This window comes from Hordeum vulgare, chromosome 5H (genome assembly GCF_904849725.1).
Source record: "Hordeum vulgare subsp. vulgare chromosome 5H, MorexV3_pseudomolecules_assembly, whole genome shotgun sequence".
Lineage (NCBI taxonomy): Eukaryota > Viridiplantae > Streptophyta > Magnoliopsida > Poales > Poaceae > Hordeum > Hordeum vulgare.
In genome coordinates, this window is record NC_058522.1 from 170,802,446 (window position 1) to 170,874,534 (window position 72,089).

Consider the following 72,089-nt stretch of genomic DNA (forward strand, 5'->3'; position numbering starts at 1 on the left):
AGAATTTGCACCCACATGCCTTCGGTTTCTACCGAAATTCTGAACAGCCATTTACTTAGCAGGCATCTGTTTTTAACCTCTAAATTCTCCACCCCTAAACCCCCTTGACCTCTGGGTCTGCAAATGATGTCCCATTTAGTAAGCCTATATTTTGTTTTCACTTCATCACTTTGCCAAAAGAAATGTGACCGATAGAAATCTAACCTCTTCCTTACCACCTTAGGTAGCTCGAAGAAGGATAAGAGGAACATCGGCATACTGGTTAATACTGAATTAACAAGTACTAAACGTCCTCCATAAGATAAAAGCTTGCCTTTCCAGCAACTTAGCTTCTTTTCAAATCGGTCTTCGATACATTTCCACTCCTTGTTTGTAAGTTTCTGGTGATGGATAGGCACACCCAAATAAGTAAACGGAAATGTCCTGCACTCACACCCAAACAATTGGTTGTAAGTATGTTGTTCCGCCTTTGCCCTTCCAAACTAAAATATTTCACTTTTGTTGAAGTTAATCTTTAACCCAGACAACTGTTCAAACAAGCATAAGATGAATTTCATATTCCGGGCCTTCTCTAAATCATGCTCCATAAAGATAATGGTATCATCGACATATTGTAAGATTGAGACACCCCCATCCACGAGATGCGGTACAAGTCCTCCTACTATATCGTTGTCACTAGCCCTCCTAATCGTGAAGGCCCACATGTCCGCAACAATGTTGAAAAGAATCGGCGACATAGGATCCCCTTGTCGTAGACCCTTAAGTGTGTGGAAAAAATGACCAATGTCATCATTCACTTTGATACCGACACTGCCTTTTTTAATAAAACAGTTGACATGCTTCCGCCATAGCTGGTCAAACCACTTCATACGTAGAGTTTGTTACAAGAAAGACCATTTTACTTTATCATATGCCTTTTCAAAATCTACATTGAAGATAACCCCATCTAGTTTCTTCGAGTGAATTTCATGTAATGTTTCATGCAGAACAACTACCCCTTCCAGGATGTTCCGTCCAGGCATGAACGCCGTCTGCGTCGCCTGAACCACCGAGTGAGCGACCTGAGCTAGCTGATTAGTACCCTACATAATCAACTCATCTATCTACGCAGTCATCTTGTTCCAATGAAGTCATCAATGCCCATAAGTCTGAAACTATCATTTACATCGGATAAATAGTCAACATTTTGATGAATGTACTTCTAGTCCATGTATCGCATGTCACGCACAGCGAGACTCTTGTCAAGGATTAGTGTCTCAAAGAAGTCTTGTTCTCCTTGGTGTGGAAATGCTAATCCAAGGCAGTCTTCCTCCTAATGGAATAAAGGTCCTCAACTCTCCACTTCCTTTGTCCTTTCTCTCCTTCATGTTCTTAGCAGCATGCTTTGTATCATCCTGCTTAGGTAATCTTGGCCTTAGGTTCTCTAGCATTGTGGCATCATCAACATCATCATCATGATCTCTCTCACGCACTGGGCCTTATTCTTCTGAACTACTAGCACATCTCTAGTTCTCCTCCCCTTAGGATTTAGGGCATCAATAGACTTTGGACTATGTGGGTGCCTTCTTAGGCATTTCATCAGTCATGACTTTCTGTTTCTTGGCTGGAGGAGGGTTTGCAGGAGGCTCTTCCTCCTCACCATCTGGTGGATCCTCATACATGGATTTTGGCCTTCCAATAATGTTAATAATCCTCTTTCTTGACCTCTTGACTCTCGCTTTATTAGACAATGACTAGGAAGGCCTTGAGCTTCTAAGGTTCTCTAACGAGAGTGGAATGCCCCTTTTGGCTGCATTTGAAGCTTAGACTTTTCTTGTGCCAATCCTTTCTTTGTGAGTGTGTGCATATTATGTTCTGACTGCTTCTTTCTTGGAGGTTACCTCGTGAAGGTCAAAGTCATCATCATCATGTGACTTCTCTTCTTCCCGACCGTAGTAGTAGCCTTAAGAAGACTATAAGAGCTCCTTTCGCCCTCATGATAGCTTTCCTCGGGACTAGTTCCTTCATCCAAGTCGACACTAGGCTCATGTGATCTGTCATGACTGTCTTATGATCCTGACATGATGAAATTTGACCCTGTGGATTAGATATAGAAGAGTGTAGACGACGAGCATCACAAAATAGAGAGGTTTTGTAGAAGAATTGAGATCAAAATCCAGTTTTAGGTTTTAAGAGTACGCATTTAAGAGTTTCCGAGTGGAAGTTTTTTGGGGACATCGAGGCAACAACAAATACTTAGCCACATTGTTTGGGTTTCACTCACGTGTGTCTTGGTTTTTCCAAGGTGCAGATGGTGCTTCTAAAACCTTGCATCGATGACACCAATCGGTTTCATCGAGATGTACTTTGTGTTGTGGCGGAAACCACATCGGTGACTCGATCCATTTCATTCGTAAGTTCTAAAGTGTGTACTGTGGAACCCTAACCCTATTTTTGTTCAAAGCTAATGTAATGAAGAATTTTCAAGGATAATAAATAGTGCAATGTCGCAAGATAGTAGGAATGATATTTTGCTCATTGAACGAGAAAGAGAAGCACAAAAGATATCGTGATTTTCCCTAACTTGATAAAATTCATCTACAGCGGCAACACGCGTGTTGATTCCCATTGACGGTAGTAGAATCTTGCGAAATTTGACGAAAACAAAGTGGTGCGAGAAATGGGGGTTTGAAGAAATTTTCAAAGTATGGTCCGCAAGTATTTATATACCCGTCTCCTGTCGGTGACATTGAGTGGAATGAATCGTCGGCACCAAGTTGTGCAATTGCGAGAGATACTGGAAGTCGATGACATTGAGATGTTCAAATCGGTGGTACCGAGATTCGAAAACCAGATTTGTCCGAGAGTGTAGGCTTTGTCCGATTGAAACACACTTAGAAGGTTTTGGAAGTCAGTCATAGACGGATCGGTGGCTCCAAGTGATCTTTACCCAGAGAGTCCAAAAACAAGATGTTCGAATTTTGTGATGTAGCAAGAAATAGTTTGAGACAAGTTGAGATACATAGATGGGGAAGGTTCATAGGCATTCTTGTACATCCAATTTGCTAAAAGATCCAGATCAACCAAACAACAATTGGATGTCCTTCAATGATAAAATATGCATTGCAACATGCTCACACAATAACATTACAAATGAAATATGCCAAACATTCACAACCATAACATTTATCAAGCAATGGTCAATGAAAGTCATCTATATATGAGTATATTGACTTAGGAGCTAAGTGAGAACACTTTCACAGGTCATACTCATTGTTTAAGGATAAGCGGGATAACCACAGTTACATAAAGCATTAATGTGTTCACACCATTAGAGTTGCTTTCGCTCATGTCTTAGAGCAAAGCCCCCATAGATGTGATATCTCCCTAAGAGGGATGAAGTAACCTTGGGTTTTGTCATTGAAGACTTCGTGTAGATGTTGTATTGGTGGAAGCTCATGGTTGATGAAGATAATCTATACTTGGGATCAATCCTTGTTGTTTTGATACCCTCAACACCTAAAGGGGTTAGTCCCTCACAAGGAACTATAACAAAGATATATATGTACATAAAGTGAAATGCTCAAATGAAGATGGCCATGGATGCATTGGATAACTTGTCTCTTGCTTACCAACTAGAGGGTTAGGGACTCCTTGAACTAGTGCATGATGTTGAAGTTGTTTGCATAAGTCCTTGCCATAAAATTAATGTTAGTGCATTTTGTTGGCGGGGACACCCTTGAGGACATCCTAGCTCCTATTTTTTGGGACGCACATAAATTCGATTGGAATCTTGGGAGTTGAAGTAGCGTCTGAAGATGTAGAGCTGATATTAGACTTGGGAATCCAATTGACCTTTTCTTGAGATAGGTGTTCAAATGAGTCAATCTCCCATTGAAACTTGTACTTGTATTTGAGCTTGTGGTCTTGTGGTGCTAGATCATCTTCTATTTGTGTCCCTTCTAAGAGAGTATAATCATATTTATCTTTCTTAGAGATGAACTTTGTCTTAGTTAGGGTATTGATATTCCTCCCATTCAACTCCATTAGCATTGAACTTTTATTCAAAACCAATACGATGGTTCTTCCGGTGCCACCCTTGCTTTCAAACAATTTCCTCTAATTTCTTACTCACCAACAGAAGATATCTTCTCTTGGATATAGTCAGAGTGATATCTTCTCTTGGATTTGTTGTCGGAGTCGGAGTCGGATACCCATTCACCAACATGAGCTTGATTTATTCTTGTATAGCTCTTGGTGTACTTGTATTCACTCTCTGAATTACTCCTACGAGAACGTCATCATTCATATCGATCTTCTCTACTAATCCTCTCTCTTCGAGTGACTCATCTCTTTTAATCCTTTTTATTCATGACTCATATCTGTTCTTGGAAGGCGTTGTGCACTCATTGGAGAAGTGTCTGGGTTTTCCACAATTGTAAAAATTTTGGTCATGACTAGAAGAATAGTTCTCATTGTAATTTGAGTTGGAGCTTCTTTACTTTTCTCTATTCTTTTGGAACTTGTTGAATTTCTTTACGATGAGGCTTATGTCTTCATTGTAAACATGATTGTCACTTGAAGTTGTGGGAGCATCACTTGTGGCTTTGTAAGCACCGATTGACATGTTGTCGACCTCCTCTTTGTCCTTGAGTGACATTTCATGGGAAACAATAGTTCCAATGACTTTCGTGGGCTTGAGATCTTTTTAATTTGACATCATTTGGATAAATGTGCACACAATGTCGTACTATCCATCTAAGGCTCTATGAATCAGTCGGTCATCTCTTCACTTACTATGGTGACAATCTCATTGGTGGTGAGAGCAAGCCTAGACTACATTTCAACGAATCCTTCATCATCATACATCTTGAATTTTTCAAGTTAACTTTCAAGCACATCCAACTTAGATTCCATGACAGACTTCGTTCCTTCGTGCATATCAACAAAAGTATCCTAAATTTCATTGGCTTTTTTAAGATGACTTTTCCTGTTGAAATTTTCTGGGCATAATAAGTCGAATCAGATGTCACATGCTAGAGCGTTGTATTGCAACATCTTCAGTACTTTCGCGGACACTTTACAATCCATTTCTTTTCCATCTGCAAAGAATTCAGCTTGCAAGCCAACACGACTAAAAGCCCAAACAGCGGGGTTATGACCAAGAATATGCATTTCATTTTAGGCTTCAAACTAGCAAAGTTTGTACCATCGATATATGACCTCTACGGTGAAAGTGTCTGTCACTAGATGCCATACTCTTATAGGTTGTGAAACCAATGCAATGGAGACAAAAGCTATGATACCACATGTAGGATCGAACGTATGTCTAGATGGGGGTGAAATGGCTACTTGACTAAATCAGAACTTAAACTTTTCCCAGTTCTAGTAGTACGTAGTTTTTAGCAATTATATCATGTCTAGTACCCTATGATGACCCATAAGTATAGGGGATCGCAACACTCTTCGAGAGTAGTATTTCACTCAAATTTATTGATTCATGACAAGGGGATCCAAAGAATTTTTATGAGTCTTAGCATTTGAGTTGTGAACTCAACCACGCGCGGAATATCATTCTGCAACAAAGTGTTTAGTACCACTAGAGTTCACTAGGGCCCGAGTGCTATGATTTCAGATCTGAACATATTTTGATTCTATGAATTTGAAATTGTTTTGGATCCTAGCTTGCAAGTTAAATGCACATATTATGTCTCGTGATCCATAGACCCCGAAGTGACAAAAAATAGGATCGTGTTCTATAATGATCACAGTATGAGGGGTTCATGTATTCATCATGTGTTAATCCTATGTTCCGGTTCTCTATTAAAAGGATGCCTTAATATCCCTTTGATTTACTTATGGACCCCTCTGCCATGAGACGGTTGGACAAAAGACGTCATGCAAGCTTTTACTATGAGCATGTATGACTATATACGGAATATGTGGCAGCATTACATTGATGAATTGGAGCAAGTATCGTGTCTCCGTAAGTTGTGACAATTACATGATGAATGTCATCAAACTTACTTATCCATCACTAATCCAATGCCTATGGTTTTCACATATTGATCTTGTTAAGTTACAACAACTACTGTTACAAATTGCTACTATTATTGTTCTTGTTACTATTGCTACTATTACCGTGTGTGGTAGAATTAAACATAGCAAAGTCATAACAACATCAATCTCAGAACATACTAGATACTTGGGATCAAGAAATAACCAATTGACTCGACTACATGGCAAATCTCGTCCAATCCCATCATCGTCTTGCAAGAATACGATGGAATTACTCACTCCCGACAGTGAGCATCATGGGCTTGTTGATCGAGAAGGGTTAGTGATGACGATGATGATGAATCCCCTCTCCAGAGCACCAAACGGGTGGCGACGGCTTCGTCTCGTAAAATAGAATGAAAGTTTCTCTCCCATTTTTTGTCCATGAGGTGATACTTATGGCATCGGAGTTACGTCAACCGGCGGTCCATGGGACCCACAAGCTTGATGAGCGTGCCCTAAGGGGCGCCCATAGGCTCGTGGCTCCTAGGTGGACCCCTCCGAGATATATTTACGCCAATATTTTTTTGTTAATTCCAAAATTATTCCCTGTGAATTTTGAGCTCAATCTGAGAAATTTATTTGTGCCAAAAATAACACCATGGTAGTTGTGCTAAAAATTGAGTAAGTCCGGGTTAGTTTCATTCAAATCATGAAAGGTAAAGTCCAAAACAAGAGCAAAAGTGTTTGGAAAAGTAGATACATTTGAGACATATCAACCCCACAAGTATAACTAATTTCTTGTCCTCAAGGAATTGAATTGATAAACTGAAAGTGATAAACAAAAATTTCACAAACTCTTGTGTTCTCATTATTGTATACATGCTTAGCTAATTTTCAGGTTTTCGGCAAATATTTTAAACTAACCATGTCAATAATAACACTTAGGCCACATATTTATTCACGATAGTAACACAACCAACTAGCGAGAAATAATAAGATATCTCAGATGCCAACAATTTATGAGAACAATCATGATATAATATGATAACATGGTGTCCCGCTAGCCCTTTCTAAGACCTCAAAAAATAAATACACATCATCTCTGAGATTTAAGTAGTGACTAGACATTGGAATTTTGGGTAGAAGATATACAATCATGCCCACATCCAACATTAAGTAGACTCAATGCATAAAAATGACAATAGTTCTCTCAAGTATAGTGCTTTCTGGAGAAGGTGATGAATTAAAAAAATGAAAGTAAATAGAAGGGCCCCTCATAGAGGGAAGCATTGATTTGAAGTGGTGCTAGAGCTCATGGTTTAAAACTAAGATGAAAGTATTATTTTGGGTGGTGTTCTTTTCCTATCAATGTTGCGACAAAGGATTTCGGTTGCCTCCATACTAAACACATTATTAGTGGTTCCCAAGTGGAATTGTAAAGTTTACTCCCCTCCACTATACATACACAAGCCATGGCTAGCCGTATTCGCGGGTGCCCTCAAATAATCAACTTTCCAAGGGAGTTTGTTTAATATATTTTTGATTATGCAGGACTCGACATCCCTTTTACCAACCTCTCTCATGGAATGATAGGAAAATAAACACTAATCTTGAGAATAACCTGCTTAACATGGAAGATATTTACCGCCCTGTTGCTTCATTAGCCGTACAAGCATAGAAAACATATATTTATTTGAATGACTAGAGGTGGCACGTGCAAGTTTACTTGGAACGGCCGAGTAATACCACATATAGGTAGAGATGATGGACTCATTCGTAAAAACTTGGGTTTTCACGAATTTTGATGCACGAGCACTATTCTCGCTTAGTACAGGTGAATGCTAGCAAAGAGATTGAAAAGCGATCAACTAGAGAGCAACAACAATCATAGTCATGCATTGCAAATAATTAACATGGAATGTGAGCATGAGTAGGATATAAACACTCTAAATATAAATATAATCAAGGCTACATTGGTTTTGAATCAACTACATGTTTGCACATGTGCTAAATCAAACTACTCGAATTACTCAGAGGAGAATACCACACTAATATAATACATCACGACCATTTTAATGCATGTTGACACACAAGATAAATCATTATCCACTCCTAGGTATTTAAGCATGGCATGGGAAACTATAACCTCTAATTTTCATGACAAACATGTTTACTCATAATATGTTGAATCAAGATCGACCGAGCTAAAAACATTTACAAAATGGGAAACAAGATGAGCTCATACAAGGTTCGTTTACATAATCACTCTATCAAATCATCATCATTATTGCCTTTCACTTGCATGACCGAATGATATAAAAATAATAATAGTGCAAGTGTGCCTTATACTAAGCTTGAATTTGTGAAAATAATTCATTCAAAGAAGACAAGGTAACATTGGATCTTTGTAACAATATTGCATATGATATCCATTCATCAATTTTAACATGGTATTCTCCCTTACGACGACTCAATGAAAAGAAAATAATTTCAGAGAAACACAATAAAATGTTTTTAGAGTTAATTGTTTTTTTAAGGAAGTGAAAAGAGCAAAAGGAAAAACAAGAACGGGAAAAACTATTTACATGGGAAAGCTACCAACAAGCAAAAGAAGAATACGAAATATTTTTGGGTTTTCTTTTTTATACTACAAACTAGGAAAGCAAGAAAAGAACAATAAAAAAGAAGCGAGAAATGTTTTTTGGTTTTTGAGTTTTTTTCAAACACACCAAAGAAAAGAAAAAATTAAATTAAATATGGATATATAATGAAAAAGGATGAGCACTGACAATTTGAATGAATATGTGATACATGAATGTAACGTAGGCGAGAAATACATACTCGCCCAAGCTTAGGCTTTTGGCCTAACTTGCTCTATGGCCATGGATGGCGTGGATAGAGCTCGTAGAAATAGTTCGGGTCGTACTCCATCACTGCTGCAAGATCCTGGTTGGCCGTGTCATTTCGATGAGAAGTCTCCTTTCCCGTCATGTATGCCTTAATCTCCTCCTCACGTATAAAATGCCTATGTTTTTCTTGAAAGTTGAAGAAGGCAGGAGCATGCAAAGTAATATGATAAAATTGCTCATGTTAAACGTTAGTCTCTATCGAGATACTGTGTCTTACCTTTTGAGAAACTGATGGCTATGTGGTAACATTGATTCATTTTCCTTAACCAGTACACATAAATAAGTAGCTAAGCATGTAGCATAAATCCCAAAATAAAAGTCACCAACTATAGAGTTATGATGTAAGCAGCGTGCATGATGGATCCAAAATTAAATTTGCTATCTCTCAGCACAAGAGTTGTGCACAGGGTGATCGGGTCATATTTACCATTTATGCATCTTCCTATGAACAAAGAAAAGTAGTGGATTACAGGAAAATGAATGCTCCCAATTTTAGATTTTGTTATGTTTCTAGTTTCACCTTGAGTAAGGCACATGAGAAATTAACAACAATCATCTGTAATTGGTTCAAGACAAGTTCCCCAACAAGGTATTTTACAGGAAATGCAAAAAATCGATAGGCATGTGAAAGAATTTATCATATAAATCAAAAATAACATCATAAGAGGTGCGATGGGATACAAACCCAAACCTTTGTACGAATGAATCAATAAGATACAGGAATTGTGGGCATTATCTGAAAACAAGTCTATAAACTCTACATTTTGTACATACATGTCGAATTCTTGCTTTATGCCCACGTTGTTCATGAATTCCTCAGAAGACCACTCATACGGTTGCACAAGAGCTTCTCTTCGTGATTCTAGGTCCGGCTCACCGATTGCTGACCTCTAGGAGCTCTTGCTTGAAGAGCCAAAATGGAACATTTTCCTAAACATCCCCTTTTTTCTGAAAAATCTGAAATATTTAGTCCCTCAAAATCAAAGAGAATGAAACTCAACAAAATTAATAGAAACTACTCCCACAAGTGTCTAGAGGCTATATAATGCATCAAAACTACATTGAACCATACAAATTCAACATGCAAGGTCATATACATGGTCACCAACAGTTGCAAGATTTACAAAATTGGCCCTGTACTAATGAACGGGTCGTTTAGTACCCTGACTTGTGCAAAGAGGACAATGACCTCCTGCCCGCCAAGCCCTATCAAAAGACAATGCAGCCAACACAATACAGAAGCATCAAGGCCAAGCCACCGACAAGACTCCCTGCCGATGATAAATATACGGCAACAACCATGCCCGGCAAGGCTCCCCAAACACGTCACTTCTCCACCTCATCGGGATGATTTTAAACATTAGTGAGGTGTCAAGTGGGCAGGCGGTTAGGTGAGCCTTGTTAGAGGCCTCTCGCAGCCCAATAGGTGTACAACAGATTTAACGAAACCCATCCCACAACATGGCAAGAAAATAAGAGGTATCTGGGTGAATGACACGTAAGGCAAGGATATCCTTGCCAGAAGACATCGCTAGCGTGAAACCTCACACTGCATTTAGTGTGCCTTTACTAATCCGTGAGGGTTAGGTATATACCACTCTAGCTCCTGTCAGTAGTTTTGGCAGTTGTAGGATCCACTATTCGCCCCATGTAAAGACCATTTTAGCCCATGTGGTAACCCCTTTACCTCAAAAGGAGGTCCATGGCTACGTTTACAAAGGTCAACACCTTGTCCATTTCCACGCGTAGCTGAACTCTTCATGCATCCTTGCAAGGTTGCCGCGCTCCTGTACTTGGACGCATATAATACATGAACACATGACATAGGGTTTTATGCTCCCGAGTGGCCCGAACCTATCTAAACCCCAAGCACATAAGAGGTTGGCGGTGCTGTTTGTGCATCCGTCATCCCACTAATGAACATCCAAAAGGGGCCTCCCAGGTCCCATAGATGATCGCTCTCACACTCCGACATCTTTGGAACGCTAGGTAGGGGAAATCACCTACACGAATCTTCAACTTCTGCATTACATCGCGGACCTCTTCGTCGGTGCTCATGTCTCCAAAGAAGGCCAAGGGCACGTCTGGGCCGTCCCATCTTTGTCCAAGCTGCCATCGCAGGTGGCTATAGGAGACGTAGACGGGGGTGAGCATCATGCTCACCGTGGTGGTGAGCGCAGCCAGAACACTTCACGGAGTTCCACGAGCTACGAACTGGACCGTGTCCTCATGGTGGCACGAGATGCACCGGCGGCGACCGGGGACAATGGTACAGTAGCCATGGATGCAGAGGGAATACCGTCGGGAATGGTACCTCCACTACTCCCCTCTCAAAACAACCGTGACCAGTGCCCATGGGGCGACGACCCCGTGTGACGCATGAACATGACTCTGGCATGCCATTCTCAGGGCGTGTAGGACCAAGACCAATACCAACCTCCCGGTGAGGGCATGTGGCGTAGGGCAGGATGGGAGAGTGCTCCTCCTAATATTGCCGGGAGTAGAAGCACCACTCGTGCCTCGAGTCGCTCCATGCACATGAGTGATACGTCTCCATCGTATCTACTTTTCCAAACTCTTTTGCCCTTGTCTTGGACTCCAATTTGCATGATTTGAATGGAACTAACCTGGACTTATGTTGTTTTCCGCAGAATTGCCTTGGTGTTATTTTTGTGCAGAAATCAAAGTTCTCCAAACGTCCTAAAAATTTACGGGGAGCAGTTTTGGAAAATAAGAAAAATATCTGCGCCAAGTTCAACCTAAGGGGGTGGGCCAGTGGGCCACAAGCCCTGGCTCCGCCACCACCCCCCTGGTGGCGGTGGACAGGCTTGTGGGGCCCACACGGCTCTGCCGCCCCCAATTCCAGCTCTATAAGATCCCAAAAAAATAAAAGGAGAAGTTTTCGTCGCGTTTTCGATAAACAGGCGCCGCCACCACCTGTTCTTCATCTAGAGGGCAGATCTGGAGTTCTTCTTGGGCTCTGGAGAGGGGAAATCGTCGCCATCGTCATCATCAACCTTCTTCCCTCTCCAATTCCATGAAGCTCTTCGTCGTTCGTGAGTAATCTATTCGTAGGTTCGCTGGGCGGTGATGAGTAGGATGAGATCTATCATGTAATCGAGTTAGTTTTGATGGGGATTGATCCCTAGTATCCACTATGTTCTGAGATTGATGTTGCTACTACTTTGCCATGCTTAATGCTTTTCACTAGGGCCCGAGTGCCATGATTTCAGATCTAAAATTATTATGTTGTCACCAATATATGTGTGTTTTAGATCCGATCTTGCAAGTTGTAGTTACCTACTATGTGTTATGATCCGGCAACCCTGGAGTGACAATAAGAGGAACCACTCCCGGTGATGACCATAGTTTGAGGATTTCATGTGTTCACCAAGTGCTAATGCGTTGGTCCGGTTCTTTATTAAAAGGAGAACCTTAATATCCCGTAGTATCATTTTGGACCCCGCTTCCATGGGAGGGATGGACAATAGATGTCATCCATGTTCTTTTCCCTAAACACGTATGACGACACACGGAATGCATGCCTACATCACATTGACGAACGGGAGCTAGCCACATATCTCTCCGTGTTATAGCTGTTGCATGATGAATATCATCCAAACAAATCACTGACCCATTGCCTACGAGTTTGTCCTACTGCTGTTACTTGTCTTGCTCTGTTGCTATTACTGTCGTTTGCTGCTCTTGCTATTTGCTACTGCTGTCACTATTGCTGTTCCTTGTCGCTGCTATTGCTTGTTACACTGCTGCTACTTGCTACAATCTTGATTCGGTGATCTTTGACGGGAACTGACAATTTACGTCAACGAGGCAACTTGGCGCCATTCATACAATCGTTAGGAATAGTCTGCCATCAACAGATCGTTTCTGACACCGTTGTTATCATACTACTTTGCTACTGATACTTTGCTTGCAGATACTAATCTTTCAGGTGTGGTTGAATCTGACAAATTCAGCTGCTAATACTCGAGAGTATTCTCTCACCTCCTGCCTGGCGTACCAACAAATTTGGGTCAAATACTCTACCCTCGAAAACTGTTGCGAACCCACGCGCTGGTGGGCCATCAACAACATTCTTATAGTTTTGTTGCCGGGGAGTGTTAGCAACATTCTTCTGGTGCCGTTGTAGGGGAAGGTTTGTTGTCATCAACATTCGTCTAGCCATCGCCAGAGATTGCAATCAGTATTTTTCTGGCGCCGTTGCCGGGGAGGTATTGCTATATTCTCTGAGTCACTTGGGATTTATATTTGCTGATCACTATGAAGAATCTGAAGGATCCGAAGACCAAAGTCTGGCCCTCAACTAGGAGGGGAGGTAAGGAATTGCCATGTAGCTCTGCACTTGATTCACCTTCAGTTATGAGTAAGTTTGCGACATCACCTCCTGCTAGAAATCTTGATATGTTGCCTGTGCTTGATGATGCTTGTGATACTACTACTAGAGATGCTATGCTTGATCCTATGCCTGATACCGCTAGAGATGCTATGCTTGATACTATGCCTGATGATACTATGCTTGATACTGTGCCTGATACCGCTAAAGATGCTATGCTTGATACTGCTTTGCCTGATGATGCTAGAGATGCTATTTTGCCTAATGATGCTATGCTTGATACTGCTAGAGATACTCCTTTGCCTGATGTTCCACTAGGAGTGTTCCTTGATGCTCATATTGCTAGAGTTATCGCCAATGCTCGTGATGCTTCTCATACTACCGATACTATTGAGATAGAACCTGCTTTTGCTCCTGCTAGATCTAGCTCTCCTAGATATGAATTGCCTGATATACCTGAGGGTTACGTTATGGAGGGAGAGATAGCTGAGGATTTTCTTGCGTGTAAGGATGACTATGACGCTGAGAAATTACTTCTCAAGTGGAAGGAAAAATCTCGGGAAGCTAGGATGAAAAATGACCCGAAGTTTGCCACTTCGCCTATCTTTGTCACCGATAAGGATTATGACTTATGTGTCGACCCTGATATAATCTCTCTAGTCGAATCTGATCCTTTTCACGGTTATGAGTCTGAGACAGTCATAGCCCATCTTGCCAAACTATCGGAAATAGCCAACCTTTTCACTAATGAGGAGAAGATCCGCCACTACTATATCCTTAAGCTCTTTCCTTTCTCTCTAAAGGATGACGCTAAAGCCTGGTTCACCTCTCTTGCTCCTGGATGTTTGCGTAGTCCCCAGGAGATGGTCTATTACTTCTGTGAGAAATATTTCCCTGCCCATAAGAAGCAAGCTGCCTTGCAGGAAATATACAACTTTGCTCAACTCCAAGAAGAGAGTCTTCCACAATCTTGGGGGAGGCTCGTCCAGCTACAGAATGCTTTGCCTGATCACCTTCTTAAGAAGAACGAGATACTTGATATCCTCTATAATGGACTTACCGATGCCTCTAGAGACCACCTAGATAGTTGTGATGGTTTTGTTTTTAGGGAACGAACTGTAGAACAAGCTGAGACCCTACTGAATGACCTCTTGATAAACGATAATGCTTGGACTATTCCCGAACCACCTCCTAAGCCAACTCCTAAGAAAAGAGGTATTCTATTCCTCAGTCCCGAAGATATGCAAGAAGCCAAGAAATCTATGCAAGAGAAAGGCATTAGATCTGAAGATGTCAAAAATCTACCACCTATCAAAGCGATCCATGGTCTCGATAACCCGATACACGTAGTGGAAGTGAATTCTCGGCGTATGTTTGATGAGAGTGATATTCCTATTGATAAACCTGCTAGCCTATGCTTTGATGAATTTGACAACCTTGTTGCCAAACAACAGAGTTTCAATTATTCACTACTGGAAATCAGTATTTTGCCATTTTCCTAGTCTTTGCCGTCTGCTAGCTGATGGCAAAGATAGTCTTTGTCGTCAGCTTCAGCAAAACGGACGGCACAGTACTGGCTGATGGCATACAGTCTTTTTGCCATCTGTCACTTCTTTGCCGTCTACTAGCGGACAACAAATAGTCCAGAGGCAGACGGCAAAGATGTAGATAGGCCCACCTGACCGCGGGGTGGCTAGGTCAAACAGGAGTCGGACCTTTGCCGTCTGCTGGCGGAGGGCAAAGAGTCCGGAGGCAGACGGCAAAGAGTCTAGACTCTTTGCCGTCCGCCGGCAGACGGCAAAGCGCTAACTCCGTTAACGGCTCCTTCCCCCCACCCTGCCCCCCTCTTTCTCTGTAACGGCTCATCCCCCGCGCGCCCCTCGCTCTCTCTCCTCACCCCGCGCGCTCCTCTCTCCGGCCGCCAGGACCACCGTCGCGCCGCCGGTCCCGTCGCGTCGCCGCCCCTGCCACTGCCCCACCTTGCCCCCGTTGCCTCTGCCGCTGCCGCTGCCCCACCTCGCCCCCGCTGCCGCCCCCGCTGCCGCTGCCCCTGCCGTTGCCCCACCTCGCCCCCGCCATCGCTGCCGCTGCCCCACCACCGTCGCGCCACCGCACATGGCGCCCCCGGCGCCGCCCCGCCACCCAGGCCCCTCCACAGCCGCCCCTCTCGGTGAGCCCCCACACCCCCACCCGCATTATTTTTTACGTGTTTTATTATTTTTTAGTAGTTTTAGTACTTGTTATTGATAGTAGTTTTAGTGGTGGATTTAGTTAGGTTAGTAGTTTTAGTTAGATTAGTAGATTTAGTTAGGTTAGTAGTTTTAGTTAGGTTAGTAGATTTAGTTAGGTGAAGAAGATGAGAAGAGGAGGAGGAGGAGGACAAGAAGAGGAGAAGAAGAAGAGGAGTAGGAGGAGGAGGAGGAGGAGAAGAAAAAGAAGAAGAAGAGGAGAAGAAAAAATAAGAAGGAGAAGAAGAAGAAAAAGAAGAAGAAGAGAAGAAAAAAAGAAGGAGAAGAAGTAAATAAGAAGAGAAGAAGAAGAGAAGAAGCGAATAAGAAAAAAAATAAGAAGGAGAAGCAGAGAAAAAAGAAGAAGAAGTTGATTTTTTATTGTTGGGTATTTAGTGGTAGCTAGATTCTTTTTTAGTTACTTAGTGGTAGATTCTGTTATTGTTATAGTGGTAGATTCTGTTTTTGTTATTTTTTTGCTGTTTAGTGCTATCTAGGTTTAGCGATAGGTTTAGTTAGCTTTGTTAGTTAACCCAACAATGGCAACTTCTGGACCTGCGAACTTTGCGTGGTAGGTGCATGTCCATGCAGCAGGGTAATTAACCCAACAATGACATAATTAGCCCATTTAGCTCCAAAATACCATAATAAGCTCAAAATGGCACAAGAACCTTGGTTAGCTCATGAATATTATATACTTAGCTTGTTTTCCTCTAAAATGGGATAATTAGCCCATTTAGCTCAAAAAAGACATAATTAGGTAATATAGCTCCAACAAGAGGAGAAGAGGAGAAGAAATAGGAAAAATGAAAAGAAAGAAGAAGAAGAAGAAGAAGAAGAAGAAGAAGAAGAGAAGAAGGAGAAGGAGGAGGAGGAGGAGGAGGAGGAGGAGGAGAAGGCCAAGGACCTTCTATCCTTCTCCTCCTCCTCCTTCTCCTCCTCCTCCTCCTTCTTGATTTCTTCTTCTTCTGCTCCTCCTCCTCTTTCTTCTCCTCCTTCATATTATCCTTACTTTAATTAACCAAACAATGACAAAATTAGCCCATTTAGCTCCAAAATACCATAATAAGCTCAAAATGGCACAAGAACCTTGGTTAGCTCATGAATATTATATACTTAGCTTGTTTTCCTCTAAAATGACATAATTGGAATATTTAGCTCAAAAAAGACATAATTAGGTAATTTAGCTCCAACAAGAGGAGAAGAGGAGAAGAAATAGGCAAAATGAAAAGATAGAAGAAGAAGAGATGAAGAAGAAGAGAAGAAGGAGAAGGAGGAGGAGGAGGAGGAGGAGAAGGCCAAGGACCTTCTAGTCCTTCTCCTCCTCCTCCTTCTTCTTGATTTCTTCTTCTTCTACTCCTCCTCCTCGTTCTTCTCCTCTTTCATATTATCCTTGCTTTCATTAACCCAACAATGACATAATTAGCCCATTTAGCTCCAAAATACCATAATAAGCTCAAAATGGCACAAGAACCTTGGTTAGCTCATGAATATTATATACTTAGCTTGTTTTCCTATAATATGACATAATTGGAATATTTAGCTCAAAAAAGACATAATTAGGTAATTTAGCTCCTACAAGAGGAGAACAGGAGAAGAAATAGGCAAAATGAAAAGATAGAAGAAGAAGAAGAGATGAAGAAGAAGAGAAGAAGGAGAAGGAGGAGGAGTAGGAGGAGGAGGAGGAGAAGGCCAAGGACCTTCTAGTCCTTCTCCTCCTCCTCCTTCTTCTTGATTTCTTCTTCTTCTCCTCCTCCTCCTCTTTCTTCTCCTCTTTCATATTATCCTTGCTTTAATTAAGCCAACAATGATATAATTAGCCCATTTAGCTCCAAAATACCATAATAAGCTCAAAATGGCACAAGAACCTTGGTTAGTTCATGAATATTATATACTTAGCTTGTTTTCCTCTAAAACGACATAATTGGAATATTTGTGTTGATCGGGTGGATTTACATGTGATAGTTGTCTCGTCGCTGTGAGGTATGTTGTGCGAAGACCTGCCCGTGCGTTGTACGAGCTCCGCCCTTGCATTCGTGGGTGAGTACAAATTTCATCTCCTCCCCGCCCCTTCATTTACTGTGGCTCGGTTTCCGGATGAAACTTTATAGATTTAGGTAATTCAATTAATTTATCAGTATGCGTGACCAGTATGCGTCTCCCCTTCGAAAGGGCGACATCTATAAATATGCATGTCTTTCCATATTTATAACCGCCATCCTTTCGAATTGTCCAACATTATCCATGGACAGCCCGAGTATGTGTAGATTGGGTTCGTTTTCCCGTATGCTGTGCTCTGGATCTGATGCGGAATTTCGTCAGTGCCTCCCTGTTGTTCTCCGGATGCACATCCTCGCTGTTTATTACAGAGACGTGTATCAAGAGAACAATGGGGAGGTGCTGCCGAAATTTTGCGTTGGATCCGGAGCAGAGCATGGGAAAACGAACAAAATCTACACATACTCAGGTGGGATTAGGACCTATCTTTACCTATTAGCGTGTAGGTTGCCTGGACCTAATAAAAATGGCGAACCTGATTAACCGATGAATATAAATGCTAAATTGTATATAAATATATTTCTTCTGTCTTTAGTAGCTACGCAAGATGAGTGATCGTGCGTGGATGTATACCGGTCACCCTAGTCAGAAAGAGATGACGAAAGAATGGTTTTTAAAAACAAAGGAATTTGTGAAAGCCGCATTTGCAAATGGCCAGGAAAGAAAGTATTGCCCCTGTCTTGGATGCGACAACTATAAAAAGACGACAGAGGCTGTAATGATTAAACACCTGCAGAGGAGGGGTTTTAAGCCTAATTATACGGTGTGGACATTTCATGGTGAGTCTATCCAACGCACAAGAGCTGAGGTGGTCCATCGTCGCACGGACGAGCATGGTACTGGGATCGAAGACATGGTGCAAGACTTTGATGATGCTCGGGATTCGGAAGATGAGATGGAGGAATCTGCAAAGGCCTTTTATAAAATGTTGGAGTCTTCAAAACGTCCTCTCCATGAGCACACTGAGCTCTGTCAACTGGATGCAATTGCACAAGTAATGGCTCTGAAGGCTCAATTCAACTTGGGAAGAGAATGCTACGACGCGATGATGACACTATTTGGACGTTTCCTACCCAAAGGCCATGTCATGCCTGCAAACCTGTACCAGTCGGACAAAATACTTCGTGTACTTAAGATGCCCTATGAGAAGATAGATGCATGTGAGAAAGGATGTGTCTTATTTAGGAAGGAGTATGCACACTTGGACTATTGTCCCAATTGCGAGTCTTGGAGGTATCTTGTGGTAGACAACGGTATGGGAGAGAAGAGGCAGACCAAAATCGCAGTTAGTGTTCTTTGGTATATGCCAATCGTACCAAGACTTCAACGTCTTTTCATGGTCGAAGAGACAGCCAGACAAATGACATGGCACAAATTGGGCAAAAGAACCGAACTAGATGCGGATGGGAATAAGATGATGGTACACACATCGGATGGGGAAGCGTGGAAACATTTCGATGGATTGCATCAGGATAAAGAGACAGATCCAAGGAATCCTCGAGTCTGCGCCGCCACGGATGGTTTTCATCCCTTCGGCATGACGGCAACCCAATACAATTGTTGGCCTGTATTTGTCATTCCACTGAATCTCCCCCCCGAGCAGATTATGCAAAGAAAGAACATATTTCTGACGTTGATAATTCCAGGGCCCAATTATCCGGGGAAGAATATGAATGTGTACCTGAGGGGAGCGAGTCTTGAAAAATTATGCAGCGAATCTAAAGAGGGGAGCGAGTCTTGAAAAATTAAAAATCTTTGGTCTCAAGAGTCATGATTGGCACATATGGCTAGAGCGGGTAATGCCGATGATGTTACATGGCTTTATTCCTGAGGATGAATGGCTAGTACTGGTGGAGCTGAGCTATTTCTTCCGTGTTCTTTGTCCGAAAGAATTGGCGCCTGGCGTGGTAGAACACATGGAGGAGTTTGCACCGGAGTTGTTGTGCAAGTTAGAGAAGATCTTTCCACCGGGCTTCTTTAATCCAATGCAACATTTGATATTACATCTACCGACCAAGGCAAAATTGGGTGGGCCCATGCAAGATAGTTGGTGCTATGCAACTGAGAGGATGCAGAAGACCCTTCGAGCTAAATGTAAAAATAAGCGTAGAATTGAAGCATCGATGGCTGAGGCATTCATTACTGAGGAGGTGGCAAACTTTGTGACAGCACACTACGAAGCCAAAAATCATCATTTGCATAATCCGAAGCCTCGGCACAATGATGGAGACCCAAAAAAAAGGTGGGTCCAACCTCAGCCTATTCAAAGGGAAGCTCGCACCAGCCGGTGCTTCGAAACCAATAACGTTGGATATCGAAGAATGGCGGAACATTTTGTTGTATATCTTCAACAACCTAACAGAAGTGCGGCCGTACATCGAGTGAGTTCTCGGCACATTTTCCCATAACTTCTAATTCATTTGAACTGCTCTTATTCTCGGATATTTCAAACAGCCGTTACGTCGTCAAATTCTCGGATGGAGCGGTGATTGAAAATGATTCCGTCGAATAGTATGAGCTTCTGTCAAAGATAGGAGGCGGCTATCCCAGTTTCATCTCTTGGTTCAAACAAACGGTAATTATCAATAATGGACCATTTCATTCTTGGTCTAACTTGCGGCTAATGCAACAACTGTTTCGTATTAAACTTGTAGGCTAATTCAGAGTCTATGGACGCCAAATTGAGACAAGTCGCTAATGGTTTTGACTATAAGGTCCATTCATTTGAGAAATACAGCATCAACGGGTATCTCTTTCGTACCTTTGGCAGAGAGCTATCTATGCCCGACCGGAAATCTACAAATTGTGGTGTCTCTGCTATCGGCGAAGGTGTTATCGAGTATTATGGAAGAGTTGAAGCAATTTATGAACTTCAATTCTACGGTGAAAACCCACTGAACGTCGTAGTCTTCAAATGTTATTGGTTCCAGCCGAAAAAGACTAGAAGGACTCATGAACATATAGGACTAGTCGAAATCAATCCAAACACCCATTTAGATGTTCCCGATGTCTATATTACGGCTCAACAGGCGACCCGAGTTTTCTATCTACCGTGGGCATGCCAAACGGATAAGAATCTGGAAGGTTGGTATGTTGTTTATGAAGTGCCGCCACATGTTAGACCACCTCTCCCAAATGAACAGGATTATGAACCTCACATTAACCCAGACACATATGATGGAGAATTCTTCCAAGAAGCACGTCTTTCCAAGAAACATTTCAAGAACCGTCGTGCTTCATCCAAGAACATGGAAGTAGACAGCGACAATGAATCCGACTCTAGCCCTGAGACGGAACCAGAAGACCTGGAACTCGTAGAGGTTACTGATGCAGATGACCTGTCAATGCTTCAACGATTAAAGGAAGGCCTTTCACAACTTCACGCCGTTGAACCCGATGAGCACGTCATTCATGAAGACATGCGTGATAGTGATGACGATGATGCATTTATTGATGATGATTATTAGTTTGTGAGATTCACAACTTAAATTATATATATTTGAATCTTTATTATTCATGTACATATTATTATTCATGTCAGTCATTCAATTTTTTTATGTTGTACTAATTTCTTTTAATCTTTATCATGGCAGGTGTTGAAAGATGGTGGGCGCGGGTCCAGAGCGCTCGACGGGTTCTTCCCACGCTCCCCGCACGAGGGGTGGTACTTCCCTTCCACCCCTATCTCTCCGTAGAGCCTTGGCAGACAATCTTTCGACACCAGCCGGGGGTTCTTCTTCGTCGGCGGTATTACCCACTGGGAGAGGTGCTGGTCGGGTAGGGAGGAAGGGGAAGGGTACAGGGAGAGGTGGTGGCCGCGGAAGATCCAGGAGGACTGTTGAGCCGTCCTCGCCACCACCACCAGCTCATTCACCCGAGCATCGGACAAGTATGGTCGATCCGTTTGCGGAGGAGGCTACGGGGACTCCGGTCCAGGAGCCTGGTGTTCATGGGCATTCGTCCGATGAGACTCCGGTCCAGGAGCAACCTCGGGTCGAGGTGCACTCGACCCAGGAGCAGCCGGAGGAGACTACGGTTCCGGAGGCTTCACCCGACGTGGAGAGGCCCGGATGGAGCCTTGGCCGGATCGTACCGATTTGCCGGATTGGACCGAGGGTCTGGGTGGCTCAGGGGGCGGGGATGGCGGGGATGAGCTTACGAATAGTGAGGGCGATGTGCAGGTGGCCGGGGCCACCGTGTACAAGCGTGGTAGTACACGTCTCCCGGTGGCCCCGGCTACCCGCGAGCAGAGGCCGGTGATTAAACATGAAGGATATAGGTAAGTACATTTACCCTTTTTTTAGCTTTTGCCTTCAAGTTTGTTCAAATATCTAATGCGCTGACCTTATCATACTGGAGGGGATGGGTACGCCCTCTTGGAGTCCGCAGGCCGAACTCCGTCCTTGGTGTGCTTTGCTGGACAAATTTCCCGGGGTTTGTCACGTTGCCTGGAGAGGGTCAGGTTCCTACACTAGGATTTACCTGGGAGCACTAGCAGGCTGCGCAGGCCCCGCCGGAGGAGATTATAGATGGTGTCTTGTGCCACACGAGGGCCAAGATGGTGATCAAGAGCTTTTGGGTAAATTATCCTTTTACAGAATCTAAAATTAACAATATACCTAATTATTGTACTAATCGGTGTTTTCACGTTTGATTGCAGGCCTTCTATAGGTGTGAGGATGGGTATGAGGAGGAGGCGGCCAGGGTTCTCGAGGTCGAGTGTAGGCGGTTACTACAGAACTTGCGCCACGAGGCTCGGCCGCAGGCTATTCGAGATTACTACGCCACGCGTGGTATTAAGAAGGAGAAGAAGGATTGCCGCGGAAAGTTTTTGAAGAAGGAGCAATACATGAAGGTAATTACCTATTCTTAAGTCCTTCTACGTAGTTTTCTTGATTCCATTCATAGGCGTAGTGCTGAAAATTCTTTCTAATAACTTACAGGTGCCCCCGAGATGGTGTGCGGATAAGATGGATTGTTGGGAGGCGTTGGTTGATGAGTGGTGCACAGGCAGCTGGCGAGCCGTCCACGAGAATGCGAAGGATCGGCGTAGCCAAATGGTTGGTGTGCCACACCATCAAGGCAGCGCCAACTTACTTCAGTTTGGACGAAACTGGGTATGTGATTTGCTTCATGATTCATGCAATTCATTCTTGATGCTAATATTTTTTTCCTCTCTTTTAGGCGCATCACAATAAGACTGAGACGCCACACTTGTACGACCTTTATGGCATGGCCCATACTGCCTCGTACAAGAAGGCGAAGGCATTCTCTGAGTCTGAACTAGATGATCCCAGTAACTTCACCAACATATCATCCCACCAGAAGCTCGTGGCATACAGGGACGCGGGGAAGGCTACGAAAGGGGATGACTTTAACCCTAGCCAGGAACCTTTGGATCCAGAGCTGGTGATGATATCTGGTGGCGGAAGGCCCCAGGGCTCGATAGCCATTGGAGATGGGATAATACGTTGTCCACTCACTCTTCCGGAGATCAAGGCGCGCCAGTCGAGTAGATGTCCTGAGATAACGCCTCGTCCACGGCCAGTCGAACTTGCCATCGAGGTTAGTTGTACGGACTAAGAACACTTTCATCCATTTCATTATGTGTGTCACCATAGAACATTACTATGGTAACGAGGAATGGTTTTTCAGGCTGCTCTTCAGAAAGAGAGAGCGGTAAACCAGGCTGCTCTTGAGAAAGAGAGATTGGCAAGCCAGGCTGCTCTTTAGGCTGCTCTTGATGAGAGGGACCAGAGCACGACACGATTGCTTGAGGAGGAGAGGGCCCGGAATGAGGCGGGTCAACGGGCCCTGTACGAGCTTTTTGTGGTATGTTTTTTTTCACATTAGCCAAATCATGTGTGTAATGTCTGTTTCAATACTAACTAATACGACCCACTTTTCAGGGTCTGTGCGAGAAGAGCGGTCAAGTCCCTCCCCCGATGCCCGTCTTCTCTTCGATTGGCACGGTGAGTTTCATTATAAACTAGTACTAATAATTGAGTGTCATCATGCTAACTGAGACATTGCAAAATATCTTTTCTGCAGAATAACTCCCGAGCGGCATCGCACGACCCTTCTCCAGGGCAACCGTCTCCAAATGAAGCCGGCGCGAGCAACCGTGGTGTTTCTCCTCCTTGATGACCACTACGGTAAGTTTCTCCTCCAAACTTAGCTAGTTTTCCTCTAAAATGAGATAATTAGCCCATTTAGCTCCAAGAAGGCATAATTAGGTAATTTATCTCCAACAAGAGGAGAGGAAATAGGAAAAATGAAAAAGAAGAAGAAGAAGAAGAAGAGAAGAAGGAGGAGGAGGAGGACGAGGAGGAGGAGGAGAAGGAGGAGAAGGCCAAGGACCTTCTAGTCCTTCTCCTCCTCCTCCTTCTCCTCCTTCTCCTCCTTGATTTCTTCTTCTTCTCCTCCTCCTCCTCTTTCTTCTCCTCTTTCATATTATCCTTGCTTTAATTTCCCCAACAATGACATAATTAGTCCATTTAGCTCCAAAATACCATAATAAGCTCAAAATGGCATAAGAACCTTGGTTAGCTCATGAATATTATATACTTAGCTTGTTTTCCTCTAAAATGGGATAATTAGCCCATTTAGCTCAAAAAAGACATAATTAGGTAATTTAGCTCCAACAAGAGGAGAAGAGGAGAAGAAATAGGCAAAATGAAAAGAAAGAAGAAGAAGAAGAAGAAGAGAAGAAGGAGAAGGAGGAGAAGGAGGAGAAGGCCAAGGACCTTCTAGTCCTTCTCCTCCTCCTCCTTCTCCTCCTTCTCCTCCTTCATTTCTTATTCTTATCCTCCTCCTCCTCTTTCTTCTCCTCTTTCATATTATCCTTGCTTTAATTTCCCCAAAAATGACATAATTAGTCTATTTAGCTCCAAAATACAATAATAAGCTCAAAATGGCATAAGAACGTTGGTTAGCTCATGAATATTATATACTTAGCTTATTTTCCTCTAAAATGGGATAATTAGCCCATTTAGCTAAAAAAGACATAATTAGGTAATTTAGCTCCAACAAGAGGAGAAGAGGAGAAGAAATAGGCAAAATGAAAAGAAAGAAGAAGAAGAAGAAGAAGAGAAGAAGGAGAAGGAGGAGGAGGAGGAGGAGGAGGAGGAGGAGAAGGCCAAGGACCTTCTATCCTTCTCCTCCTCCTCCTCCTTCATCTTGATTTCTTCTTCTTCTCCTCCTCCTCCTCTTTCTTCTCCTCTTTCATATTATCCTTGCTTTAATTAACCCAACAATGACATAATTAGCCCATTTAGCTCCAAAATACCATAATAAGATCAAAATGGCACAAGAACCTTGGTTAGCTCATGAATATTATATACTTAGCTTGTTTTCCTCTAAAATGGGATAATTAGCCCATTTAGCTCAAAAAAGACATAATTAGGTAATTTAGCTCAAACAAGAGGAGAAGAGGAGAAGAAATAGGCAAAATGAAAAGAAAGAAGAAGAAGAAGAAGAAGAAGAAGAAGAGAAGAAGGAGAAGGAGGAGGAGGAGGAGGAGGAGGAGGAGGAGACGGCCAAGGACCTTCTATCCTTCTCCTCCTCCTCCTTCTCCTCCTTGATTTCTTCTTCTTCTCCTCCTCCTCCTCTTTCTTCTCCTCTTTCATATTATCCTTGCTTTAATTTCCCCAACAATGACATAATTAGTCTATTTAGCTCCAAAATACAATCATAAGCTCAAAATGGCATAAGAACCTTGGTTAGCTCATGAATATTATATACTTAGCTTGTTTTCCTCTAAAATGGGATAATTAGCCCATTTAGCTAAAAAAAGACATAATTAGGTAATTTAGCTCCAACAAGAGGAGAAGAGGAGAAGAAATAGGCAAAATGAAAAGAAAGAAGAAGAAGAAGAAGAAGAAGAAGAAGAGAAGAAGGAGAAGGAGGAGGAGGAGGAGGAGGAGAAGGCCAAGGACCTTCTATCCTTCTCCTCCTCCTCCTTCTCCTCCTCCTCCTCCTTCTTGATTTCTTCTTCTTCTCCTCCTTCTCCTCTTTCATATTATCCTTGCTTTAATTAACCCAACAATGACATAATTAGCCCATTTAGCTCCAAAATACCATAATAAGCTCAAAATGGCACAAGAACCTTGGTTAGCTCATGAATATTATATACTTAGCTTGTTTTCCTCTAAAATGGGATAATTAGCCCATTTAGCTCAAAAAATACATAATTAGGTAATTTAGCTCCAACAAGAGGAGAAGAGGAGAAGAAATAGGCAAAATGAAAAGAAAGAAGAAGAAGAAGAAGAAGAAGAGAAGAAGGAGAAGGAGGAGGAGGAGGAGGAGGAGGAGACGGGCAAGGACCTTCTATCCTTCTCCTCCTCCTCCTTCTCCTCCTCCTCCTGCTTCTTGATTTCTTCTTCTTCTCCTCCTCCTCCTCTTTATTCTCCTCTTTCGTATTATCCTTGCTTTAATTAACCCAACAATGACATAATTAGCCCATTTAGCTCCAAAATACCATAATAAGCTCAAAATGGCACAAGAACCTTGGTTAGCTCATGAATATTATATACTTAGCTTGTTTTCCTCTAAAATGACATAATTGGAATATTTAGCTCAAAAAAGACATAATTTGGTAATTTAGCTCCAACAATAGGATAAGAGGAGAAGAAATAGGCAAAATGAAAAGATAGAAGAAGAAGAAGAGATGAAGAAGAAGAGAAGAAGGAGAAGGAGGAGGAGGAGGAAGAGGAGGAGGAGGAGAAGGCCAAGGACCTTCTAGTCCTTCTCCTCCTCCTCCTTCTTATTGATTTCTTCTTATTCTCCTACTCCTCCTCTTTCTTCTCCTCTTTCATATTATCCTTGCTTCAATTAACCCAACAATGACATAATTAGCCCATTTAGCTCCAAAATACCACAATAAGCTCAAAATGGCACACGAACCTTGGTTAGCTCATGAATATTATATACTTCGCTTGTTTTACTCTAAAATGACATAATTGGAATATTTAGCTCAAAAAAGACCTAATTAGGTAATTTAGCTCCAACAAGAGGAGAAGAGGAGAAGAAATAGGCAAAATGAAAAGATAGAAGAAGAAGAAGAGATGAAGAAGAAGAGAAGAAGGAGAAGGAGGAGGAGGAGGAGGAGAAGGCCAATGACTTTCTAGTCCTTCTCCTCCTCCTCCTTCTTGATTTCTTCTTCTTCTTCTCCTCCTCCTCTTTCTTCTCCTCTTTCATATTATCCTTGCTTTAATTAACCCAACAGTGACATAATTAGCCCATTTAGCTCCAAAATACCATAATAAGCTCAAAATGGCATAAGAACCTTGGTTAGCTCATGAACATTATATACTTAGCTTGTTTTCCTCTAAAATGACATAATTGGAATATTTAGCTCAAAAAGAGGGAGAAGGAAGAAGAAGAAGAAGAAGAAGAGAAGAAGAAGAGCAGGAGAAGGAGAAGAAGAAGAAGGAGGAGGAGAAGAAGAGAAGAAGAAGGAGAAGGAGGAGAAGGAGCCCTCCTTCTCCTTCTTCTTCTCTCCTTCTTCTCCTCCTTCTTCTCCTCTTTCTTCTCCTTCTTCTTCTCTTCTTATTTCTTCTTCTCCTCATCGTTCTCCTTCTCCTTCCCCTTCCCCTCCTCCTCCTCTTCCTTCTTGTTTTTCTTCTCCTTGTTCTCTTCTTGCGCCTTCTCTTTATTCTTCAATTTAGCTTATTTGTCATATATATGTTGTTGTTCTTCTTCTTCTGACTTTCTTATTCCCATTTTGCAGATTGGATGTACTACATGCATGGAAGCTGGCGTTGGAGTGCTTTAGTTTCTGTTTTTATTTGAGTTGATGAACAATGTGTTGGTTCTTTGTATGTGTTGATGAACAATATATGTGCAACTATATGTATGTATATATGGATGAAACTTTGTATTTGTTGGTTCTTTTGATATATGGGATGTACGTTGATGAAAAATGGCATTGATGAGCTTTATATGTATATCATATATGTGTTGTGATCTATTTATGATATATGTGCTATGAATTATATGTATATGTGCTGTCAAATAGAAAAAATAAATAAAAATGTGACAATATAGGCTCTTTGCCGTCTGCCAGCTGATGGCAAAGGCCTTTGCCGTCAGCTGACCGACGGCAAAGGTGCCACGTGGCGCCCAGCTGTGCAACCTGGGCAGTAGCAGCTGGCCATATAGTCTCTTTGCCGTATGCTTCCTGGGGGAAGACGGCAAAGAAGAGGGCACAAAGGAGGAGGCAGACGGCAAAGAGTGGAGAGAGGGGGAGGGGAGGGGAGGAGAAGGCAGACGACAAAGATTGACGGGGAGGCAGAAGGAAAAGATTGACGGGGAGGCACACGGCAAAGGTTCCGTTAACCCCTAACGGAGGCAACGCGTGTCGGCTGCCGTCTCAAGAGCTTTACCGACAGCTCATGAGGAAAGCTGACGGCAAAGAGCTTTGCCGTCCGCCTTACACGGGCAGACGGCAAAGAAGGACCTATGCCGTCGTAGGCTGACGCAAAAATTTTGCCGGCCGTGACAATCTTTGCCGTCTGTGTTATTGTCTTTGCCATCAGGGATACTGTCTTTGCCGTCTGTGATGGTAGACGGCAAAGAAGGTGATTCCTATAGTGATTATGTTAGCAAACATTTGGAACAAAGTACTCGTATGCTTAGCCATTTAAGTGCTTGTGTACACAGAAATGTCAATGATCTGAAGCTTCTGAGTAAACATGCCTCTATGATTACTACTCAGGTAGAACAAGTACTGAAAGCTCAGAATGACCTGCTTAATTAATTAAATGACAACTCTGTCAGAGTCATTACTAGAGGAGGCAAAATGACTCACGAACCTTTGTATCCTGAAGGTCATCCTAAGAGAATTGATCAAGATTCTCAAGGAATCAATGCTGATACACCCAGTCATCCTAAGGAGAAGAAGAAGGATGATAGAAACCTGCACGCCAGTTCACCAAATACTGTCACACCTGAAGAACCTAATGATATTTCTGCGTCTAATGCAGAAACACAATCAGGTGATGAACATAAACCTGGTGACAATATGGACAGTGATGTTTATAATAATGCTCAACCTAGCCATGACGAGGATGTGGAGATTGAACCTACAGTTAATCCTGATAATCCGCAACCTAAGAGATACGACAAGAATGACTTCACTGCTAGGAAGCATGGTAAAGAAAGAGAATCATGGGTTCAGAGGCCTATGCCCTTCACTCCGAAGTCATCCAAGAAAAGGGATGATTAGGATTTTGAGTGCTTCGTTGAGATCATAAGACCCGTCTTTCTGCAGATGCGGTTAACTAATATGCTCAAGATGTCTCTGTATGCCAAGTACATGAAAGATATCGTGACTAATAAATGGAAGATACCAGATCTTGAGATCTCCACCATGCTTGCAACCTACACTTTTAAAGGTGGAACTCCTAAGAAACTTGGTGATCCTAGGGTGCCCACTATACCTTGCTCAATTAAAGGAAACTACGTAAGAACTGCCTTATGTGACCTTGGAGCCGGTGTTAGTGTTATGTCGCTTTCTCTTTATCGTAGACTTGAATTGGATAAGTTGACACCCACTGAAATTTCTCTGCAAATGGCCGACCAATCAACTGCTTTCCCTAGCGGCGTTTGCGAGGTTGTGCCTGTTGTGGTTGCTAATACCACTATCTTAACAGACTTTGTTATCTTGGATATTCCCGAGGACGATGCCATGGCTATCATCCTCTGAAGACCCTTTTTAAACACTGCAGGGGCTGTTATAGATTGCAACAAAGGCAATGTCACTTTCCATGTCAACGGTAATGAGCACACAGTGCACTTTCCGAAGAAACGATATCAAGTACATTGCATCAATGCTATCGAAAAGACTTCATCGATTCTTATTGGGAGCTTTGAATGCACTATTCCTCATGTCAAGATGAAGTATGATTTGCTTGTTGGGGATATACGTATCCCCATTGAGGTGACTTAGTGGCTATTCGAAAATTCTCCTTTCTCTCTTGTGATTCGAGAAATTTTTGTCATAAGGACTTGATCAATCCCATTGACGGATTTCTTTCGATGACCATGAAACGGATGAATCAAGGAGTAACATACCTCGGTTTTGAGCTTTCATTTTCTTTTGCTTAGAAGAAAAATGATAGAATTAGTTTAGTTTTTCCTGTTTTCTGTTTTAGCGTCCCGGAGAAAAATACCTCGAAAATAAAAGTTCTCCGATGGTCTTGAAAATTTAGTATTGTTTTTCTGGAATTTTCCAAAATTTCTAGGCCTGAGAGCTGGCCTGGGGGCCAGACCAGTGGGCCTCAAGCCCTGCCACCGCCACCTACACCCCTGGTGGCGGGGTGCAAGCTTGTGGGGCCCATAGGCACCCCCTCCACTCATTCCAGCTCCCAGCTTCCTCTTCCACCTCCAGAAAAAATTGTTTCGCAGATCAAACCTGTGCTCTTGCTCATTTGGCTGTGATTTTCAATCTCCTTGCTCAAAGCACCATTCTCCGAACCGTTTTGGGGAAATTACTCTTTGGTAAGTGACTCCTCCATTGGTCCAATTAGTTTTTGTTCTAGTGCTTTATCCTTCGCGTATTCTTGCTACCTTCTTGACCCTGTTCTTGAGCTATAAATGTTGATTTTAGCAAGTCCCAAGTAGTTTTAGCGCGTGATACGGTCTCTAGGCACTAGTAGGAGTAGTTGCTACAAGTTGGGTTAATCTTCATTCACTTTTCTTTCGAAGTCTCTAAAAATTTCAGAATTTTTCAGAGCTAGAAAAGGGAAAAGATGAGGACGTTCTTGAGAGGCTCTTCAAGCCGTAACCCCAAGGAGGATGACAAGAATCACCCCAAGTACGTAGTCCCTTGAGTCACAGAAGTTCGAGCGTGCGGGTGGCCAAGTGATGAATTTTTGCGCGCCGCCGGACTTTATGAAGACTTTTATTACTTGGTGGAGAACGCAGGTCATACTGCGTTAGTTGAAGATAAATGCCCACAATACCTCCTCCTCACCAATATTTTCGTTCAAAGCTTCAACTTTTATCCGAGGAAGAATCCTCCCATGATTGAGTTCATGATTTGTGATGTCCCCCGGTGCATGACGCTGCAGGACTTTTGCAATGTATGCAAATTACCTTATGTTGGGGATATCTGTGACCCTCGTCCACGGGACTTGGAGGATTTCATTGGTTCTATTGCCGTTGGAGAGGAGAGAGGAGTGTCTCGCGCTAGAATTGCTAGCATACATTTCCCTGTGCTTCGGTACCTCTCACTACTTGTGGGAAAATGTTTGATTGGCCGTGGGGAGGCTGGATCACTTAGTTCTCCAGACCTTGCGGTTTTGCGTGAAGGCCTTTATAACGATAAGACTTATAGCCTGGGTGCTATAGTAGCTCAACGGTTGAACCTAAACCGTTCTAAAGGTGTTGTCTATGGAGGTATCTATGCTACCCGTCTTGCCAGACACTTTGAGATACCCATTAGATTGGGAGAGGAAGGAGAGATGCTTCTCCGTGAGAGATATCTGGATTATGACAGCATGGTTCGCCATGATTTTCTCTATGGAGATGCTAGTAGACGGATGACTTATAACCTGGTGTTTAGTCAGTGTACTCGAGAGACTATTACTTTGTCTGCTCCTTCTTTGTTTGATTTTCATGCAGGCAGGTACACTATTATGCCCACGGACATCTACGCATATTGGGGCTTGGCCCAACCACAGGCGCCCGTGCCCGAGTCGCCAGTCGAGTACGAGATGCCAGTTTATCAGTGGGAGCCAGAGGAGCTCACACAGCAGTGGCATCCACCGTCTGGTCCGGAGTATCCTAGATCTGGTTACTTCGAACCTTGGGAGTAGACCAAGCTAGGCCACCGACTTTACATTCATGCTTATGCTTTCACTTTGTTAGCCGGTGTTTACACTTTGCCACTGTATTATCCATGCTAGTTTCTTTTTGTTTTCTTGTTTTCTTGTTTTGTGTCCTTTTGAGAAAACCCAAAAAGATTTTTCTTTCTTCTTTTGCTTGTTGGGAGCTTTTCCGTGTAAATAGTTTTCTTTTTCTTTGTGTCAAGGTAGAAGATATTGGTTACAATGTTTATTGGTTCTTGCATGCTTACCTGTTTAGCCTTCAAAGAGCCATATTATTTTGTCTTCTCCTTTGTGTTTTCCTAGAGATTCAGCTTAGTCCAATGCGCTTATTATCGTTTTTATCGTTCGATCGTGCAAATGAAAGGCAACAATGATTATATATGATGAAGTCACTGAGACTGAAAAGCTGGTATGAGCTCTATCTATTTTGTTTTTGTAAATATGACTAGCTTGTCGACCCAGATTTAGCTTTGTTGTGAGAGAACCATGTTTGCAATGACAACTTAGAGATCATAGTTTCTGATGCCATGCTTATTTAGCTGAGAGCTTATAATGGTTTGTCTTGAATGCCAACATAGATTTTGAGATGACTATGATGTAGTATGATAGGATGGTATTCTCCTTTGAATGTTTGAGTGGCTTGACTTGGCGCATGTTCATGCATGTAGCTGAAACAAAATCAACATAGCCTCTATGATGTTCGTGTTCATGGTGATTTATATCATGTTCATGCTTGCATTCAATGTTAGTCAAACTCATTGCATCCTGATGACTTTTGTCGCTCTCCAGTTGGTCGCTTCCCAGTCTTTTGCTAGCCTTCACTTGTACTAAGCGGAATACTACTTGTGCATCCACTTCCATAAACCCAAAAGTTTTTCCATGAGAGTCCACCTTACCTACCTATTTGCGGTATCTACCTGCCATTCCATGTAAATTTGCATTTGCCATTCTCTAAACCTTGAAGAAATAATCTGTTTTGCATGCCCAAACCGCTCATGTGGTGACAGAGGTATCTTCCATGCTAGGAGTGTTATCCTCGACATGTGTTTATTCACAGTCATTCACGAGAAAGGGGCCTGTAATTGGAATGCCCAGTTCCACGCTTAAATTGAAAACATAACTGTAAACAAGACTCCCCCAGATTGATATTAGTATGGACGGTACCCGAGGATTCGGCTAGCCGTGGAGTGTGATTGATTGGTGGTGGGGGACTTAAAACTTTACTTTTCTGTTTGGGAACCGCCTATAGCATGAGTAGCATGGAAGATATTGGGAACTCTTGGTCATTGCGTTGACAATGAAAGCATGCCACCCAAAATTATTATCTCTGTTTTCAAAGCTTGAGCTCTGGCACCTCTGCAAATCAATGCTTCCCTCTGCGAAGGGCCTGTCTATTTATTTTCCTGTCGAGCCATCCTCCTCTTATATAACCACCAATTAGAGAGCACCTCTGTCATTTTTATGCTTTGACTTTGATTGATATTGAGTATGACTATGACTGGATCTTCGTTGCTAAGAATTACAATGTTTAGTCAACCCTTGATCTTTGAAAGTGCTCTGCATTTATGTTTTGCGGTCTCAGAAAGAGCTAGCGAGATACCACCTATTCATATTGCTTCGTGCTTGTTTTGATTGAAGTGTTGGTATTCAAAACTCATTATTATTTGCTTGTTAGCTGATTGTGCCATTGATATTAGTTTACCGTGAGACCTTTGTGTCATTTGCTTATGTGGTTAACTTGTGATCTTACTGAAATTCTGGTTATGAGTTAGACATAGTTCAACAACAAGATCGTCAAAGTTTATCTTTCTCTCTCAGTTTGTCAACTGAGTTGCTTGAGGACAAGCAAGGTTTTAAGCTTGGGGGAGTTGATACGTCTCCATCGTATCTACTTTTCCAAACTCTTTTGCCCTTGTTTTGGACTCTAATTTGCATGATTTGAATGGAACTAACCTCGACTGACGTTGTTTTCAGCAGAATTGCCTTGGTGTTATTTTTGTGCAGAAATCGAAGTTCTCCAAACGTCCTGAAAATTTACGGGGAGCAGTTTTGGAAAATAAGAAAAATATCTGCGCCAAGTTCCACCTCAGGGGTGGGCCAGTGGGCCACAAGCCCTGGCTCCGCCACCACCCCCCTGGTGGCGGTGGGTAGGCTTGTGGGGCCCACACGGCTCTGCCGCCCCCAATTCCAGCTTTATAAGATCCCTTCCATCCCAGAAAAAATAAAAAGATAAGTTTTCATCGCGTTTTCGATACGGAGGTGCCGCCGCCACCTGTTCTTCATCTCGAGGGCAGATCTGGAGTCCATCTTGGGCTCCGGAGAGGGGAAATCGTCGCCATCGTCATCATCAACCTTCTTCAATCTCCAATTCCATGAAGCTCTTCGTCGTTCGTGAGTAATCTATTCGTAGGCTCGCTGGGCGGTGATGAGTAGGATGAGATCTATCATGTAATCGAGTTAGTTTTGATGGGGATTGATCCCTAGTATCCACTATGTTGTGAGATTGATGTTGCTACTACTTTGCCATGCTCAATGCTTGTCACTAGGGCCCGAGTACCATGATTGAAGATCTGAAATTATTGTGTTGTCACCAATATATGTGTGTTTTAGATCCTATCTTGCAAGTTGTAGATACCTACTATGTGTTATGATCCGACAACCCCGGAGTGACAATAACCGGAACCACTCCCAGTGATGACCATAGTTTGAGGAGTTCATGTGTTCACCAAATGCTAATGCGTTGGCCCGGTTCTTTATTAAAAGGAGAACCTTAATATCCTGTAGTTTCCTTTTGGACCCCGCTGCCACGGGAGGGACGGACAATAGTTGTCATGCAAGTTCTTTTCCCGAAGCACGTATGACGACACACGGAATGCATGCCTACATCACATTGACGAACGGGAGCTAGCCACATATCTCCCTGTGTTATAGGTGTTGGGTGATGAATATCGTCCAAACAAATCACCGACCCATTGCCTACTAGTTTGTCCTACTGCTGCTACTTGTCTTGCTCTGCTGCTGCTAATACTACTGTTGCTACTTCTGTTACTTGTTTTGCTCTGTTGCTGCTCCTACTGTTCCTATTACTGTCGCTTGCTACTGTTGCTATTTTCTACTGCTGTCACTACTGCTGTTCCCTGCCGCTGCTATTTCTTGTTACACTACTGCTACCTGCTACAATCTTGATTCGCTGATCATTGAGGGGAACTGACAATTTTCGTCAACGAGGCAACTTGGCGCCATTGATACAATCGTTAGGAATAGTCTGCCATCAACAGATCGTTTCTGACACCGTTGTTATCATACTACTTTGCTACTGATACTTTGCTTGTAGATACTAATCTTTCAGGTGTGGTTGAATCTGACAAATTCAGCTGCTAATACTCGATTGTATTCTCTCACCTCCTGCCTGGTGTACCAACAAATTTGGGTCGAATACTCTACCCTCGAAAACTGCTGCGAACCCACGCGTTGGTGGGCCATCAACAACATTCTTCTAGTTTCGTTGCCGGGGAGTGCTAGCAGCATTCTTCTGGTGCCGTTGCAGGGGAAGGTTTCTTGTCATCAGCATTCGTCTAGCCATCGCCAGAGATTGCAATCAATGACCATGGAGGAAGCCCTCGCACATGCCCAATTGTTACTGAACTTCCTGCCTATGCCAGAAAAGATGGAAGATTGTTAGGAGACCATAGAAAGCCTACTAAGCATAACAAGCCTGAAAGAACAACTTCTCCCTATGGTGGTTTTGGTAATTAATAACAACATTTGTATCATTGAACTAATGATTCTGTGTGGTATATTCTATAAATTTCAAAGATGCATTAGCTAGGGATTGTGAGGAGAACCCCTAGATGCAAGGAACATCTATTGGGAACAAGCTTCAAGAGTCTACATTTTACATTTTTTGTGATATCATATTTGAGTCCATAGGAAAGCCAATACTATTAAAGGGGATGATTTGACTATTATGATTTAGATGCTCAAGTTCTTAGAGATAGCCACCAAAAATACTCATGAAATTATCCAATAAATATTACGTCAAAATCCACAAAGCCCAAAATTTGGTGCCACCAACTTTCCATTCGGCCCTACCGAGTTTTCCACCATGCAAATCCTGTGCGAAACCCTAGCATATCGGTTCCACCAACATTCCATTCGGTGCAACCAAAATCAGTGGCCAACGTTCTAGTTAGCCATTTTGAAGAAATGGAATTTTGAGTTATGGAAATTGGCCTCTCCGAGATTTGGTCATTGCTTAGGACACCAATATCGGTACCACCGAGAATTATATATCGGTCTCACCGAAAATACACAAGTTTCCTTATTTTGCACTAGTCAGTGCCACCGGGTTTCACAAAGTTGGGCAATTATGTTGTAACATTTCGATTTCTGGAGATGCCTACATATACGCATCCACCAACTCTCATTCGTAGAGGAAGCACTCAGAACACATATACACTTGACACATCCATTTATCTAAGAGAGAGCCATCTACTCATGTGTTAAGATCATGACATTCCAATCCTACCATTTGAATTTTGATTTCTAGCTTCCCCAAGTTTCTTTCCACCCAATCAATCCCTTCTACCGAAGCCAAATCTATGAGAGATTGATTGCGTGTTGAGGAGACAATATTTTGATGTACAAGAGCAAGGAGTTTGTCGTACTACCGTATCTATTACCTTTTGGACAGTCGTATGTCCTAGATTGGTTAGATGTCGCTTGGGAGCCTCCTACTTTGTGTTGTGGAATTCAACCAAGAAGTTTGTAAGGGCAAGGAGATCGCCTACTTCATGAAGATCTTCCCCCGGTTAGGCTAGTCCTTCATGGAGGTAAGCTGTGACGGAATAGACCCATATATATACCCCTACACTCGCCTCTCATTCAAAAAGGAAGCACTTAGTATGAACCAACACTTGCCCCTCTATTTTCTAAGAGAGAGCCACCTACTCATGTGTTCGTATCAATATATTCCATTCCTGGCATATGATTCTTATTTTCTAGCCTTCCCAAGTTCTTTTACATCGAATTAATCTCTTCTACCAAAACCATATCTATGATAGAGTGATTGAGGGTTGAAGGGACTATCTTTGGAAGCATGAGAGCAAGGATTTCATCATGCTACCACATCTATTACCTTTTGGAGAGTGGTGTATCGTAGATTGTTTAGGTGTTGCTCTGGTGCGTCCTAATTTGTGTGGAGTTGAACCAAGAGGTTTGTTAGGGCAAGCAGATCACCCACCTTCTAACGATCTAACCCGAGTGAGGCTAGTCCTTCATGTACGTAAGACTTGGTGGAATAGACAAGGTTTCTTCTCCGTGGACCCTTTGTTGGTTTAGCACTCCGTGGACTCTCAAGAGTCTTACCCTTTGCGGGTTGAAGTCTCCATCAACATGGACATACGATGGCACCACCTAACGGAACCACGAAAAAAATTGTCGTGTCAATCTTTGCATTTGATCTTCCTATCCCTACCCTCTTTTTACATGTGTTTGCCTTTACTTTCCACTGCTATACTCTTATACTTGCATGTGTAGGGTGTGCTTGACTTGCAAGGTGAATTATTTGGAGATTGAAAGAACCGGATCATGAAGCGACTCCGAAAGAATTGAAGATGTTGCTATACAACGCTCAAGAGTGCGACATTCTATTCACCTGCCATTGCCCCGAAGCGTTCAACAAGATTAGTTATCTTGAGAATGCAAAGGAAATTTGGGATACTTTGGTTGATATTCATGAAGGTACTGAATCCATCACGGAATCTAAGTTTGATGTGCTATGAAGTCAGCTTGAGTAGATAAAGATGAAAGATGGTGAAGGAGTTAGTGAGATGTAGTCAAGTCTTGATCTCATCACAAATGAGATTCCCGGCTTTGGAAGCGAAGAGGTGACCGACAAATTCATCATCATGAAAATCCTTAGAGCCTTGGATGGAAAGTACGACACCATGTGCATATTGATCCAAATGATGCCAAACTACAAAGATCTCAAGCCAATAGAAGTCACTCGAAGGATTTGTAATCATGAAATGTCACTCAAGGACAAAGAACATCGTTATAATATAACAGTTCAAGTGGTGCATACAACTCTTGTAGTGATATTGCCTGTACTTCAAATGACAACCTTGTCACCGTTGAAGAGATAAGCCTCATGGTCAAGCAATTAAACAAGTTCTACTAGATTTAAGGCAAAGAGATAATCTCAAATTGAAGATATGAAGAGAAGCATTCATCAAGTCATGAATGAAACTGCTACAATTGTGGAAATACCGGACACTACTACAATGAGTGCTTGACCCCCCACAAAAGAATAGGAGAGTCACCTAGAAGATGAAGCTCAAGAGATGTGTCACCGTGAAGAGGGAGATAAAGAGGGAGTATAGAAGATCTTTATGAACAAAGACCCTCCAAAAGAAGCAAGGAATTAGAGAAGAATGAAAAATACACCAAGAGTCACTCTAGAAGAAGACATCAAGGTCAAGTTCGTGAATGGGTATCCGGCTCCGAGTCCGACAACGAATCCGAGAGAAGCTACCACTCCAAGTCTGACTATAGTCAATATGAAGGTGTTGCCCGTCTTGAACTCGTACCCTCCAACTCATATGTCATATTTGATTCGCCAAATGGAGGGATTGGAAACTGCTTCATGGCTAAAGGCCCCAAAGTATCACACCCCAAGTATTTTGACTTTAATAGTGATGAGGATGACTTACTAGGAGAAGATGACTTGTTCTTTGATAAAACTAGTGATATCAATGAAAATGAAGCTGATGATAATCATGCTAGTCAAGATAAGTCATGTGATGATGATAAGGAGATTGAGCGTCTAACTTCAGAACTAAACGCTCTTAAGTTAGCCCATGAATCTACTCTAGAAGATCATAGAGAGCTTGCAAGAACTCATGAGAAGCTATGTTTCGAGAAGCTAAATTCATAGCAAGAGCATGATCTTCTAAAAGCTATCAATGATTATCTTCAAAAGAAGAGTTCTTCTTATCTAGCCAAATGATCACTCTTGTCTACTTTTGTTCCACTAGTTATATCGAAGAAAACTAGTAAAAAGGAAAGAATGTTTCTTCATCTGGCAACAACAACACTAATGCTAAATCTAATGATGTTGTTGCTAGTAGCACTCTAGGTTCCACTAATGATTCTCTTAGCCAAGTTACACTTTAGAAAGAAAATGATTTATTGGAAGGAATTATAAAGAGAGGTGTCTTCAAGACTCTTGTCGAAAGTATGATACTCGAGGAGATTGTTCGGAACCAAGGAGTACATTGGAAGAAACAAGGCAGTTGCTACTTCAATGCCAATAGAGTTGAATCAGAAGAAGGTCAATACCGAACCCAAAGTTTATTCCCCCAAAGGATAAGTATGATCATACTCTCCCCAAGGGAACAAATGCTCAAGATGACCTTCCACCACAAGACCACAAGCTCAAGGGCAACACCTTGAAGAAGAAGAATCCCAAGCCATGGTTAAGTGTATTCCCAAGTCCACCACTAGATCTACTTCATCAAGCACTACCTCAACTACAAGGATCCCCATTAAGTTGATGTGGGTCCCTAAGAAGAAGAACTAGAGAAGTTCTTGACGGCTGACTCCACAAATGAAATTTCCTCTTATTCATTTTGGTAAGAACTATTTGGAATTACTCCAACCATGTGCATTAGTTCTAGGAGTCACACATTCCCTCAAAGGTAAGTAAGGGACAAGATCATTAATGTAGCAATGAACATCATCTCATATGTACTTCATTCCATGTACATAGATATCGTTGTATTTGTTCATTGTGTGGGACTATCCCATGTAGGTGAGAAGAGTAAGAAACAACAAGGATAGCTCCCAAATCAAGATGATCTTCGTCAACAATGAGCATCCACCACTACTGCACCTACATGAAACCTTCTACGACAAAACCGAAGGTTAGTACATCCATTTTAGGGGGATGTTACACCAAGGGGGAGCTTTAATTACTCTAAGATTTGAGTTAAAGAATCTCTTAAGGTTTGAACACATTAAAAGATTTATGTAAAAGTGGCAACCCCACTTGTGCTTAAACGCTGAGTATGACCTATGATGAAGTATTCTTGCTTGGCGCCTAAGTCAATATACTCATATATAGATGACTTTGTCATCGCCAAAGTGTATAGTAGATACCAGAGTGGTTGTGCATGTTTTCCATGTTTAAATTGACATTTTATTTTGTGAGAATCTTGGTATGCACATTTTTGCTCATTCAAGGATATCCAATTGTTGTTATTTAGATTTTAATTTTCTTTTGCCAGTGATATACAAGAATGACTAAGTACCCCTCTCTATCTATCTAAGATTTATCATCTCAATTTTTATTCATATTTCATCACAAGATTTGAGCAAGCACTTTTTCACACACTCGGTGTGATGAGCACTCGGAGATCCGTCTCAACAAAGAGCTAACTTCGAAACTATCCCATGTGCCACTTGGTGTAACCAACTCCACAAACTCGGTCTCACCGAAGCACTAGAGTTTATCTAGTTTTTGAACCACGGCACAACCGATTATGCAACCTCGGTCTCACTGAGTTTCTATGCCCTTTGAAGTTAAGAAACTTGGTCGCACCGAAATTTGCGAATCGGTGTCACCTACTGCACGAGGATATATATATCGAACGTATCCAGCCTTTGAAACTTCACTTATAGAGTCGCCTCCAACAAATACCTGCTACCGTGCTCGTGTCTCCAGGACGTAGCCTTTCATCTCCCGTGGGCCCTCACCACAGGAGTCCTCGATGTTGACTTCAATATCACGTTTCATCACCATCGTAGGAGATCTTTGTCGAGTTAGGGTAAAGATCTCGCCCCTATTATGATCTCCCTTATCAAATCATGTGCATTAGATTTTGTTCTTCATTGTGCCATAATTTGACATTGATCCAACCACAAAACGAATCTCGTAGTTTAAACAAACTAATTTTATTAGGGTTTGGTCTCCACTTTGTGCGTCCTGGTGTTACCGATTTGATTTTAATTGGTGTCACCAATTCCTGTACTAGTGCTTTTGAGAACCGTCTTGGTCGAACTGAGTTTCACATTTACGTGTGACCGAAAAGTGTGGCCAAGTTTGTGTCAACGACATGGTCAGTCTCAAAGGCTCCGATTTTAATGACTCGGTGGAACTGAAACAGACATTGCTAATACATAATACTAAAGATTTTGAGTTCACATTTTTTAAAACGTGTGTGTTTTGTGATACTCGTCCATTCCTAGTCTTCTATAACTATTCACAAGGTTTGCTTGTCATCTTGTCAGCATGTCAAGGTTTGAAGATAGTCAGAATGCTTACAGAGAGCACAACATGGAAGTGGACTCATGCTCTAGTCCTAAGAAGAGTGATTCTGATCCAGGCACTCACAGCTCTCATCATATGCCCAAGGCAGCTACCAGGTCTAGGTAGAGGCTAAACTTAGATGAAGAAGATGTTGATTTCATTCCTAAGGAAAGCACTTACCACAACCAGAAAGATAAAGTTATTGTCAAGAAAACTATGAGAAAGCAGTATGCAAATCCTGATGCAATGAGAGCCCTTGAGACAGCTAAAGGTGGTAAATCTCTAGTGGCAGCTAAACCCTCCAAGCTACACAAGAAGCTAGGATAGAAGAGAGTAAGGAAGAGAATTGTGCATGTTGTTGGAAGGCCAGCCTCCATGTATGAAGATCCAGTAGAAGCCAAAGAAGAAGTACCTGCTAATCCACCTCGTTCCAAGAAGAAGAATCTATTGGGAGTGCTATGCCCAACAAGCTTGCAACTAAGCATAAGTGTAGTGTTCCCAATGCTAAGAAGCCAGTAGCTGCTAAAACCAAAAGGACTACAAGAGATATACCTGCAGCACAGAAGAACAAGGGATCTCCATCTAGAGATGTTGCTATAGAAGTGGAAGATCTTGCTATTTTGAGGAAGTTGGGACCTCACCTGCCAGAGCACAACGACGAACACACCGCAGCAAACAACATGAAAGCGAGGAAGGATCATGGGCTCATAAAGTAGATAGTAGCTAATCCTGATGCTGGCACGAGGAGGATTGCTATCCATGCTCGCTTCCACACAAAGGAGCATTATGATTTCTATGAGTCAGTGCCGTTGGAAAAGAATCCAGCTGCCAGTGATATGAGATATGTAGACTGGGACTACATAAAGGAACACGAGGACTACTTCCCTCATATGGGAGAAAACTTCAGGGCCATTGACATTGAAAATTATGTTGGCAAGAAGATGACTGCCAAGAACAACGAGATGATCATGAAATTCTATGCCACAATACACTTTATACTAATTGTAGGATTGTATGGAAGACTGAAGGCAATAGGTATCAATCAACAATAGAGCAGTGGGAAACTAGCATAGGTGCCCAAAAGGCACTACATAGTGATTTGGATGTTTATAATTAGGCTAAGATGAACCATAATTCTATGGCCAACATATATAACCGAGTGCCCAGAAGTACCTGAAGACCCATAAGCTTGGATCTGATTATTCCTACAAGCTGGAATACCAACTACCAACACCACAATGAGATGCACCTTGATGACTGAATCAGGCGGTGATAAGGTGATCAGGGGGTATTCCATAAATATGTTGTACCATGTAGACAACCACACCAGGATTAGGGTGATGGACTTGATTGTTGAGACAATCAGAAGGACTTCTGTTGATCAAAATAGATCTTGTGGATATTGTCACACCCCAAAAATTTAATCATATTTTTATAAATAAAAATATTTCCTAGAATAAAAAAATAGAAATAGTTTGCTTCATGACTCTTTCCAAAGCATCTTACCAAAAACTTTTCTTTTCAAGTGGCATTTTAGAGATCATTTAGCTAATCAAATGGGGATATTATTTTCAATTTGACCATGCTTTTTAATTCATAATTTCTGATATTTCCATTGACTTCAGAACCACTCCTTTTCCCTTATTATAATGTTCTCCTCCAAGTTGAAATTTTTGAAAATCATGTTGGGACTTGAGTGCTTGCATCAAAAGATTTCTTTTCTTCTCATAAATTGATTGGAGACCCTTTTTATAAATAGTTTTGCCCAATATTCTCTTATCCTAAAATGACTTGTAATGTCTTTAAGGACATCTTTAACACTACAACCTTTTGATAATTTCTTTTAAAAAATCTACAAAAATATTTATGTGCCATGTGAGGCCCGTGTATTAATTTTAAGCAAAAATATAACGAAGTGTTTGGGAAAATTGAGCATACCATCTTCTTTTATATTCTGGTCCACATGGTGTTTTGAACTACAACCCCTAGATTTACTCTTTCCAAAATTATAAAAAAAATTGGAGATATCAAGGGATTCATGTAGATCACTTTTATACAAAAACCCAACCTTGTGTTTTGAAAATTTTGAGCAATTCCTCCTCTTCTTCATTCTGGTCCAGTTTGGTGTTTGTATTGCAACCTCAATTTTAATTGCTCCGATGACCATGAGATTTTTACTGCTTGTAGAATACCCTACCAAAACATTAAGTGCAAGATTATAGATCCATTGGATGATTTTAAGTAAAGGTAATAATAGCCTCAACTTGATGTCCAGAATTGCTATTCATAAAAATTTGCATTAACAAGTTTTACTTTTTCCCGAACCAAACTTGCCATCTTGACTAACACCTAAAGAAACCTGGATCTAGAAATTGTGGTTGCCACCAAGGTCCTTTTGATGCCACTAGCAATCTATCGGACACCTTGAGTTGCTCCCTTGGCCCTAGAATCATGTCTAGCAGGTTTACACTAACCCCTAATCTAACCCCGTGGAGTTGGAACAGTGTTGGAGATGTTTGAGCATGCTAGAAATTTCGTCGAGCAAGTGTCGTGCATGTTCTAGGCGTGGCCAGAGCGCACGTTTTCCACGGGCGTGCTCAAACCGCCGCACCCCTGTCCCTACTCTTTTCCAAATCCATAGAGTCGTGTCGCGCCCCGACCAATAGTCGCCGCCCATGCTGTACCCTGCTGTTTCCCGTGCCGCACCCGAGAACTGCCACCGCCGAGAGAGCCGATGTGGCCAGCGCCCGCTTCGACCCTGCAGTGGACCGCATCGCCCAAGCCGCCCTAGCAAGCCAGCTCGCATACAGTATGGTCTGTGCGTTCATGCGATTGATCCCGGTCCCCTCCTTCCCTCGCCATGTCGCATGTGGGTATTGTCGCCTGGGTTATCTGCAAGCCGTCGGTACCGACGTAGCCTGGGTATTTAAGCCCCCCAAACTCGCCCAGGACCGTAGAATAACTCCTCCGACCCCTCTCAAGCCCCCATTGCACCCAACTGATCCGTGGAGGACCGTCTTCCTCACCTCCGATCAGAATTCGGTTGCCGCCCATCCAGTTAATTCTAGGCCATGGGGCCTTGTCCAATATCGTTCGTCCTCGGAATGGAACGACACAAGATTTGTGAGCCTTTCCCCCTCTCGAAGTAGCTCATTGTGAACCATGGGCAGACCCCCTTGCACACCCACACCGATGTACGCTGACCCCGTAGCCATCGGACTGTCCAAGCTACGCGGCAACCAAGTCGCACCTCGTCGATATCGCCTCGGGACCCTGAGCACGCTGTTAGTCGTGAATGGGGGCCCCAGTCATCGACGAGCATCGCAGGAGACCTCACCTCCCCTCGGCCAGAGGAGAGAGACGACTGGCTTGACCGAAGTCGAACCTACCGGCGAGCCCCCCTCATTAGCGTGAGAGCCGCCCCAGAACCGTCTTAAGTGGAGGCGTAATTTAGCAAGTACGTAACCCCTTTTGTGAAAGCGTATTTTGTTCTAAAAAGTTTTTCTTTTCTGATTTTATTTAAAATCCAGATTTGACCAGAAACTTTGAGTGGCCACAATTTTTTAAAGAAAACTCCAAATGAATTAATTCTTTTTCCTACCTCTCTAAAATTTCCTCTAGTTTATTTACAGATTTATTTAAACAAAAACTCAAACAACTTTTATGTGCTGTTTTGAAATTGTGTGTTAATTTAAATATTTTCAAAATAGAAAATTGAAGAGAGGAAACTTCCTTCAAGATTTTTGGGGTGCACACCACACTCCTCAACTCCAAAGGCAAGCATATTGAACTATGATTTTTATGAAGTTGTGTGATGTTCGCTGTGGTACATTGATTGCGTGATTTTTGGTTATGTTGATAAAAAAACCACATAAAACCTTATCTTGCATTAGTACATGAGATAGGTATATTGTTGATTTAATGTGATGCAGCTGGTGAATGGGTACTACCTCATGCCTCATATGCCATGTTGCTGTGGACAACCTTGGAGGAAGGTTTGCCGGGGTGAATATGGGACCATGGGGTTACATCTTGTGGGACAAGAGTCGGCAATGAAGGCATGTCGAAGTGTGATGGTAAAAACGCTAGATATATCAGTTAGAAAATTTGTGTGAGACTAACCCTTGCAGAAAATCTTAAACCTCCTGAGTCGACCATAGATTGAGTCTTGTCAGTGGGTCACCTTACCTTTCGTGCTGCCACAAGTCTTCTCGAGAGGGAATACAGTTTGGTAGGTCGTAAACCTATTACCAGGTACACACCAAGTAGAGAGGTCGGGATGAAGGTATCCATGGCCCTCGACTAAATCTAGTCATCCGGTCAAGGAGCATGGGTGTTTCCGGTCTATGCCTGAGAGGGAATGGCCATTCCCTTGTAGCGCGCGGTATAAATTTGATCTTGTGCTAGTCGAGGTTGGAGCCTCCCCATCTTATGGTTTTTCCCTGGCAGCGTAGTCCTGGTGAGTCCGGTCTTCGCGAGGGTAAAATGGGTGTGTGCTAGTTCTGAGTGTTTACTTCTAAAATGTCGTACATGGGATTAGTCCGAGTGACTATTGAAACCCGTGGGCTATGGGTAAAGAGTACATTCTCTGCAGAGTCAAAACTATTTGAGTAGCCGTGTCCACGGTCAAGGATGACTGGTTGGCTAGTCAAGTGGCGGTTTAAGTGTCGGTCTTCGGAGGAATTAAATTGAAACAAGATGATACCGATGAATCAAAGTGATAAGCATTATTATTATTATTCTGAATATTGATTTTGACTAAGCATATGTGGCACATGAAATTGTTAGAGTATTCTGGGGATGGTTCTACCTCCTGGATACTCATTGTTGATATTATATAAGCCCTTTCTGTGGTGTCGCTTTGATACGTCTCCAACGTATCTATATTTTTTTATGGTTTCATGCTATTATCTTCTCAAACTTTGGATGTTTCGTATGCCTTTTATATCTTTTCTAGGACTAACTTATTAACTCGGTGCCAAGTGTCAATTCCTATTTTTTCCGTGTTTTGACCCTTTTCAAAGGAGGATTTTAAACGGTGTCCAAACGGAATAAAACTTTTGAAAAGATTTTTTCCGGAACAGAAGATAAGCGCGAGACTTGAGAACCAAGCCAGGGGCCAGCAGGGGACCCCATAAGCCCCCTAGGCGCGGCCTGGGGGCCGCGCCTAGCAGGCTTGTGGGCCCCCTGTGGGTCATCTGCCCTACCTGTTCCGCCTATAAATTCAGAAAACTTCCAAAACTGCGCGAGAGACCCAAGAAAATACTTTTTCGCCGCCGCAAGGTTCTGTCTCCGCAAGATCCCATCTGGGGCACGTTCTGGTGCCCTGCCGAGGGGGATTCGGATACGGAGGGCTTCTTCATCAGCACCATGACCACTCCGATGATGCGTGAGTAGTTCACCATAGACCTTGGGGTCCATAGCTAGTAGTTAGATGGCTTCTTCTCTCTCTTGGATCTTCAATACAAAGTTCTCCATGATCTTCATGGAGATCTATCTGATGTAATCTTCTTTTTCTGTGTGTTTGTCGAGATCCGATGAATTCTGGATTTATGATCATATTATCTATGAATCTTATTTGAGTTTTTTCTGATCTCTCTTATGCATGATTTCATATCCTTGTAATTCTCTTCGAATTGTGGGTTTTGTTTGGCCAACTTGATCTATGATTCTTGCAATGGGAGAAGTGCTTGGTTTTGGGTTCATACCGTGCGGTGACCTCACCCAGTGACAGAAGGGGTAGCGAGGCACGCATCGTGTTGTTGCCATCAAGGGTAAAAATAAGGGGTTTTCATCATTGGTTTGAGTTTATCCCTCTACATCATGTCATCTTTCTTAAAGCGTTACATTGTTTGTCATGAACTCAATACACTAGATGCATGCTGGATAGGGGTCGATGTGTGGAGTAATAGTAGTAGATGCAGAAAGTATCGGTCTACCTGTCTCGGACGTGATGCCTGTATGTACGATCATTGCCGTAGATATCATCATGACTTTGCGCGGTTCTATCAATTGCTCGACAGTAATTTGTTCACCAACCGTATTATTTGCTATTTTGAGAGAAGCCTCTAGTGAACACTATGGCCCCCGGGTCTACTTCACATCATATTTTTAGCCTTACAATTTTACTTCGTTGCACTTTTCGCCTTCAGATCTCACTTTGCAATCAATCTTGAAGGGATTGACAACCCCTTTATAGCATTGGGTGCAAGCTTTTTTGTGTTTGCGTAGGTACTCTAGACTTGACGCGATTCTCCTACTGCATTGATACCTTGGTTCTCAAACTAAGGGAAATACTTACTGCTCCAGTGCTGCATCGCCGTTTCCTCTTCAAGGGAAAAACCAAGTCAAGAATAGTCTCCCGTGAACGTGCCAATTTCTGGCTCCGTTGCCGGGGAGGATCAAGTCAAGAACTCATCCAAGTAAGTGTCAAAAACTCATCTCTTTCATTTACTTTTTTGCCTCTCGTTTTCCTCTCCCCCACTTCTAAAAAACAAAAATTTATAAAAATATTTGCCTTTTTCCTTTGCCTTTTCATTTGCCCTTTTCTCTCGCTTGCTTTCTGTTCGCTTGTGTGCTTCCTTGCTTGCTGAAGTCACCATGACTGAAAACACCAAACTTTGTGAATTCTCGAATACTAATAATAATGATTTTATTAGTACTCCGATTGCTCCCGCCACTAGTGCGGAATCATACGAAATCAATGCTTCTTTGCTGAATCTTGTTATGAAAGAGCAATTCTCCGGCCTTCCTAGTGAAGATGCTGCTTCCCATCTTAATACCGTCATTGAGCTTTGTAATATGCAAAATAAGAAAGATGTGGATAATGATTTGATTAAATTGAAGCTTTTTCCTTTCTCGTTGCGAGATCGAGCAAAAAATTGGTTTCCGTCTTTGCCCAAAAATAGTATTGATTCTTGGAATAAGTGCAAAGATGCTTACATATCCAAGTATTTTCCGCCGGCTAAGATTATCTCTCTCTGTAATGATATTATGAATTTTAAGCAACTTGATCATGAGCATGTTGCACAACCTTGGGAGAGAATGAAATTGATGATTAGAAATTGTCCCGCTCATGGCTTGAATCTTTGGATGATAATACAAATCTTTTATGATGTCTTGAATTTCGCTTCTAGAAATATCTTGGACTCCACATCAGGAGAAACATTCATGGAAATCACGTTAGGAGAAGCCACAAAACTCTTAGACAGTATCATGACAAACTACTCTCAGTGGCACACTGAAAGATCACCTACTAGTAAGAAGGTACACGCTATAGAAGAAATTAACTCGTTGAGTGCTAAGATGGACGAGTTAATGAATTTGGTTGCTAGTAGAAGTGCTCCTTTAGATCCTAATGACATGCCCTTGTCTTCCTTGATTGAGAGTAGCAACGCTAGTTTGTACATTAATTTTGTTGGTAGGAATAATTTTGGCAACAACAATGCTTTTATAGGAAACTATGTTCCTCGGCCTTTTCCTAGTAACCCCTCAAATAAATTTGTCAAATCCTACAACAATACTCATTTAAATTACAATAGATTACCCTCTAATCTAGAGAGTAATATCAAAGAGTTTATCAACTCGCAAAAGATTTTCAATGCGTCCATGGAGGAAAAACTACTCAAAATTGACGATTTGGCTAGGAGCGTTGATAGAATTTCTAGTGATATTGAAGCTTTGAAAGTTAGATGTGCTCCTCCCAAGATCAATATGGATGAAACTTTGAAAGCTATGCGTGTTTCCATGAGTGAGAGCAAATAAAGAACCGCCCAAATTCGTGCTAGACATGAATGGCTTAACAAGGCGTGTTCTCATGATAAGAATCATGAAGATCTTAAAGTGCTTGGTGTGAATTCCATTGAATCTTTGTTTTCTTGTGTCAAACCTAATGATGATGGGGCTGTATATGAACCACTTTGGTTGAAAAACGCCCCAATGGTTCAGAGTCCAACTATCTTGATGCTAAAAAGCAATGAAAGTGGTGTAGAAGATATTAAAACCTTGAGTAGTAATGAAACTACTACTTTGGGTTTCGAGGAATTCAATGATGATAGTTGCTCCTTGATTGAATGCATTTCCTTGATGCAATCCATGCTAAACTCTTCACATGCTTATAGCCAAAACAAGGCCTTTACCGATCATATTGTCGATGCTATGATAAAACTCTTGAAGAAAAACTTGAATTGGAAGTTTCTATCCGTAGAAAGCTTCATGATGAGTGGGAACCTACTATCAAAATCAAAATCAAAAACTAAGAATGCAATGCCGCGATTCCAAAGTCTTTATGTGATGTTATGGGTTTTAATGAGATTGAGGAGTGTTCTCTTAATTTGCATCTTGCGGATTGTACTGTCAAGAAACCCATGGGAAGGATAAACGATGTTCTTATTATTGCAAATAGGAACTATGTACCCGTGGATTTCATTGTGCTTGACATTATTTGCAATCCTACATTCCTTGTCATTCTTGGTAGACCTTTCCTAAGGACTATCGGTGCTATCATCGATATGAAGGAAGGGAATATTAGATTTCAATCTCCTTTAAATAAGGGCATGGAGCATTTTCCTAGAAATAAAATAATATTGCCTTATGAATCCATGATGAGGGCTACTTATGGTTTGAGCACCAAAGACAACGATACGTGATTCTACGCCCTTATGCCTAGCCAAGGGCGTTAAACAATAGCGCTTGTTGGAAGGCAACCCAATGAATTTATCTTTTTCTTTATGTTTTGTTACGTCCACACCATCATAATTCTGTTATGATTGTGTCTTTTATGTTTCTTTTTGTGTTTGAGCCAAGCAAAACCTTTATGACTAGTCTTGGTGATGGTTGTTTGATCCTGCTGGAAAAAGATAGAAACTTTTCGCTCACGAGATTATTTTTAATTTTTATTCATAAAGAGTTTTTGAGTTGATTATTTTTTGCTTCTGGTTGATATGCCTTTTTCCCACGCAGTCGTAAGTTTTCAGAAATTTTGAGGTACCAGAAGTATACGAAGTACACATATTGCTACAGACTGGTCTGCTTTTGACAGATTCTGTTTTTTGTGAGTTGGTTGGTTGTTTTGGTGAAACTATGGATAGTATCGGGGGTACTAGCTATGGAAAAGTGAGAATACAGTAATCGAACACCAATATGAATAGAAATCAAGTTTGCTACAATACCTAAAGAGGTGGTAGTTTGTTTTCTTGTGCTAATGATATCACGAGTTTCTGTTTAAGTTTTGTTTTGTGAAGTTCTCAAGTTTTGGGTGATGTTCTCATGGACAAAGGGATAAAGAGTGGAAAGAGCTCAAGCTTGGGGATGCCCAAGGCATCCCAAGCCAAATTCAAGGACACCAAAAAGCCTAAGCTTGGGGATGCCCCGGGAAGGCATCCCCTCTTTCGTCTTCAATCCATCGGTAACATTACTTGGAGCTATATTTTTAGTCACCACATGATATGTGTTTTGCTTGGAGCGTCTTGTACCGTAGGAGTCTTTTATTTTTGTTGTGTCACAATCATCCTTGCTGCACACCTTTTGAGATAGACATGCACTCATCGTGATTTTGCTAGACTGCTCATCGTGCTTCACTTATATCTTTTGAGCTAGATAATTTTGCTCTATGTGCTTCACTTAGATCTTTTAGAGCACGATGGTGCGTGACTTGGTAGTTGGTTTGTGCTATGAAATTAGTCCCAAAGCTGATAGGTACCCAAAGAGGATACAAAAACTTCCATCTTCATGTGCATTGAGTAGAAAGAGAAGTCTGATTCCTCTCAATTAGTTTTGAGACGTGGATTTGGTAATATTATAAGAGTTATGTTAGTAGGGTGTTGTGGATCTAAAAATACTTGTGTTGAAGTTAGTGATTCCCGTAACATGCACGTATGGTGATGCTCTATGTTAGGAAGTCAGAGCATAATTAATCTATGGATTGTCATTCCTTGTGTTGCGGTCGGGATAGCGCGATGGTTAACACCTACCAACCCCCTAGGAATATGCGTTTGGCACTTTGTTTCGTTTACTAATAACAAATTTCGCAACAAGTATGTGAGTTCTTCCTGACTAATGTGATTCCATGGTATAGATGCACTTTCACCTTCCACCATTGATAGCCTCTCTAGTACCGCGCAATTTTCGCCGGTGCACAAACTCACCGTATGCCTTCCTCAAAACAGCCACCATACCTACCTACTATGGCATTTGCATAGCCATTCCGAGATATATTGCCATGCAACTCCCATCGTTCCATCTCATGACTTGTGCCGTCATTCTCATATTTGCATTGCATGATCGTAAGATAGCTAGAGAGATGTTTCAACGTCATACGCCAAGTTAGATCATTGCACATCCCCGCACACTGCCGGAGGCATTTCCTATAGATTCATCATCGTTCTAAGCTTTGAGCTGTGAGTAAATAATAGTGTGATGATCATCATTATTAGATCATTGTCCAATGTGAGGAAATAAAAAAAGGCAAAGTTACCCACATAAAAAAAACAAAAAAAATAGGCCAAAAGAGCGCAAATAAAAAAAAGAGAGAAAAAGAAAGAAGGGACAATTCTACTATCTTTTTCCACACTTGTGCTGCATAATAGCACCATGTTCTTCATGATTGAGAGCCTCTTGTTTTGTCACCACCATATGCTAGTGGGAATTTTCATTATATAACTTGGCTTGTATATTCCAATGATGGGCTTCCTCAAAATTGTCCTAGGTCTTCGTGAGCAAGAAAATTGGATGCACACCCACTAGTTCTCCTTTTGAGCTTTCACATACTTATAGCTCTAGTGCATCCTTTGTATGGCAATCCCTACTCATTCACATTGATATCTATCAATGGGCATCTCCATAGCCCTTCAATACGCCGAGTCAATGTGACCATCTCCTCCTTTTTGTCTCACAACCACCACCACACTCTATTCCACCTATAGTGCTATATCCATGGCTCATGCTCATGTATTGCGTGAGAGTGGAATAAGGTATGAGAAAGTAAGAGTGCAAAAACAATTACTTGCCAATACCGGGGTTGTGCATGATTTAAGTTAGTTGAGTGAGGATGATGGAGCATAGCCAGAGTATATGATTTTGTAGGGATAACTTTCTTTGGCCTTGTTATTTCGAAAGTTCATGATTAACTTGCTAGTTTGCTTGAAGTATTATTGTTTTCATGTCAATAGCAAACTATTGTTTTGAATCTTACGGATCTGAACATTCGTGTCACATGAAAGAAGTTACAAAGGACAACTATGTTAGGTAGCATTCCACATCAAAAATTCAGTCTTTATCACTTTCCTACTCGAGGACGAGCAGGAGTTAAGCTTGGGGATGCTTGATACGTCTCCAACTTATCTATAATTTTTGATGGTTCCATGCTATTATCTTGTCAAACTTTGGACGTTTTGTATGCCTTTTATATATTTTCTGGGACTAACTTATTAACTCGGTGCAAAGTGCCAGTTCCTATTTTTTCCATGTTTTTGACCCTTTTCAGAGGGGGATTTTAAACGGTGTCCCAACGGAATAAAACTTCCAAAAAGATTTTTCCGGAACAGAAGATAAGCGCTAGACTTGAGAACCAAGCCAAGGGCCAGTAGGGGACCCCACAAACCCCCAAGGCGCGGCCAGGGGATCCCGCGCCTAGCAGGCTTGTGGGCCCTCTGTGGCTCGTCTACCCTACCTCTTTCGCCTATAAATTCAGAGAAAATCCAAAACTGCGCGAGAGACACACGAAAATACTTTTCCGCTGCCGCAAGCTTCTATCTCCGCAAGATCCCATCTGGGGCATGTTCTGGTGCCCTTCCAGAGGAGGATTCAGATATGGAGGGCTTCTTCATCAACACCATAACCTCTCAGATGATGCGTGAGTAGTTCACCATAGACCTTCGGGTCCATAGCTAGTAGATAGATGGCTTCTTCTCTGTCTTGGATCTTCAATACAAAGTTCCCCATGATCTTCATGGAGACCTATCCGATGTAATCTTCTTTTGCGGTGTGTTTATCGAGATCCGATGAATTGTGGATTTATGATCAGATTATCTATGAATCTTATTCGAGTTTCTTCTGATCTCTCTTATGCATGATTTCATATCCTTGTAATTCTCTTCGAGTTGTGGGTTTTGTTTGTCCAACTTGATCTATGATTCTTGCAATGGGAGAAGGGCTTGGTTTTGGGTTCATAACCTGGGGTGACCTCACCCAGTGACAGAAGGGGTAGCGAGGCACGCATCGTGTTGTTGCCATCAAGGGTAAAAATATGGGGTTTTCATCATTGGTTTGAATTTATCCCTCTACATCATGTCATCTTGCTTAAAGCGTTACTCTGTTCGTCATGAACTCAATACACAAGATGGATGTTGGATAGCGGTCGATGTGTGGAGTAATAGTAGTAGATGCAGAAAGTATTAGTCTACTTGTCTCGGACGTGATGCCTATATGTATGATCGACAGTAATTTGTTCACCCACCGTATTATTTTCTATTTTGCGAGAAGCCTCTAGTAAACTCTATGGCCCCCGGGTCTACTTAACACTCATGACCCACAAGTATAGGGGATCAATCATAGTCCTTTCGATAATTAAGAGTGTCGAACCCAACGAGGAGCAGAAGGCTCTGATAAATAGTTTTCAGCAAGGTAATAACTACAAGCACTGAAAGTAGCAGTAACAAGTGATGGTGTAGCGAGGTGAAACGTAGCAAGTGAAAAGTATCAAGTAACAAGTAGTAGCAACGGTGCAGCAAAGTGGCCCAATCCCTTTTGTAGCAAGGGACAAGTTTGAACAAAGTCTTATAGGAGGAAAAAATGCTCCCAAGGACACACGGGAATTTCTGTCATGCTAGTTTCATCATGTTCATATGATTCACGTTCGTTACTTTGATAGTTTGATATGTGGGTGGAACGGACCTTGGGTACTGCCCTTACATGGACAAGCATCCCACTTATGATTAACCCCTCTCACAAGCGTCCGCAACTACAAAAGAAGAATTTAGACAACGTCTAACCATAGCATTAAACTAGTGGATCCAAATCAGCCCCTTACGAAGCAACGCATAGACTGGGGTTTAAGCTTCTGCCACTCTAGCAACCAATCATCTACTTACTACTCCCCAATACCTTCCTCTAGGCCCAAACATGGTGAAGTGTTATGTATTCTACGTTCACATAACACCACTAGAGTAAAAGACAACAAACAACATATCAAAATACCGAATGAATACCAAATTCACATGAGTATTATCAACATGAGCTATCCCATGTCCTCAGGAACAAAAGTAACTACTCACAAAGCATAATCATAATCATGATCAGAAGTGTAATGAGTAGCATCAAGGATCTGAACATAAACTCTTCCACCAAGTAATCCAACTAGCATCAACTACAAAGAGTAATCAACACTAATAGCAACCTTACAAGTGCCAATCGGAGTCGCGAGACAGAGATTGGTTACAAGAGATGAACTAGGGTTTGGAGAGGAGATGGTGCGGATGAAGATGTTGATGAAGATGACTCCCCTCCGACGAGAGGAGTGTTGGTGATGACGATGTCGACGATTTCCCCCTCCGGGAGGGAAGTTTCCCCGGCAGGATCGTCCTGTCGGAGCTCTAGATTGGATTTGCTCAAGTTCCTCCTCGTGGCGGCGGAGAATCCACGGAAAAGCTCCACCCTGATTTTTTCTGGAAAGAAACCCTTCATATAGCAAAAGAGGGGGCAAGTGGGCCGTCAGGGTGCCCACAAGCCCTGTAGCCGCCACCAGGGGGGCGGCGGCTACCACGCTTGTGGGGCCCTGGTAGCTCCCCTCTGGTACTTCTTTCGCCCAGTATTTTTTATATATTCCCAAAAAATTACACGTTGATTTTCAGGGCATTTGGAGTTGCGCAGAATAGAGGACTCAGACTTGCTCCTTTTCCAGTCCAGAATTCCATCTGCCGGTATTCTCCCTCTTCAAATAAACCTTGCAAAATAAGAGAGAAAAAGCGTAAGTATGGTACCACAAGGTAATATAACAATCCATAAAGCGATAAATATGAACATGAAAGCATGATGCAAAATGGATGTATCAACTCCCTCAAGCTTAGACCTCGCTTGTCCTCAAGCGAAAACCATGTTCCATAAACATGTCGACATGTTTAGGGATGAAGGTGTCAATAAAACATAATACGGACATGAGGGCATCATAGACAAGAATACATCATAAAGATTCTTATGGGAAAGTAACAATTCCTTCACAAGGCAAAGTATGAAACAAAAACCATACCGAGAAGTAGCCAACAACAGTCCATAGTCATTGAAGCAATTGCAATTTATCATAACATCAGAAAGAGTCAAATAAGAGCTTGTAAAGCAAACCCACATACTCAATCATCTCTTTTGTTTTCCACAATTGTTACAACTCACGTGGTACTCATGATATCAAAGTTTCAGTTGGACACAGAGAAAGATAGGGGCTTACAATATTGCCTCCCAACCATTTACCTCAAGGGTAAAGTCAACAATAATAAAGCATAAGTACTCAGCTCCAAGTTGATATATGAATATAGATCTTTCCCAAGAATGTGACGGTAGCCAAGACAAAGGTAAAATAAGGAATTCGTGAAGATCACCATGACTCTTAAAAGGGCAAAAGTAAAGGTACAAGATAGGCCCTTCGTAGAGGAAAGCAGAGGTTGTCATGCGCTTTTGAGGTTTGGATGCGTGTCCTCTTAGTGTGGAGGAACGTCACTTTATATTGCCTCCTGTGATAAAGAACTTTATTATGCAGTCTGTCGCTTTTATGTCTTCCTCATCACAGGTTCGTACAAAGCTTATTTTCCACACACTAATAGATCATACATATTAGAGAGAAATTTTTATTGCTTGCACCGATGACAACTTACTTGAGGGATCTTATTCAATCCATAGGTAGGTATGGTGGACACTCATGGCAAAACTGGTTTGAAGGTTTATGGATGCACAAGTAGTATCTCAACTTGGTGTGGGAGTTTTGGCTAAAATGAGGTGGAAGCAATCGTCACATGCTAAGGGATCTCTAATCATCTAATATTGTTTGGAACCAAGCAAACACAATTCATTATGTTGTCTTCCTTGTCCAACATCTACTTCTAAGCATGTAATAGTTTGGTGAGTGCTCACCATTATAGAAAGTGTCTAAGATGATATATTTATATGTGAACATCTCTTTCCTTATTACTTCTTATTAATTGCAACAATGACTGGGGTCTATGTTAGTCTATTCTCAACAAGTTTCAATCATCATACTTGTTATATGTGAAGCTATCACTTTCCATAAGATCATCTCATGATCTTTCATGCTATCGTTCTTCTCATAATTTTGATCACGGCACAAAACAAAGCCCTTGACTAAGATACTCTTTATTATATCGCTCGCAAGCTCAAATACATCGGGGGAGACACAAGGCAAAAGACTCAAACTAAAACAGTAAAGACTTATTCCACTAAGAGAAGAAATAAAAACTGAAAAGCAAGGACTAAAAGAAAGGTAAAAGCAAAAGATATAAAGGTGATACGATACCAGGGCAACTCCCCCAAGCTTGGCGAAAGCCAAGGGGATTGCCCATACCAATGCTTGGTTGTCTTCCTTTGGTGGTGATGGTGGTGGTGTTGTTGAAGTAGTCTGATCCTCCATCTTCCAAGGCAGAGGTGCTCCATCATGGCAGGATGAACGAGTCGCCGGAATCCTCAAATCTGCAGCCAACCGTATTGATTTAAATCTATACTCATACTCATAGTTTTGGTTCTGCAGGTCATAGATCTGTCCCTGCAGTTGATCAACCCTATCATAGAGCCGGGAGAGGTGTTTCCCAATGACAATGGCATCCATCTTGTGCTTGTTGGTGAACTCCATGATCATCATGTGGTTGGCGTTGAGTCCACACTCCACCATCCCTTGGCACTTGAAGACTGGTTGCTCCATTGCTTCGAGCCTCGTCTCCACGCTTCCGATCTTCTTAGGCCCCTCAACACCACGGATATGCAACATCCCCTCGCTCATCTTGATAGATTGAGGGTGTTTCTGCACTTCCGTGAGATAGGGATTGATGACCTTCTCGAAGATCTTGTCCTTAGGAGCTTTTGGGGAAGTCATGACGATCTAGATCTGCAACAGAAACAGGCTCGAAATGAAAACAGAGGAAATCTGCGCGATACGGAGATCAAAACCCTCGGGCGTATATATAATGATTTTTTCTGGACCAGAAGGAGTGCTCCGCAAGAAAACGGAGTCCGGGAGGCACACGAGGTGCCCACAAGCCCTGTAGCCGCCGCCAGGGGGGTAGGTGGCGGCTACCAAGCTTGTGGCCGCCTCGTGCGCTCCCCGGACTGATTTTTATTTTTCTAATTTTCCAAAAATCCCAAAAGAGAGAAAATTAACTATTGAAAAAGCTTTGGAGTCCAATTACTTACCAAAACACATACCTCTTCGTTTTCAGGGTCTGAAATAGGTTGATAAACATCCCTTATGTACTCCTCTGGAGTTATGATATTGATGATATTGGTCTCAACATTTTTGGGAGTACTAGAGATATAATGCTTGATTCTTTGCCCATTTACCACTCTAGGAAAATTTCCTTCCGTGTTATTGATTTTGATGGCACCGGAACGATATACTTCCTCGACAACGTAAGGACCTTCCCATTTAGAGAGAAGCTTACCTACGAAGAATCTTAAGCGAGGATTGTATAGCAGGACATAATCACCTACATTGAATTCTCGTTTCTGTATTCATCTATCGTGTCATCTCTTAACCTTTCCCTTGAACAACTTGGCATTCTCATATGCCTGGGCCCTCCATTCATCTTGAGCTGATATCAAACAACCGCTTCTCACCGACAAGTTTGAAATCGAAGTTAAGCTTATTGCCCAATAAGCCTTGTGTTCTAGATCAAGAGGTAAATGAAAGGCCTTACCTTAAAACATTTTATACGGCGACATGCCCATGGGATTCTTATAAGCAGTCCTATAAGCCCATAGTGCATTGTCAAGTTTACTAGACCAATTCTTTTGAGATCTATTGACAGTCTTTTGTAAGATCAATTTGATCTCCCTATTACTCAAATCCACTTGACCACTAGACTGAGGATGATAAGGAGATGCACCTCTATGGTTGACATCATACTTTGCAAGCATCTTGCGGAAAACACCATGAATGAAGTGTGAACCTCCATCAGTCATTAAATACCTAGGTACTCCAAATCTTGGGAAAATGACTTCTTTAAGCATCTTAATAGAGGTGTGATGATCAGCATTTCTAGTGGCGATAGCTTCTACCCACTTAGTGACATAATCAACAGCGACTAACATGTGAGTGTACCCATTGGAACTCGGGAAGGGTCCCATATAATCAAAGCCCAGACATCAAATGGTTCAATGACAAGTGAATAATTCATAGGCATTTGCTGATGTTTACTGATGTTCCCTATTCTTTGTCATTTGTCACAAGACAAGACAAACTTACGGGCATCCTTGAAGAGAGTGGGCCAATAGAAACCTGATTGCAATACCTTATGAGCAGTTCTATCTCCAGCATGGTGTCCTCCGTAGGCTTCGGAATGACACTTCTGCAGGATCTGTCCCTGTTCATGTTTAGGCACACAGCGTCTAATAACACCATCTACTCCTTCCTTATAAAGGTGAGGATCATCCCAAAAGTAGTGTCTCAAATCAAAGAAGAATTTCTTCTTTTGCTGGCAGGTGAAACTGGGTGGTATGTATTTGGCTACGATATAATTTGCGTAATCAGCATACCACGGTGCACTATGTGAAGTGCGGATGACATTTAATTGCTCACCAGGAAAGCTGTCATCAATAGGTCGTGGGTCATCAAGGACATTCTCTAGCCTGGACAAGTTATCTGCTACACGGTTATCAACACCCTTTCGGTCAACAACATGCAAATCAAATTCCTGTAGGAGGAGAACCCACCTGATTAGCCTAGGCTTAGCGTCCTTCTTCTCCATAAGGTACTTAATAGCAGCCTGATCAGAGTGAATAGTGACTTTGGAGTCAACTATATAAGATCTGAACTTTTCACATGCAAACACGACTGCTAAAAACTCCTTTTCCGTAGTGGCATAGTTTCTTTGGGCACTGTCTAGAGTTTTACTACCGTAGTGGATAACATTCAACTTCTTGTCAACTCTTTGTCCTAGAACAACACCAACAACATAATCACTAGCGTCGCACATGATTTCAGAGGCCAAGTTCTAGTCAGGTGGTTGAACAATAGGTGCGGTTATCAAGGCCTTCTTAAGTATTTCGAAAGCTTCCTCACAATCCTCATCAAAAACAAAAGGAACGTCCTTGTGCAAGAGGTTGGTAAGAGGCCTAGAAATCTTAGAGAAGTCTTTAATGAACCTTCTATAGAAACCAGAATGACCTAGGAAACTTCGTATACCTCTGATATTTGTGGGGCAAGGCATTTTCTCAATTGCATCAACCTTAGCCTTATCAACTTCAATGCCTCTTTCAGAGATTTTATGTCCTAAGACGATGCCTTCATAAACCATATAGTGGCACTTCTCCCAATTCAAGATGAGGTTGGTATCTTTGCATCTTTGTAAGACTCGATCAGGGGTGCTGAGGCAATCATCAAAGGAAGACCCGTAAATGGAGAAGTCATCCATGAAAACCTCGACAATCTTTTCACAAAAGTCAGAGAATATAGCCATCATACATCTTTAAAAGGTGGCAGGTGCACTGCATAAGACAAAAGGCATACGTGTATAAGCAAAGGTACCGAAGGGGCAGGTGAAAGTGGTTTTCTCCTGATGAGGTTGTGCAATAGGTATTTGCAAGAAACCTGAATAACCGTCTAGAAAGCAGAAGTGTGTTTCTTTGGATAGCCTTTCTAGCATTTGGTCGATAACCGACAAAGGATAATGATCTTTCCTGGTTGCCTTGTTCAGTTTCCGGAAGTCTATCACCATCCTATAGCCAGTAATAATCCTTTTTGGGATTAATTCATTCTTCACATTAGGAACGACGGTGATACCTCCCTTCTTAGGTACGCAATGTATTGGACTTAACCAATAACTATGAGCAACGGGATAAATGATTCCTGCTTCCAGAAGCTTTAATATTTCTTTTCTCATGACCTCTTTCATCGTAGGATTTAATCTCCTTTGATGATCAGCAACTGTTTTTAAGTCAGGATCAGTTTTAATCTTGTGCTGACATAGAGTGGGACTAATACCCTTAAGATCATCAAGAGTATATCCAATAGCCGCACGGTGCTTCCTCAAAGTTTTTAGTAACTTCTTCCCTTCGTGATTCGAGAGGAGAGCACTAATAATAACAGAATATATCTCCTTCTCATCAAGATAGGCATACTTAAGAGTCCCAGGCAACTGTTTAAGCTCGAACATAGGATCATCCTTCGGTGGGGGAGGATCCCCAAGCAGTTCAACAGGCAGATTATTCTTGAGAATAAGATATTGTTCTAAGACAATTTTATCTACCTCATCTCTTTCATCCATATGCATATCATTTTCATGCTCAAGCAGATATTGCTCTAAAGGATCTGTAGGAGGTGCGGCAATAGAGGCAAGAGCAATGATTTCATCCCTATGAGACCACTCTTTTTCATGGGGTTGTCTTCCAAACTTGGAGAAGTTAAATTCATGAGACACACCCTCGAAACTAACAGTGACAGTCTGCTTAATGCAATCAATATGAGCATTGACAGTTTTGAGAAAGGGTCTACCAAATATGATGGGACAAAAGCTATCTTGTGCAGTAGCAAGGACGAGGAAATCAGTAGGATACTTTGTCTTACCACACAGGACTTCTACGTCTCTCACAATTCCCAGAGGGTAGATAGTGTCTCTATTAGCTAACGTAATAGTGACATCAATGGGTTCTAACTCAGCAGGTGCAATCTCATCTTTGATTTCATCATATAAGGACCGGGGTATTGCACTAACACTAGCACCCATATCACATAAACCATGATAACAGTGATCTCCTATCTTGACAGAAACAACGGGCAGGCCAACTACGGGTCTGTATTTGTCTTTCGTGTGAGGTTTAGCAATTCTAGCAGAGTCCTCACAGAATTTGATAACATGCCCGTCTATGTTTTCGGCTAAGAGATCTTTGATAATTGCAACACTAGGTTCAACTCTAATTTCCTCAGGGGGTGCAAGTGGTCTAATGTAACCTCTACGTATCACAGTTGGAGCTTTAGAATAATCCTTTTTCCTAGCAGGGTATGGTGGTTTCTCAGCGTAGGCACAAGGAACAATAGGATAACTAAAGGCAATGACTTTCTCCTCAACTAGATTGGGTTTAGCTATGTTGAATTCTACTGGGGGATGATATTTAAACCACTTCTCTTTGGGAAGATCAAAATGAGCAGCAAAAGATTCACATAGAGAAGCTACTATCTCAGAGCCAGGTCCATACTTAGCGCTAAAATCTCTAGAAGTGTTTGTTTCAACAAAATCAAACTGGAAATTCATACCTGAATCCTTACCTTCCTCAAGCTCCCAATCTTCAGAGTCACGTTTGATTCTTTCCAATAAATTCCACTTGTGGTCAATATCGTTCTTCATAAAAGAACCGGTATAAGAAGTGTCAAGCATGGTACGATCTTCATGAGAAAGCCGAGGATAAAAGTTTTGAGTGATAATTTCTCTCGAGAGCTCATGATTGGGGCATGAATATAGCATTGATTTAAGCCTCCCCGAAGCTTGAGCTATGCTTTCCCTGTCATGAGGCCAAAACTTATAAATATAATTCCGATCTCGATGTACTAAATGCATAGGATAAAACTTTTGATGAAATTCCAATTTCAACCGATTGTAGTCCCATGATCCAGTATCATCACATAGCCTATACCATGTCAACGCCTTATCCTTCAAAGATAAAGGAAATAATTTCTTCTTTACCTCATCCTCGGGTAAACCTGCAAGCTTAAATAAACCACAAACTTCATCTAAATAGATCAGATGCAAGTCTAGATGTGAAGATCCATCTCCTGTAAAAGGATTAGCCAGCAGTTTCTCAAGCATACCCGAAGGAATTTCATAAAAGATATTTTCAGTAGGTACGTCAGGTTGACGAAAAACTCCTCGTGCTTCCGTTCTTGGTGAAGATACCCCGAACATATTCCACAAAGGAACAGTTTCCATAGTGACAAGTGACAATAAATTTCAGCATAGTATATAAATGTTTCCTTACCAAATTCCACTTACCAAAGGTGCTTCACTCCCCGACAATGGCGCTAGAAAAGAGTCTTGATGACCATCAAGTATAGGGGATCAATCATAGTCCTTTCGATAATTAAGAGTGTCGAACCCAACGAGGAGCAGAAGGCTCTGATAAATAGTTTTCAGCAAGGTAATAACTACAAGCACTGAAAGTAGCGGTAACAAGTGATGGTGTAGCGAGATGAAACGTAGCAAGTGAAAAGTATCAAGTAACAAGTAGTAGCAACGGTGCAGCAAAGTGGCCCAATCCCTTTTGTAGCAAGGGACAAGTTTGAACAAAGTCTTATAGGAGGAAAAAACGCTCCCAAGGACACACGGGAATTTCTGTCATGCTAGTTTCATCATGTTCATATGATTCACGTTCGTTACTTTGATAGTTTGATATGTGGGTGGAACGGACCTTGGGTACTGCCCTTACATGGACAAGCATCCCACTTATGATTAACCCCTCTCACAAGCGTCCGCAACTACAAAAGAAGAATTTAGACAACGTCTAACCATAGCATTAAACTAGTGGATCCAAATCAGCCCCTTACGAAGCAACGCATAGACTGGGGTTTAAGCTTCTGCCACTCTAGCAACCAATCATCTACTTACTACTCCCCAATACCTTCCTCTAGGCCCAAACATGGTGAAGTGTTATGTAGTCTACGTTCACATAACACCACTAGAGTAAAAGACAACAAACAACATATCAAAATACCGAATGAATACCAAATTCACATGAGTATTATCAACATGAGCTATCCCATGTCCTCAGGAACAAAAGTAACTACTCACAAAGCATAATCATAATCATGATCAGAAGTGTAATGAGTAGCATCAAGGATCTGAACATAAACTCTTCCACCAAGTAATCCAACTAGCATCAACTACAAAGAGTAATCAACACTACTAGCAACCTTACAAGTGCCAATCGGAGTCGCGAGACAGAGATTGGTTACAAGAGATGAACTAGGGTTTGGAGAGGAGATGGTGCGGATGAAGATGTTGATGAAGATGACTCCCCTCCGACGAGAGGATTGTTGGTGATGACGATGTCGACGATTTCCCCCTCCGGGAGGGAAGTTTCCCCGGCAGGATCGTCCTGTGGGAGCTCTAGATTGGATTTGCTCAAGTTCCTCCTCGTGGCGGCGGAGAATCCACGGAAAAGCTCCACCCTGATTTTTCTGGAAAGAAACCCTTCATATAGCAAAAGAGGGGGCAAGTGGGCCGTCAGGGTGCCCACAAGCCCTGTAGCCGCCACCAGGGGGGGAGGCTACCAGGATTGTGGGGCCCTGGTAGCTCCCCTCTGCTACTTCTTTCGCCCTATATGTTTTATATATTCCCAAAAAATTTCACGTTGATTTTCAGGGCATTTGGAGTTGCGCAGAATAGAGGACTCAGACTTGCTTCTTTTCCAGTCCAGAATTCCAGCTGCCGGTATTCTCCCTCTTCAAATAAACCTTGCAATATAAGAGAGAAAAGGCATAAGTATGGTACCACAAGGTAATATAACAGCCCATAAAGCGATAAATATCAACATGAAAGCATGATGCAAAATGGACGTATCACACACCATATTTTCAGCCTTACAATTTCACTTCGTTGCACTTTCCGCCTTCAGATCTCACTTTGCAATCAATCTTGAAGGGATTGACAACCCCTTTATAGCACAGGTACTCTGGACATGACGTGATTCTCCTACTGGATTGATACCTTGGTTCTCAAACTGAGGGAAATACTTACTGCTCCTGTGCTGCATCACCCTTTCCTCGTCAATGGAAAAACCAACGCATGCTCAGGAGATGACAGAAGGATTTTTGTCGCCGTAGCACGCTTCGACACCCAACTGTGACACCTAATATTTCTTTCATATAAGCCCTTTCCACGATGTTTCTTGTACGCCCGACTGTGGCAACTGTAATTTCTTTCATATAAGACCTTTCTGTGGTGTCTCTTAGACGCCCGAATGTGGCAGATGTTACTTCTTTCATATAAGCCCTTTATGTGGTGTCGCTAAGATGCCTGACTATGGCTTGTGTTACTTGTGTTTCCGAGGTGTCGCCTCAGAAACCTGATCGACAAGCTTATAATTGATTATTAACCTTCCTTGCTGGTTTATACAACCTTGGTGGGAATGGTTTACCTACATGAATGCATCCGTGAATTAATTCTTTGGGCATGATAGAGTTATTAAGTGTATTATGCATGCATCTCACGTGTTTTAACTTATCTCTTTTCTTGATGTTTGCGAGTATATTCAAAATACTCACTCCCTTGTCCCTGGCTATTGTCATGGCCAAATTTCATTGGAGATGAGTAAGATGCCATCAACACCGGAACCTAGGAGTCGAGGATAGCAGCCTTGTGAGATAAGAATTTATCGAGGTCAACTGTTCTTGTGGGAATGGAATCTCGTGGGCACTGGAGATTCCTTGAGTCGCTTCCGCCATCTGCCTCACACTTTTGTCCAAACTAGTAGACCTCCATTTTCTTGTACCCCAGTTTTGTATTTTTCTTGGGATTTCTGTATCAAGTGAGTGTCCACCATCTAACATGGGTCCTATGTGTGGTGAACAGAAAGGTCTGTTTTCCGGAAATTATTGTTTGAAAAACCGGTCTCCATAGATATGCACCTTATATTTAAATGTTTATCAATTCCAAGATGGGGAAGAATGTTTATCTTCTTGATTAACAACACCTGTCATGCTAGCCAGAATTTGAAGATAACGAAGTTGTGATGGACCACAACCATCCTAGTTCAGCTACAACACGTGTTGAGGCAGAGGCAGCTAGAGCAGCTAGAGCTCCACAATACAGGACCATAGAGGACCAGATGGCATTTCTTATTAGAACCATACATCAGATCGAGAAGAATGTTACTAAAATCTTGCTGAATCACAAGAGTCTCAAGATGATCATGGAAACAAAATTCCATGACCTGGATATCAAGGTGACAGAGTTGAGAACCGTTGTCAATCAGTTGAAGCATGAATTTTATGTAGTGCACACTCCTAGCTCCAGCAGTGGTGATGATGATGATACGTCTCTCCCAACTACCAGTCAGTTTAGGACCCAGAGCAGATCTCCAGCTTTGACAGTTCCGAGTCCAGACAATCTTCATCAGTCCAAGCATCAGCCCCACCAGCTCCAGCATCACCAGTGTCTACACCACCACCTCAAAGGGCATGTGTTGAAGCCTTTTCCTATGCTCTCCTGTCTACTCCATCAACTACTTCCTGAGGAGATCGATCCCAACTCGATGCTTAGTTCTAGACATTTGAAAATATTGGTAACTTGTTGCTAACGGGGGAGAAGTGTATAGATGAATATGGATTCGGGAGAGACATTGTTGTTTTTATTGCTCTCTTTGGTTTTCAAAAACATTTGTTTCTTTTGGATGTCTTAAACTCTACCGTGTTGGATCATACATTTTTTAAGGAAAACTGTAAGGGAAACCCCCCACAACGAGTTTTTTTTGAAATAATAAGAACCCGAATCCTTGCCCGTGGGGAATTGAACCTGGGTGGCTGGGTTGTACATCCACTCCACTAGCCAAGTGAGCTAGCCTTACTTCCTTTGGATCATACATTTTGATTGTTTATTATACTATTTACTATCTTTTGAGCTATCTACATGATGATCATTCAGTCAATTGTTTGGTGTTATGTGCAGTAATATTCATTCATATCATTTATGTACACCACCAAGATGTATGTGACATGGAAGAGTGACCCATGCTCCTAATCGATTGTGCATTTACATTCAAACATAAATTTAAAAGAATGAACAAATTTAGGGGGAGCTATTGCTTGTCACATACTTCTCAAAGTGATGATGCCAATCATTGATTATATCTCTTGTCGAAGCTTTGATCTATATGTTGTCATAAATTATGAAAAAGATGGAGATTGAAAGCATAACTTCTCGTAAGGTTGTTTTGGTAATTAGTAACAACATATGTATCATTGACCTAATGAATATATCTAGTATATTCTAGAGAAATTAAAAGATGCATTTGCTAAGGATTGTGTGGAGAACTCCTAGATGCATGGAACATCTACTGGCAACAAGCCTGAAGACTCTACATTTTCATTTTGTGAGAAATCACATTTGAGTCCATAGGAAAGCCTATACTATTAAAAGGGGGTGAGGTGACTATGATGATCTTGTTGCTCAAGTGCTTAGAGATAGCCACTAAAAATACTCATGAAATTCTCCAACAAATATTTTGTCAAAATCCACAATGTCCAAAATTCGGTGCCATAAACTTTCCATTTGGCCCTACCGAGTTTCCCACCAGACAAATAATATGCCAAATACTAGCATCTCGGTGCCACCAACATTTCCAGCTCTACACTTTTACTTTGTTGCAATTTCCACCTTCAGATCTCACCTTGCAATTAATCGTGAAGTGATTGACAACACCTTTATAGCGTTGGGTGCAAGTTTGTTTGTTTTTGCGCAGGTACTTTGGTGACTTGTCTTGATACTCCTACTGGATTGATACCTTGGTTCTCAAACTGAGGGAAATACTTACTGCTACTGTGCTGCATCACCCTTTCCTCTTCAAGGGAAAAACCAACGCAAGCTCAAGAGGTAGCTGGGTCCTCAAGACAAGGACTTTAGACAAGATGCACAAGCATGTAAGGCTCTGGATTGATGAACTACGGGCGGTTCTTTGGTCGATCAGAACGACACCAAATCGAGCCACCGAGAAGACACCCTACTCCCTAATCTATGGTCCACAGGAGGTGCTCCCCATGTAAATCACATATGTGTCACCTCGAGTACAGGCTTTCTATGAAGAACAACAAGATCAATTGTGGCAAGATGATGCCACACTCGTAGAATATAGAGAATATTCACAAGTTTTACCTGGCCCAAGTCACCAGGCCCACCGGATCCGCCTGGAGACCGAAGATGACACCCCGGTGGCAAACTCGTAGAATATAGAGAATATTCACAAGTTTTACCTGTGAGGCACGGTTTCCATGCTGCCTAGCAACCTCTTTTGTAAAAGTTGGCCCGATAAGGCCTGTAATGCTTTGTACAAAGCCAAACGAAGACGCAGAGCATGGTCACTAAATCTAAGTATTCCACAACTTATTGTCAAAGTACATATTTCTCTTATGTATCATACATGAAATTTTATCATCATTTTGTACTTGCTTAAGGCAACGGCTGGACCGCCAAGGTTCCTAGCCTCCTCTATTTTCTCTTCTTTTGTTTTGTCAAAAGGAAGAAGGATCACCAGCGTGCATGTATTCCCTGTGCGGGAGGGGGAGTGATGGCGTGGACACCCTCAAGTGCATTCAGGAACGACCACCTTGCGGCAAGAAGTACATCACAGAGGAAGCTATGTCACAAAAGCTTTGAATTTTTCCCCTTGAATTTAGGCTATTTTCCCTTAAAAGATTACATTTGTACAAGAAAACCTATACGCGAAGGACCCTTGCCGAAGTTGTATGCGTTCTTTGTTGTTTTGAGTCTGCTCAACAACCCGAATAGCCTTGGCATGGAGGACAAGGTGGTTTGGTAGGCAGCCACATTTTTGGCAAGCTGCTATGGATCTGTTCCTAAAGCGCTCGCAACAAGAACATGCACGCCCATGAATTTTCATAGTAAGCGTATGATTCAGAAACAAACTAGTGCGCAAACAAAACAATAGGGGAAAATAGACACCTAGCAAGCAAAATAAACGCTTAACATTTAGTGGAAGGTACCCAACAACTTTCCTTTGCATCTGTAGGATAACATATGGTACCATCAAATCACAAAAGGAGATCTGCCACTATGATGTGGAGATTGATGCGAAAACGAGGCCTCGCGGATGGAGTTACCCTCAAGCTTGACGTTGGGGGAGCTATTGCCGTCATTCCAATCGCTAGAGGTGTCAAGGCTTCTGCTGCTCTAGCATTCTACACACCACTCTAGCCGGCTACTGGAGCTCCCGAAGAACTTCACGGAGAGTGTGGCATCTCCATCGAACTTGAAGTGTAGAAGATGCCCCGGACTGTGGCCTCGGGAGTGGGCGAACGACTTCCACCCCCTGCCACCCAAGAGGGTCTATTGCAGTAGTCGTCCACCTGGAGCCACATACCTTCCATGGCCCTGGCGAAAGGATCAGAGAGTCACAACCAACTGTGGGGACACCGGTGTAGCACCACCACGAACTCATTCGTCCCGTCCCATGCAGGGGGATCCACCTGGGTTGATGGAAAGGGTGTGCCTCCATAGCCGCTTCAACTCAGTGTTCCTTGTCCTTCGTGGCCCAGAATCACTCTCCTACCACGAGAGTCGGCACCAGGCCGCACTATAGTAAACATGAGGCGCGTGTGGGAGAAGGGCCCCGATGCCTCCCTAGATTCTCGGGCGCGACCAAGACCGCTGGCACTCGCCATTGTGATGGTAGATTCTCAGAGGAAAAGAAGAGTATGAAGGACGACGGCGAGGGTGGCTGCCAGTTAGATGGAGGAAGTGCTGAATGAGCAACATTCCAATTGATCTCCTTTTATAGGGAGAAGGCTTGGACTCACTCTTCACTTCTCGGACAAGTGAGTGTGTATTACGAAGCCACCATTACAGCAGCCGCCTAGCTTCACCAATACCATGCCTCACATGCAACACGCATCATAAAGAAAATAGTAACATATGGGATGGAGAGTAGAGGATGTTGGCCCTGGATGAGCAGCGCCCTTGCGGATTCTCACGCTCCATTTTTACAAGGGTGGAATGCACCCAAGCTGCCTCTCTTGTCCGGCGTGCCCGTGTTTCCCCACACGCGCCATATGGGTGGCGTTTTGCTACATCACTTCCATGACCTGCATTGAACCACAATAAATATCGGCCATGTATATGTGCACTACTCTTGGGCCTAGCCCGACTGCTTCGTGGAGTTCAGTGTGGCCTAGACCCAGGGGCTACTGTCAAGTGTAATAAATAACATGTACCTTAGTACGCTGACTTGTTTAAAAAACAACAATGGCCTCCTGACCGGCAAGCCCTGCCGAAAGACAATGCATCCAATACAAGACCGAAACATCAAGGCGAAGCCACCAACAAGTCGCCTTATTGCTGAGGAAGACTCGACAGCCACCATACCCAGCAAGGCTCCACTACCAGCTCAGTGCTCCACCTCATCATGCTTATTGTCAACATCAGTGACGTGTCAAGTGTGCAGGAGGTTAGGTTAGCCTTGTCAGAGGCTTCTAGCAGTCCTCGAAGTGAACAACAGCTTTAACGGCACCCGTCCCACAGTGTGCCATGAAAATAATAGGTTGTTGTGCAAATGGCACAGAAGAAAATGTGACCTTGCCGGAAGACATTGCTAGCAGGAGACGTCAAGGAGTATTTAATGTGCCTCTCCTAATACGTGACGGTTAGGAATTTACGAGTGTAGCTTCTCTGAGTAGTTTTGGCAGTTGTAAGATCCACTATTCACCCCATGTAAAGACTATTTTAGCCCATGTGGTAACCCCTTTACCTATAAAAGGAGGTCCATGGCTACCTTTGCAAAGGTCGCCACCTTGTGCATTTGCGCGCATAGTTGTGATCCTGTGCATCCTTGTCGGGTTGCCGTTCTCCTGTACTTGGACGCATATAATCCACAAACCCATGATGTAGGGTTTTACAATCCCGAGCAGCCCAACCCTGTCTAAACCCCAGTTACATGGGATGTTGGTGATGCTCTTTGTGCATGCGTCCTCCCACTGCTCAACCTAGAAAAGGGGCCTCCTAGGTCCCATAGAATTTTCTCTCACACCCCAACAAAAAATATAAAGCACTAGAATAAAAACTAATTGGAGCAATGGAGGAGTCACATACCGCGGAGTGATCCCTCAAAACAGTTTCATGAACGGAGTTCCGATCACGGAGATCCAAAATGACATAAAAATGAGAAAGACCACGGGCTAGGGGGCAATGTAATTTTTTGGAGGAAGATGGATGTTGTGGGCATGGACACTAAGTGAGTTGGTCCCTATGGAGCGCATGTGCATGGTCGGCGCATTGTAGGAGGGTGGGCGCACCTATGGGGTCGTGGCGCATAGGTGCACCTACTGGGGTGTGTTCAATGCCAATTTCTTTTTATTTAATGTATAAAAAACCATACTAACTTTTCAGGTCATGCCAAGAACTTTATTTTCTTCACATTATTTATTGCATGGAAAACTCAAAAAAACAAGATATTTAAGGCATTCTACTCTATTAAAACTTCAAATAACACAGAATAAAACTATGGGTCCATTAGGTTGTGCTTACTAAACTAATCGAACACCTTCTCCTCAAAAATAATCTATTAATAAGGTTGATCAAGATTTATTAACAAATAGTTTATAGTGTCATGAAACCAAAAAATTCAATATAATTAATATTTTTCACTATAGCTTTCTTCTGTAGAAAGTAAACTGTGTGTTCTTTAGCATTGCCATGAAAAGTACCTTTACTATTGTTGATATCAATAACAACTCGTGCAGTATTAATAAAAAGTCAACCAAATATAATCAACACGTTGTCATCCTCGGGTACATCTAGAGTAACAAAGTCTATTAAGATAATAAGTTTTGCAACCACAACTAGGACATCCTCACAAATTCCAATAGGTATAGAAGTGGATTTATCCGCTATTTGCAAAGATATTTCAGTAGGTGTATCCTTATTTAAATCAACTCTTCTATATAAAGAGAAGAGCATAATACTAACATCGACTCCTAAATCACATAAACCAATTTTAACATAATTTCGTTTAATGGAGCAAGGTATAGTGGGTATTCGAGGATCTCCTAATTTTTCAAGCACACCACCATCAAAAGAGTAATTAGCAAGCATCGTGGAAATCTCAACTTGAGGTATCTTTCATTTATTATTAATAATATATTTCATATATTTCACATAAGGAGGCATTTTTGAAATATCCGTCAAACGTTCTCTTTAAAAAATAGGTCTAAGCATCTCAACAAAGCGCACAAAATCCTTCTCGTCCTTAGTTTTAGAAGATTTACACGGGAACGTCCTAGGTTTCTCAACCCATGGCTCTCTTTCTCTACAATGTTTTCTAACAATGAAATCCCTTTTATGATCATGTTATTCTTAGGATGTGGGTTAGCAAGATCAACATTAGGTTATATTTCCATATCATTATCGGGTTCTTTATCATTATCTAGTTGAGCATCAACGTGAACACCGTCACTATCATGATCACTAGGTGGATATTTTTACTGCACTGTATTTCAACATTCGAGATACAAACATCATTATGGTTATCAAAAGGTTTTTGAATCAGAGGTTATATAGAAGCATGCAAAGTCTTATCATATTTCTATTCTTTTTCCTTTACATGAACTAGGTACATCAGTATTAATAATCTCAGTATCCCGCTCAACCCTTTTAGGATGCCCTTCACGCTAGAGGGATTACTGAGTAATTTTACCCGCTCTAGTCATAACTCTAACAACATAATCATTCAATTTATTATTAATTTTAGTAAGCAAATAATTTTGTGACTTAGCAACTTGTTCTAATTGAGTTTTAACTATAGATGAATGCTTACCCAAACCATTAAATTAGTAGCAATTCTAAACAACAAGTCACTACAATGATCAATCATCATGGCATTTCATTGTAATTAATCTTTGACATACATATAAAAAAGTTCTTGCATAACAATGTAATTATCAAATTCATCCATGCGTTGACTAGCATTTTTTTATTATAAGGTATATCACTCTCATCAAATCTGTGAAGAGATTTTACCTCAATTACCTGTGTAGGGATATCGAGTCCATATATTTCTTCAATAGATGGTAAATTCTTGACATCTTCATATTTAATACCTTTTTCTTTCATTTATTTCTTAGCTTGTTGCATATCGTGTCAATAGAGAAATAGAATACACATCTTCTTTTGAATAGGCTCCAATGGCGGTTCAAGAAGTTCCCAATCATCGACAATCTTTAAAATATTATTCAATAGTTCTTCAACATGTCCAATGGTTTTGTTTCCTCAAAAAACAACCATCACAACTATTTAGGTTGTCCCTAGAAGAATTGGTTAGGCTACTATGAAAGATTACCAAATATGCCCATACATTAAAATGGGAAATTTTTGATGTGTTTCGCTACAAAGGAGACACTACTTTTCACCATTCACCAAAACATCCACCAACATGCACATGCAAAACACAATCACCCCAATTGCACACCCAAAATATAATACTCCTATATCT